The following is a 69,414-nucleotide window of genomic DNA, read 5'->3' as shown; positions in this document are numbered from 1 at the left end:
ATCCCTTCCTGCAAATGCAGAAACACAAGTTATTGTTTTGAATATTAGCTTTTTAGGTCAGTGCCCTACATGATATGTCAAAATATGGAAATTACCTGAAGCTCACCACTTTCAAGGAGAAAAAGGAAGAGGGGAAGGCCTCAATGTAAGCAGGTTCAATCTACACACACAAAAGAGATTTTCTTAAAACTATTTTTTCTGTTGTTTTTTTTTTTAAATATTTGACATACGTATGAACATTATAGACATCTCCTTCTGTGTGGAAAGTTCATCCCTTTGAATGAAGAATGACAAAAAAGAAATTATATTGAACTGAAGCGCTCTGTAGGTATTGAAACAGACTGATGTGGATTATGGTCATAGTAGAGGTGCTTATGTAGTTAAACAAAAAAACTTAACATGGAAATATTGTTGGAAAAGGGCATTAACCTAATACTGAGAGGAAATTAATTTCACAAAGGATTTTGGGAAAAAGTTACTGACCTGTTTCTTTATCATTAAAGATCGACTTGTAAAGGCTGCAGATAATGAATTCAACAAGTCTGTTTCAAAATTGCTCTGAAGTGATCTGAATGTGACATATCTCATTACTGTATCCCTGCCAGTTGTTGGAGGGGGTTTTGTGTTTTGAACTGTTGTTGTGGTTGTTGGAGGAGCGGTCATGGTAAATGGAAGGGCTGTGGTGGAGGGCGGGGCTGTGGTGGTTGATGGGGAAGGGGCCGTCACTGTTGGAGGTGCAGTCGTGGTTGTTGTTGCGGCTGTTATGGTTGTCAGAGATGCTGTTGTGGTTGTTGGAGCTGTGGTTGTGGTTGTTGGTGTTGCTGTTCTGGTTGTTGGAGCTGCAGTCATGGTTGTTGGTGCGGCTGTTGTGCTTGCTGGAGCTGCACTCGTGGTAGTTGGAGCGGGTGTTATGGTTGTTGGAACTGCAGTTGTGGATGTTGGAGCCGGTGTTGTGGTTGTTGGAGCTGCAGTTGTGGTTGTTGATACGGTGGTTATTGATGTTGGAGCTGCAGTCGTGGTTGTTGTTGCGGCTGTTATGGTTGTCAGAGCTGCTGTTGTGGTTGTTGGAGCGACTGTTGTGGTTTTTGGTGTTGATGTTGTGATGGTTGGAGCTGCAGTCATGGTTGTTGGTGCGGCTGTTGTGCTTGCTGGAGCTGCACTCGTGGTTGTTGGAGCGGGTGTTATAGTTGTTGGAACTGCAGTTGTGGATGTTGGAGCCGGTGTTGTTGGAGCTGGTGTTGTGGTTGTTGGTGCGGCTGTGGTGGTTGTTGGAGCGGATGTTGCGGTTGTTGGAGCTGTAGTTGTGGTTGATGGAGCTGCAGTTGTGGTTGTTGGAGCTGTTGAAGTGGTTGTTGGAGCTGCAGTTGTGGTTGTTGGTGTGGCTGTTGTGGTTGCTGGAGTTGCAATCGTGGTTGTTGGAGCTGCAGTCGTGGTTGTTGGTGCGCTTGTTGGGGTTGTTGGTGCGGCTGTTGTGGTTGTTGGAGCTGCAGTCGTGGTTGTTGGTGTGGCAGTCGTGGTTGTTGGAGCTGAACTTGTGGTTGTTGGAGCTGAAGTCGTGGTTGTTGGTGTGGCAGTCGTGGTTGTTGGAGCTGAACTTGTGGTTGTTGGAGCTGAAGTCGTGGTTGTTGGTGTGGCAGTCGTGGTTTTTGGTGCGGCAGTTGTGGTTGTCGGGGCTGCAGTCGTGGTTGTTGGTGCGGCTGTCGTCGTTGTTGTTGGAGCTGCAGTTGTGGTTGTTGGTGCGGCTGTTGTGGTTGTTGGAGCTGTAGTCGTGGTTGTTGGTGCGGCCGTTGTGGTTGTTGGAGCTGCATTCGTGGTTGTTGGAGCTGAACTCGTGGTTGTTGGAGCTGCAGTCATGGTTGTTGGCGTGGCAGTCGTGGTTTTTGGTGCGGCAGTTGTGGTTGTTGGAGCTGCAGTCGTGGTTGTTGGTGCGCTTGTCATTGTTGTTGGAGCTGCAGTTGTGGTTGTGGGTCCGGCTGTTGTGGTTGTTGGTGCGGCTGTTGTGGTTGTTGGAGCGGCTGTTGTGGTTGTTGGAGCTGCAGTTGTGGTTGTTGGTGCGGCTGTAGTGGTTGTTGGAGCTGCAATCGTGGAAGGTGGAGCGGCTGTCGTGGTTGTTGGTGCGGTTGTTGTGGTTGTTGGAGCGTGTGTTGTGGTTGTTGGAGCGGCTTTTGTGGTTGTTGGAGCTGCTGTTGTGGTTGTTGGAGCTGCAGTCGTGGTTGTTGGAGCTGCAGTTGTGGTTGTTTGAGCTCCAGTCGTGGTTATTGGTGCGGGTGTTGTGGCTGTTGGAGCTGCAGTCGTGGTTGTTGGTGCCGCGGTTTCGGTTGTAGGAACTGCAGTCATGGTTGTTGGTGCGGCAGTTGTTGTTGTTGAAACTGCAGTCGTGGTTGTTTGAGCGCTTGTTGTTGTTGTTGGAGCTTCCGTAGTGGTTGTTGAAGTGGGTGTTGTGGCTGTTGGAGCTGCCTTCGTGGTTGTTGGAGCTGCAGTCGTGGTTGTTGGTGCGGCTATTGTGGTTGTTGGAGCTGCCGACGTGGTTGTTGGAGCTGCAGTCGTGGTTGTTGGTGCGGTTGTTGTGGTTGTTGGAGCGGCTGTTGTGGTTGTTGGAGCTGCTGTCGTGGTTGTTTGAGCTGCAGTCATGGTTGTTGGAGCTGCAGTTGTGGATGTTGGTGCGGCTGTTGTGGTTGTTGGAACGGCTCTCGTGGTTGTTGGAGCTGCCGTTGTGGTTGTTGGTGCGGCTGTTGTGGTTGTTGGAGCTGCAGTCGTGGTTGTTGGTGCGCTTGTCGTGGTTGTTGGTGCGGCTGTCGTGGTTGTTGGAGATGCAGTCGTGGTTGTTGGTGCGGCTGTTGTGGTTGTTGGAGCTGCAGTTGTGGTTTTAGGAGCTGCAGCCGTGGTTGTGGGTGCGCCTTTTATGGTTGTTGGAGCTGCAGTCGTGGTTGTTGGTGCGGCTGTTGTGGTTGTTGGAGCTGCAGTCGTGGTTGTTGGTGCAGCGGTTTCAGTTGTTGGAACTGCAGTCGTGGTTGTTGGTGCGGCAGTTGTTGTTGGTGAAACTGCAGTCGTGGTTGTTTGAGCGCTTCTTGTTGTTGGACTAGCAGTTTTGGTTGTTGGTGCGGCTGTTGTGGTTGTTGGTGCGGCAGTTGTGGTTGTTGGAGCTGCAGTCGTGGTTGTTTGAGCGCTTGTCGTGGTTGTTGGTGCGGCAGTTGTGGTTGTTGGAGCTGCAGTTGTGGTTATTTGTGCGCTTGTTGGTGTTGTTGGAGCAGCAGTTGTGGTTGTTGGAGCTCCAGTTGTGGTTGTTGGTGCGGCTGTTGTGGTTGTTGGAGCTGCAGTTGTGGTTGTTGGAGCTGCAGCCGTGGTTGTGGGTGCGCCTTTTATGGTTGTTGGAGCTGCATTCGTGGTTGTTGGTGCGGCTGTTGTGGTTGTTGGAGTTGTAGTCGTGGTTGTTGGTGTTGCGGTTTCGGTTTTTGGAACTGCAGTCGTGGTTGTTGGTGGGGCAGTTGTTGTTGAAACTGCAGTCGTGGTTGTTTGAGCTGCAGTCGTGGTTGTTGGTGCGCCTGTTGTCGTTGTTGGAGCTGCAGTCGTGGTTGTTGGTGCGGCTGTTGTGGTTGTTGGTGCGGCAGTTGTGGTTGTTGGAGCTGCAGTCTTGGTTGTTTGAGCGCTTGTCGTGGTTGTTGGTGCGGCTGTTTTGGTTGTTGGTGCGGCAGTTGTGTTTGTTGGAGCTGCAGTTGTGGTTGTTTGAGCGCTTGTTGTTGTTGTTGGAGCAGCAGTTGTGGTTGTTGGAGCTCCAGTTGTGGTTGTTGGTGCGGCTGTTGTGGTTGTTGGAGCTGCAGTTGTGGTTGTTGGAGCTGCAGCCGTGGTTGTGGGTGCGCCTTTTATGGTTGTTGGAGCTGCATTCGTGGTTGTTGGTGCGGCTGTTGTGGTTGTTGGAGTTGTAGTCGTGGTTGTTGGTGTCGCGGTTTCGGTTTTTGGAACTGCAGTCGTGGTTGTTGGTGGGGCAGTTGTTGTTGAAACTGCAGTCGTGGTTGTTTGAGCTGCAGTCGTGGTTGTTGGTGCGCTTGTTGTCGTTGTTGGAGCTGCAGTCGTGGTTGTTGGTGCGGCTGTTGTGGTTGTTGGTGCGGCTGTTGTGGTTGTTGGTGCGGCTGTTGTGGTTGTTGGTGCGGCAGTTGTGGTTGTTGGAGCTGCAGTCGTGGTTGTTTGAGCGCTTGTTGTTGTTGTTGGAGCAGCAGTTGTGGTTGTTGGAGCGGCTGTTGTGGTTGTTGGAGCTGCAGTCGTGGTTGTTTGAGCCCTTGTTGTTGTTGTTGGAGCAGGAGTTGTGTTTGTTGGAGCAGCTGTTGTGGTTGTTGGTGTGGCAGTTGTGGTTGTTGGAGCTGCAGTCGTGGTTGTTTGAGCGCTTGTTGTTGTTGTTGGAGCAGCAGTTGTGGTTGTTGGAGCGGCTGTCGTGGTTGTTGGTGCGGCTGTTGTGGTTGTTGGTGCGGCTTTTGTGGTTGTTGGAGCTGTAGTCGTGGTTGTTTGAGCGCTTGTTGTGGTTGTTGGTGCGACTGTTGTGGTTGTTGGTGCGGCTTTTGTGGTTGTTGGAGCTGCAGTCGTGGATGTTTGAGCTGCAGTCGTTGTTGTTGTTGTTGCAGTCGTGGTTGTTGGTGCGGCTGTTGTGGTTGTTGGAGCTGCAGTCGTGGTTGTTGGTGCGCTTGTCGTGGTTATTGGTGCGGCAGTTGTGGTTGTTGGAGCTGCAGCCGTGGTTGTGGGTGCGCCTTTTATGGTTGTTGGAGCTGCATTCGTGGTTGTTGGTGCGGCTGTTGTGGTTGTTGGAGTTGTAGTCGTGGTTGTTGGTGTCGCGGTTTCGGTTTTTGGAACTGCAGTCGTGGTTGTTGGTGGGGCAGTTGTTGTTGAAACTGCAGTCGTGGTTGTTTGAGCTGCAGTCGTGGTTGTTGGTGCGCTTGTTGTCGTTGTTGGAGCAGCAGTTGTGGTTGTTGGAGCGGCTGTCGTGGTTGTTGGTGCGGCTGTTGTTGTTGTTGGTGCGGCTTTTGTGGTTGTTGGAGCTGCAGTCGTGGTTGTTTGAGCGCTTGTTGTGGTTGTTGGTGCGGCTGTTGTGGTTGTTGGTGCGGCTTTTGTGGTTGTTGGAGCTGCAGTCGTGGTTGTTTGAGCTGCAGTCGTTGTTGTTGTTGTTGCAGTCGTGGTTGTTGGTGCGGCTGTTGTGGTTGTTGGAGCTGCAGTCGTGGTTGTTGGTGCGCTTGTCGTGGTTGTTGGTGCGGCTGTTGTGGTTGTTGGTGCGGCAGTTGTGGTTGTTGGAGCTGCAGTCGTTGTTGTTGTTGTTGCAGTCGTGGTTGTTGGTGCGGCTGTTGTGGTTGTTGGAGCTGCATTCGTGGTTGTTGGTGCGGCTGTTGTGGTTGTTGGAGTTGTAGTCGTGGTTGTTGGTGTCGCGGTTTCGGTTTTTGGAACTGCAGTCGTGGTTGTTGGTGGGGCAGTTGTTGTTGAAACTGCAGTCGTGGTTGTTTGAGCTGCAGTCGTGGTTGTTGGTGCGCTTGTTGTCGTTGTTGGAGCAGCAGTTGTGGTTGTTGGAGCGGCTGTCGTGGTTGTTGGTGCGGCTGTTGTTGTTGTTGGTGCGGCTTTTGTGGTTGTTGGAGCTGCAGTCGTGGTTGTTTGAGCGCTTGTTGTGGTTGTTGGTGCGGCTGTTGTGGTTGTTGGTGCGGCTTTTGTGGTTGTTGGAGCTGCAGTCGTGGTTGTTTGAGCTGCAGTCGTTGTTGTTGTTGTTGCAGTCGTGGTTGTTGGTGCGGCTGTTGTGGTTGTTGGAGCTGCAGTCGTGGTTGTTGGTGCGCTTGTCGTGGTTGTTGGTGCGGCTGTTGTGGTTGTTGGTGCGGCAGTTGTGGTTGTTGGAGCTGCAGTTGTGGTTGTTGGAGCTGCAGCCGTGGTTGTGGGTGCGCCTTTTATGGTTGTTGGAGCTGCATTCGTGGTTGTTGGTGCGGCTGTTGTGGTTGTTGGAGTTGTAGTCGTGGTTGTTGGTGTCGCGGTTTCGGTTTTTGGAACTGCAGTCGTGGTTGTTGGTGGGGCAGTTGTTGTTGAAACTGCAGTCGTGGTTGTTTGAGCTGCAGTCGTGGTTGTTGGTGCGCTTGTTGTCGTTGTTGGAGCTGCAGTCGTGGTTGTTGGTGCGGCTGTTGTGGTTGTTGGAGCTGCAGTTGTGGTTGTTGGTGCGGCTGTTGTGGTTGTTGGTGCGGCAGTTGTTGTTGTTGGAGCTGCAGTCGTGGTTGTTTGAGCGCTTGTTGTTGTTGTTGGAGCAGCAGTTGTGGTTGTTGGAGCGGCTGTTGTGGTTGTTGGAGCTGCAGTCGTGGTTGTTTGAGCCTTGTTGTTGTTGTTGGAGCAGGAGTTGTGTTTGTTGGAGCAGCTGTTGTGGTTGTTGGTGCGGCAGTTGTGGTTGTTGGAGCTGCAGTCGTGGTTGTTTGAGCGCTTGTTGTTGTTGTTGGAGCAGCAGTTGTGGTTGTTGGAGCGGCTGTCGTGGTTGTTGGTGCGGCTGTTGTGGTTGTTGGTGCGGCTTTTGTGGTTGTTGGAGCTGCAGTCGTGGTTGTTTGAGCGCTTGTTGTGGTTGTTGGTGCGGCTGTTGTGGTTGTTGGTGCGGCTTTTGTGGTTGTTGGAGCTGCAGTCGTGGTTGTTTGAGCTGCAGTCGTTGTTGTTGTTGTTGCAGTCGTGGTTGTTGGTGCGGCTGTTGTGGTTGTTGGAGCTGCAGTCGTGGTTGTTGGTGCGCTTGTCGTGGTTGTTGGTGCGGCTGTTGTGGTTGTTGGTGCGGCAGTTGTGGTTGTTGGTGCTGCAGTCGTGGTTGTTTGAGCGCTTGTCGTGGTTGTTGGTGCGACTGTTTTGGTTGTTGGTGCGGCAGTTGTGGTTGTTGGAGCTGTAGTTGTGGTTGTTTGAGCGCTTGTTGTTGTTGTTGGAGCAGCAGTTGTGGTTGTTGGAGCTCCAGTTGTGGTTGTTGGTGCGGCTGTTGTGGATGTTGGTGGAGGTGTTGTGGTTGTTGGAGCTGCAGTCGTGGTTGTTGGAGCTGCAGTTGTGGTTGTTGGAGCTGCAGTCGTGGTTGTTGGTGCGGCTGTAGTGGTTGTTGGAGCTGCAGTCGTGGTTGTTGGTGCGCTTGTTGTGGTTGTTGGTGCGGCAGTTGTGGTTGTTGGTGCGGCAGTCGTGGTTGTTGTAGCTGCAGTCGTGGTTGTTGGAGCTGCAGTTGTGGTTGTTGGAGCTGCAGTCGTGGTTGTCTGAGCGCTTGTTGTTGTTGTTGGAGCAGCAGTTGTGGTTGTTGGAGCTCCAGTTGTGGTTGTTGGTACGGTTGTTGTGGTTGTTGGAGCTGCAGTTGTGGTTGTTGGAGCTGCAGCCGTGGTTGTGGGTGCGCCTTTTATGGTTGTTGGAGCTGCATTTGTGGTTGTTGGTGCGGCTGTTGTGGTTGTTGGAGTTGTAGTCGTGGTTGTTGGTGTCGCGGTTTCGGTTTTTGGAACTGCAGTCGTGGTTGTTGGTGGGGCAGTTGTTGTTGAAACTGCAGTCGTGGTTGTTTGAGCTGCAGTCGTTGTTGTTGTTGTTGCAGTCGTGGTTGTTGGTGCGGCTGTTGTGGTTGTTGGAGCTGCAGTCGTGGTTGTTGGTGCGCTTGTCGTGGTTTTTGGTGCGGCTGTTGTGGTTGTTGGTGCGGCTTTTGTGGTTGTTGGAGCTGCAGTTGTGGTTGTTGGTACGGCTGTTGTGGTTGTTGGAGCTGCAGTTGTGGTTGTTGGAGCTGCAGCCGTGGTTGTGGGTGCGCCTTTTATGGTTGTTGGAGCTGCATTCGTGGTTGTTGGTGCGGCTGTTGTGGTTGTTGGAGTTGTAGTCGTGGTTGTTGGTGTCGCGGTTTCGGTTTTTGGAACTGCAGTCGTGGTTGTTGGTGGGGCAGTTGTTGTTGAAACTGCAGTCGTGGTTGTTTGAGCTGCAATCGTTGTTGTTGTTGTTGCAGTCGTGGTTGTTGGTGCGGCTGTTGTGGTTGTTGGAGCTGCAGTCGTGGTTGTTGGTGCGCTTGTCGTGGTTTTTGGTGCGGCTGTTGTGGTTGTTGGTGCGGCTTTTGTGGTTGTTGGAGCTGCAGTCGTGGTTGTTTGAGCGCTTGTTGTTTTTGTTGGAGCAGAAGTTGTTGTTGTTGGAGCGGCCGTTGTGGTTGTTAGCGCTACAGTCATGGTTATTGGTGCGGCTGTTGTGGTTGTTGGTGCGGCAGTTGTGGTTGTTGTAGCTGCAGTCGTGGTTGTTGGAGCTGCAGTTGTGGTTGTTGGAGCTGCAGTCGTGGTTGTTTGAGCGCTTGTTGTTGTTGTTGGAGCAGCAGTTGTGGTTGTTGGAGCTCCAGTTGTGGTTGGTGGTGCGGCTGTAGTGGCTGTTGGAGCTGCAGTCGTGGTTGTTGGTGCGCTTGTCGTGGTTTTTGGTGCGGCTGTTGTGGTTGTTGGTGCGGCTTTTGTGGTTGTTGGAGCTGCAGTTGTGGTTGTTGGTACGGCTGTTGTGGTTGTTGGAGCTGCAGTTGTGGTTGTTGGAGCTGCAGCCGTGGTTGTGGGTGCGCCTTTTATGGTTGTTGGAGCTGCATTCGTGGTTGTTGGTGCGGCTGTTGTGGTTGTTGGAGTTGTAGTCGTGGTTGTTGGTGTCGCGGTTTCGGTTTTTGGAACTGCAGTCGTGGTTGTTGGTGGGGCAGTTGTTGTTGAAACTGCAGTCGTGGTTGTTTGAGCTGCAGTCGTTGTTGTTGTTGTTGCAGTCGTGGTTGTTGGTGCGGCTGTTGTGGTTGTTGGAGCTGCAGTCGTGGTTGTTGGTGCGCTTGTCGTGGTTTTTGGTGCGGCTGTTGTGGTTGTTGGTGCGGCTTTTGTGGTTGTTGGAGCTGCAGTCGTGGTTGTTTGAGCGCTTGTTGTTTTTGTTGGAGCAGAAGTTGTTGTTGTTGGAGCGGCCGTTGTGGTTGTTAGCGCTACAGTCATGGTTATTGGTGCGGCTGTTGTGGTTGTTGGTGCGGCAGTTGTGGTTGTTGTAGCTGCAGTCGTGGTTGTTGGAGCTGCAGTTGTGGTTGTTGGAGCTGCAGTCGTGGTTGTTTGAGCGCTTGTTGTTGTTGTTGGAGCAGCAGTTGTGGTTGTTGGAGCTCCAGTTGTGGTTGGTGGTGCGGCTGTAGTGGCTGTTGGAGCTGCAGTCGTGTTTGTTGGAGCTGCCGTCGTGGTTGTTGGTGCGGCTGTCGTGATTGTTGGGGATGCAGTCCTGGTTGTTGGTGCAGCTGTTGTGGTTGTTGGAGCTGCAGTTGTGGTTTTTGGAGCTGCAGCCGTGGTTGTGGGTGCGCCTTTTATGGTTGTTGGAGCTGCAGTCGTGGTTGTTGGTGCGGCTGTTGTGGTTGTTGGAGCTGCAGTCGTGGTTGTTGGTGCAGCAGTTTCGGTTGTTGGAACTGCAGTCGTGGTTGTTGGTGCGGCAGTTGTTGTTGTTGAAACTGCAGTCGTGGTTGTTTGAGCGCTTGTTGTTGTTGGACTAGCAGTTTTGGTTGTTGGTGCGGCTGTTGTGGTTGTTGGTGCGGCAGTTGTGGTTGTTGGAGCTGCAGTCGTGGTTGTTTGAGCGCTTGTCGTGGTTGTTGGTGCGGCTGTTTTGGTTGTTGGTGCGGCAGTTGTGGTTGTTGGAGCTGCAGTTGTGGTTGTTTGAGCGCTTGTGGTTGTTGGTGGAGCAGCAGTTGTGGTTGTTGGAGCTCCAGTTGTGGTTGTTGGTGCGGCTGTTGTGGTTGTCGGAGCTGCAGTTGTGGTTGTTGGAGCTGCAGCCGTGGTTGTGGGTGCGCCTTTTATGGTTGTTGGAGCTGCATTCGTGGTTGTTGGTGCGGCTGTTGTGGTTGTTGGAGTTGTAGTCGTGGTTGTTGGTGTCGCGGTTTCGGTTTTTGGAACTGCAGTCGTGGTTGTTGGTGTGGCAGTTGTTGTTGAAACTGCAGTCGTGGTTGTTTGAGCTGCAGTCGTGGTTGTTGGTGCGCTTGTTGTCGTTGTTGGAGCTGCAGTCGTGGTTGTTTGAGCGCTTGTCGTGGTTGTTGGTGCGGCTGTTTTGGTTGTTGGTGCGGCAGTTGTGGTTGTTGGAGCTGCAGTTGTGGTTGTTTGAGCGCTTGTTGTTGTTGTTGGAGCAGCAGTTGTGGTTGTTGGAGCTCCAGTTGTGGTTGTTGGTGCGGCTGTTGTGGTTCTTGGTGCGGCTGTTGTGGTTGTTGGAGCTGCAGTTGTGGTTGTTGGAGCTGCAGTTGTGGTTGTTGGAGCTGCAGTCGTGGTTGTTTGAGCGCTTGTTGTTGTTGTTGGAGAAGCAGTTGTGGTTGTTAGAGCGGCTGTTGTGGTTGTTGGAGCTCCAGTTGTGGTTGTTGGTGCGGCTGTAGTGGCTGTTGGAGCTGCAGTCGAGGTTATTGGAGCTGCATTCGTGGTTGTTTGAGCGCTTGTTGTTGTTGTTGGAGCAGCAGTTGTGGTTGTTGGAGCGGCCGTTTTGGTTGTTGGAGCTGCAGTCGTGGTTGTTGGTGCGCTTGTTGTGGTTGTTGGTGCGGCAGTTGTGGTTGTTGGTGCGGCAGTTGTGGTTGTTGGAGCTGCAGTCGTGGTTGTTGGTGCGGCAGTTGTTGTTGTTGAAACTGCAGTCGTGGTTGTTTGAGCGCTTGTTGTTGTTGTTGGAGCAGCAGTCGTGGTTGTTGGAGCTCCAGTTGTGGTTGTTGGTGCGGCTGTTGTGGTTGTTGGAGCTGCAGTTGTGGTTGTTGGAGCTGCAGCCGTGGTTGTGGGTGCGCCTTTTATGGTTGTTGGAGCTGCATTCGTGGTTGTTGGTGCGGCTGTTGTGGTTGTTGGAGTTGTAGTCGTGGTTGTTGGTGTCGCGGTTTCGGTTTTTGGAACTGCAGTCGTGGTTGTTGGTGGGGCAGTTGTTGTTGAAACTGCAGTCGTGGTTGTTTGAGCTGCAGTTGTTGTTGTTGTTGTTGCAGTCGTGGTTGGTGGTGCGGCTGTTGTGGTTGTTGGAGCTGCAGTCGTGGTTGTTGGTGCGCTTGTCGTGGTTGTTGGTGCGGCTGTTGTGGTTGTTGGTGCGGCTTTTGTGGTTGTTTGAGCTGTAGTCGTGGTTGTTTGAGCGCTTGTTGTTTTTGTTGGAGCAGAAGTTGTTGTTGTTGGAGAGGCCGTTGTGGTTGTTAGCGCTACAGTCATGGTTATTGGTGCGGCTGTTGTGGTTGTTGGTGCGGCAGTTGTGGTTGCTGGAGCTGCAGTCGTGGTTGTTGGAGCTGCAGTTGTGGTTGTTGGAGCTGCAGTTGTGGTTGTTTGAGCGCTTGTTGTTGTTGTTGGAGCAGCAGTTGTGGTTGTTGGAGCTCCAGTTGTGGTTGTTGGTGCGGCTGTAGTGGCTGTTGGAGCTGCAGTCGTGGTTGTTGGAGCTGCAGTCGTGGTTGTTTGAGCGCTTGTTGTTGTTGTTGGAGTAGCAGTCGTGGTTGTTGGAGCTGCAGTCGTGGTTGTTGGTGCGGCTGTTGTGGTTGTTGGAGCTGCAGTCGTGGTTGTTGGAGCTGTTATCGTGGTTGTTGGTGCGGCTGTCGTGGTTGTTGGAGCGGCTGTTGTGGTTGTTGGAGCTGCCGTCGTGGTTGTTTGAGCTGAAGTCGTGGTTGTTGGAGCTGCAGTTGTGGTTGTTTGAGCGCTTGTCGTGTTTGTTGGTGCGGCTGTTTTGGTTGTTGGTGCGGCAGTTGTGGTTGTTGGAGCTGCAGTTGTGGTTGTTGGAGCGGCTGTTGTGGTTGTTGGTGTGGCTGTTGTGGTTGTTGGTGCGGCTGTTGTGAATGTTGGTGCGGGTGTAGTGGTTGTTGGAGCTGCAGTCGTGGTTGTTGGAGCTGCAGTTGTGGTTGTTGGTGCGGCTGTTGTGGATGTTGGTGCGGCTGTCGTGGTTGTTGGAGCGGCTGTTGTGGTTGTTGGAGCTGCCGTCGTGGTTGTTGGTGCGGCTGTCATGGTTGTTGGAGATGCAGTCGTGGTTGTTGGTGCGGCTGTTGTGGTTGTTGGAGCTGCAGTTGTGGTTGTTGGAGCTGCAGCCGTGGTTGTGGGTGCGCCTTTTATGGTTGTTGGAGCTGCAGTCGTGGTTGTTGGTGCGGCTGTTGTGGTTGTTGGAGCTGCAGTCGTGGTTGTTGGTGCAGCGGTTTCGGTTGTTGGAACTGCAGTCGTGGTTGTTGGTGCGGCAGTTGTTGTTGTTGAAACTGCAGTCGTGGTTGTTTGAGCGCTTGTTGTTGTTGGACTAGCAGTTTTGGTTGTTGGTGCGGCTGTTGTGGTTGTTGGTGCGGCAGTTGTGGTTGTTGGAGCTGCAGTCGTGGTTGTTTGAGCGCTTGTCGTGTTTGTTGGTGCGGCTGTTTTGGTTGTTGGTGCGGCAGTTGTGGTTGTTGGAGCTGCAGTTGTGGTTGTTGGAGCGGCTGTTGTGGTTGTTGGTGTGGCTGTTGTGGTTGTTCGTGCGGCTGTTGTGAATGTTGGTGCGGGTGTAGTGGTTGTTGGAGCTGCAGTCGTGGTTGTTGGAGCTGCAGTTGTGGTTGTTGGTGCGGCTGTTGTGGATGTTGGAGCTGCAGTTGTGGTTGTTGGTGCGGCTGTTGTGGATGTTGATGCAGGTGTAGTGGTTGTTGGTGCGGTTGTTGTGGTTGTTGGAGCGGGTGTTGTGGTTGTTGGAGCGGGTGTTGTGGTTGTTGGAGCTGCAGTCGTGGTTGTTGGAGCTGCAGTCGTGGTTGTTGGTGCTGCTGTTGTGGTTGTTGGTGCGGCTGTTGTGGTTGTTGTTGCTGTTGTTGTGGTTGTTGGAGCTGCAGTCGTGGTTGTTGGTGCAGCTGTAGTGGTTGTTGGAGCTGCAGTCATGGTTGTTTGTGCGCTTGTTGTGGTTGTTGGCGCTGCAGTCGTGGTAGTTGGTGCGGCTTTTGTGGTTGTTGGTGCGGCAGTTGTTGTTGCTGGAGCTGCAGTCGTGGTTGTTGGAGCTGCAGTCATGGTTGTTGGTGCGGCTGTTGTCGTTGTTGTTGGAGCTGCTGTCGTGGTTGTTGGTGCAGCTGTTGTGGTTGTTGGAGCTGCAGTCGTGGTTGTTGGTGCTGCTGTTGTGGTTGTTGTTGCGGCGGTTGTGGTTGTTGGTTGTTGTTGCTGTTGTTGTGGTTGTTGGAGCTGCAGTCGTGGTTGTTGGTGCAGCTGTAGTGGTTGTTGGAGCTGCAGTCGTGGTTGTTGGTGCGGCTGTTGTGGTTGTTGGAGCTGCAGTTGTGGTTGTTGGTGCGGATGTTGTCGTTGTTGGAGCTGCAGTCGTGGTTGTTGGTGCTGCTGTTGTGGTTGTTGGTGCTGCTGTTGTGGTTGTTGTTGCTGTTGTTGTGGTTGTTGGAGCTGCAGTCGTGGTTGTTGGTGCAGCTGTTGTGGTTGTTGGAGCTGCAGTTGTGGTTGTTGGTGCGGCTGTTGTGGTTGTTGGTGCGGCAGTTGTGGTTGTTGGAGCTGCAGTCGTGGTTGTTGGAGCTGCAGTCGTGGTTGTTGGTGCGGCTGTTGTGGTTGTTGGTGCGGCTGTCGTGGTTGTTGGAGCTGCAGTTGTGGTTGTGGGTGCGCTTGTTGTGGTTGTTGGTGCGGGGGTTGTTGATGTTGGAGCAGATGTAGTGGTTGTTGGAGCAGGTGTAGTGTTTGCTGGAGCTGCAGTCGTGGTTGTTGGAGCAGCAGTTGTTGTTGTTGGAGTGGCTGTTGTGGTTGTTAGCGCTCCAGTTGTGGTTGTTGGTGCGGCTGTAGTGGTTGTTGGAGCTGGAGTCGTGGTTGTTTGTGCGCTTGTTGTGGTTGTTGGCGCTGCAGTCGTGGTAGTTGGTGCTCCTGTTGTGGTTGTTGGTGCGGCAGTTGTGGTTGTTGGAGCTGCAGTCGTGGTTGTTTGAGCGCTTGTTGTTGTTGTTGGAGCAGCAGTTGTTGTTGTTGGAGTGGCTGTCGTGGTTGTTGGAGCTTCAGTCGTGGTTGCGGGTGCGCTTGTTGTGGTTGTTGGTGCGGTGGTTGTTGATGTTGGAGCAGATGTAGTGGTTGTTGGAGCTGCAGTCGTGGTTGTTGTTGCGGCTGTTGTGGTTGTTGGTGCGGATGTTGTCGTTGTTGGAGCTGCAGTCGTGGTTGTTGGAGCTGCAGTCGTGGTTGTGGGTGCGCTTGTTGTGGTTGTTGGTGCGGTGGTTGTTGATGTTGGAGCAGATGTAGTGGTTGCTGGAGCTGCAGTCGTGGTTGTTGTTGCGGCTGTTGTGGTTGTTGGTGCGGATGTTGTCGTTGTTGGAGCTGCAGTCGTGGTTGTTGGAGCTGCAGTCGTGGTTGTTGGTGCTGCTGTTGTGGTTGTTGGAGCTGCAGTTGTGGTTGTTGGAGCGGCTGTTGTGGTTGTTGGAGCTGCAGTCGTGGTTGTTGGAGCTGCAGTCGTGGTTGTTGGTGCGGCTGTTGTGGTTGTTGGTGCGGCTGTCGTGGTTGTTGGAGCTGCAGTCGTGGTTGTGGGTGCGCTTGTTGTGGTTGTTGGTGCGGGGGTTTTTGATGTTGGAGCAGATGTAGTGGTTGTTGGAGCAGGTGTAGTGGTTGCTGGAGCTGCAGTCGTGGTTGTTGGAGCAGCAGTTGTTGTTGTTGGAGTGGCTGTTGTGGTTGTTAGCGCTCCAGTTGTGGTTGTTGGTGCGGCTGTAGTGGTTGCTGGAGCTGCAGTCGTGGTTGTTGGAGCTGCAGTCGTGGTTGTTGGTGCTGCTGTTGTGGTTGTTGGTGCTGCTGTTGTGGTTGTTGTTGCTGTTGTTGTGGTTGTTGGAGCTGCAGTCGTGGTTGTTGGTGCAGCTGTAGTGGTTGTTGGAGCTGCAGTCGTGGTTGTTGGAGCGACTGTTGTGGTTGTTGGAGCTGCAGTCGTGGTTGTTGGAGCTGCAGTCGTGTTTGTTGGTGCGGCTGTTGTGGTTGTTGGTGCGGCTGTCGTGGTTGTTGGAGCAGCAGTTGTTGTTGTTTGAGCGCTTGTTGTTGTTGTTGGAGCAGCAGTTGTTGTTGTTGGAGTGGCTGTTGTGGTTGTTGGAGCTTCAGTCGTGGTTGTTGGAGCTGCAGTCGTGGTTGTGGGTGCGCTTGTTGTGGTTGTTGGTGCGGGGGTTGTTGATGTTGGAGTAGATGTAGTGGTTGTTGGAGCAGGTGTAGTGGTTGCTGGAGCTGCAGTTGTGGTTGTTGGAGCTGCAGTCGTGGTTGTTTGAGCGCTTGTTGTTGTTGGAGCAGCAGTTGTTGTTGTTGGAGTGGCTGTTGTGGTTGTTGGAGCTTCAGTCGTGGTTGTTGGAGCTGCAGTTGTGGTTGTTGGTGCGGCTGTTGTTGTTGTTGGTGCGGCAGTTGTGGTTGTTGGAGCTGCAGTCGTGGTTGTTGGAGCTGCAGTCGTGGTTGTTGGTGCGGCTGTTGTGGTTGTTGGTGCGGCTGTCGTGGTTGTTGGAGCTGCAGTCGTGGTTGTGGGTGCGCTTGTTGTGGTTGTTGGTGCGGGGGTTGTTGATGTTGGAGCAGATGTAGTGGTTGTTGGAGCAGGTGTAGTGGTTGCTGGAGCTGCAGTCGTGGTTGTTGGAGCAGCATTTCTTGTTGTTGGAGTGGCTGTTGTGGTTGTTAGCGCTCCAGTTGTGGTTGTTGGTGCTGCAGTCGTGGTTGTTGGAGCTGCAGTCGTGGTTGTTGTTGCGGCTGTTGTGGTTGTTGGTGCGGATGTTGTCGTTGTTGGAGCTGCAGTCGTGGTTGTTGGAGCTGCAGTCGTGGTTGTGGGTGCGCTTGTTGTGGTTGTTGGTGCGGTGGTTGTTGATGTTGGAGCAGATGTAGTGGTTGTTGGAGCAGGTGTAGTGGTTGCTGGAGCTGCAGTCGTGGTTGTTGGAGCTGCAGTCGTGGTTGTTGGAGCAGCAGTTGTTGTTGTTGGAGTGGCTGTTGTGGTTGTTGGAGCAGCAGTTGTTGTTGTTGGAGTGGCTGTTGTGGTTGTTAGCGCTCCAGTTGTGGTTGTTGGTGCGGCTGTAGTGGTTGTTGGAGCTGCAGTCGTGGTTGTTTGTGCGCTTGTTGTGGTTGTTGGCGCTGCAGTCGTGGTAGTTGGTGCTCCTGTTGTGGTTGTTGGTGCGGCAGTTGTGGTTGTTGGAGCTGCAGTCGTGGTTGTTTGAGCGCTTGTTGTTGTTGTTGGAGCAGCAGTTGTTGGTGTTGGAGTGGCTGTTGTGGTTGTTGGAGCTTCAGTCGTGGTTGCGGGTGCGCTTGTCGTGGTTGTTGGTGCGGTGGTTGTTGATGTTGAAGCAGATGTAGTGGTTGTTGGAGCTGCAGTCGTGGTTGTTGTTGCGGCTGTTGTGGTTGTTAGCGCTCCAGTTGTCGTTGTTGGAGCTGCAGTCGTGGTTGTTGGAGCTGCAGTCGTGGTTGTTGGTGCTGCTGTTGTGGTTGTTGGTGCTGCTGTTGTGGTTGTTGTTGCTGTTGTTGTGGTTGTTGGTGCAGCTGTAGTGGTTGTTGGAGCTGCAGTCGTGGTTGTTGGAGCGACTGTTGTGGTTGTTGGAGCTGCAGTCGTGGTTGTTGGAGCTGCAGTCGTGGTTGTTGGTGCGGCTGTTGTGGTTGTTGGTGCGGCTGTCGTGGTTGTTCGAGCTGCAGTCGTGGTTGTGGGTGCGCTTGTTGTGGTTGTTGGTGCGGGGGTTTTTGATGTTGGAGCAGATGTAGTGGTTGTTGGAGCAGGTGTAGTGGTTGCTGGATCTGCAGTCGTGGTTGTTGGTGCGGCAGTTGTTGATGTTGGAGCTGCAGTCGTGGTTGTTGGAGCTGCCATTGTGGTTGTTGGTGCGACTGTTGTGGTTGTTGCAGCTGCAGTCATGGTTGTTGGAGCGGATGTTGTGGTTGTTGGAACTGTAGTTGTGGTTGATGGAGCTGCAGTTGTGGTTGTTGGAGCTGGTGTAGCGGTTGTTGGAGCTGCAGTCGTGGTTGTTGGTGCGGCTGTTGTGGTTGTTGGAGCTGCAGTCCTGGTTGTGGGTGCACTTGTTGTGGTTTTTGGAGCTGCAGTCGTGGTTGCTGGTGCGGCGGTTGTTGATGTCGGAGCTGCAGTCGTGGTTGTTGGAGTTGCAGTTGTGGTTGTTGTTGCGGCTGTTGTGGTTGTTGGAGCTGCAGTCGTGGTTGTTGGTGCGGCTGTTGTGGTTGTTGGAGCTGCAGTCGTAGTTGTTGCATCTGTAGTTGTAAGAGTTGGGGCTGTAGTTGTAGTAGTTGGATAAGTTTCACTGACAATGATGGAGGCTGTGTCAATGTCAAAACCTGTCACAATTGAGGCTTGACTTATCAAAACATTGCTAATATCAGTGTCATCTGGAACCGGTGACTCAAATTGAAGCTCCATGGTGTTGATGACTGATCCTGGACTTTAAATGAAACAAAAATTATAGTTTTTGAATATTTAGGGCTTTAGGTCAGTGCTCTTAACATCAAATGTCAAAATAATGAAATTACCTGAAGTTGACAACGGCCAAGTAGCGAAACACAGATGGAAATGCATCTTCGTAAGCAGGTGTAATCTGCAGTCACAAAGCGATTTTCTTAAAACAATGTTTATCTGTTTGTATAAGTGACAAATTGTGCAGCAAAATATCTAAAAAGGAGACAGATTAAAAGAGCAAATCTAAGAACTTTCCCTCTATAGTGAGTAGTTTTGATGGTGTAGTCCAAAAACAGGACTTGCGATATGAATTTTTTTTCCTCGTGATACCTCATGACTTGACCTGTCTTTTAAGATCAGCAATATCAATTCTTTCTTTTTTTAAATGAGCCAGTTGAGAAACAAATTTTTTGGAGCCCTATGCCAAGAAGCTCAATTCAGTTGTGTTTAATGTAAATATTAAGTCTCTTGCTGATGGTGAGAGTCATTGTTACAGTGAGGCAAAGGCAATATTAACAATAAACAATAAACAACAATATTCTATCAATTTTTTAATCAAAGATTGTGCGGCTACGTGCAGACATACCACCAGTAAAAACAGACTCCAGACAAATAAAGCTCAAAAACACTCGATGTATAAATCTTAGGAGAAAAAAACTGGAAGCAAAGGGTATGTAGTTGACTTGTTTTTGGTTATTTTAAAAAGTATTTTGTGTTTTAATGGGTATTCCTAAGAATTAACCTTGATATTGCTTTCCACAGAGTAGGCAAGCAGCAGTGCATTAGACAACAGTGAAAAATTAGCTGTTTCTTGATTGATGCAGATCGGTTTGTAAAAGCTTCAGATGACAAATCTGACAGGTCACTTGTAAAAATGCTTTCTATGGATCGGAAAACAACATATCTAATCGTTGTGGTTGGTGCAGGTGTTGTGGTTGTTGGAGCGGGTGGTGTGGTTGTCGGAGCGGGTGTTGTGGTTGTTGGAGCTGCAGTCGTGGTTGTTGGTGAGGCTGTTGTGGTTGTTGGAGCTGCAGTCGTGGTTGTTGGTGAGGCTGTTGTGGTTGTTGGTGCTGCTGTTGTGGTTGTTGGAAGGGGTGTTGTGGTTGTTGGAGCTGCAGTCGTGGTTGTTGGTGCGGCTGGTGTGGTTGTTGGAGCTGCAGTCGTGGTTGTTGGTGCGGCTGTCGTGGTTGTTGGAGCTGCAGTCGTGGTTGTGGGTGCGCTTGTTGTGGTTGTTGGTGTGGTGGTTGTTGATGTTGGAGCAGATGTAGTGGTTGTTGGAGCTGCAGTCGTGGTTGTTGGAGCTGCAGTCGTGGTTGTTGGTGCTGCTGTTGTGGTTGTTGGTGCGGCTGTTGTGGTTGTTGTTGCTGTTGTTGTGGTTGTTGGAGCTGCAGTCGTGGTTGTTGGTGCAGCTGTAGTGGTTGTTGGAGCTGCAGTCATGGTTGTTTGTGCGCTTGTTGTGGTTGTTGGCGCTGCAGTCGTGGTAGTTGGTGCGGCTTTTGTGGTTGTTGGTGCGGCAGTTGTTGTTGCTGGAGCTGCAGTCGTGGTTGTTGGAGCTGCAGTCATGGTTGTTGGTGCGGCTGTTGTCGTTGTTGTTGGAGCTGCTGTCGTGGTTGTTGGTGCAGCTGTTGTGGTTGTTGGAGCTGCAGTCGTGGTTGTTGGTGCTGCTGTTGTGGTTGTTGTTGCGGCGGTTGTGGTTGTTGTTGCTGTTGTTGTGGTTGTTGGAGCTGCAGTCGTGGTTGTTGGTGCAGCTGTAGTGGTTGTTGGAGCTGCAGTCGTGGTTGTTGGTGCGGCTGTTGTGGTTGTTGGAGCTGCAGTTGTGGTTGTTGGTGCGGATGTTGTCGTTGTTGGAGCTGCAGTCGTGGTTGTTGGTGCTGCTGTTGTGGTTGTTGGTGCTGCTGTTGTGGTTGTTGTTGCTGTTGTTGTGGTTGTTGGAGCTGCAGTCGTGGTTGTTGGTGCAGCTGTAGTGGTTGTTGGAGCTGCAGTTGTGGTTGTTGGTGCGGCTGTTGTGGTTGTTGGTGCGGCAGTTGTGGTTGTTGGAGCTGCAGTCGTGGTTGTTGGAGCTGCAGTCGTGGTTGTTGGTGCGGCTGTTGTGGTTGTTGGTGCGGCTGTCGTGGTTGTTGGAGCTGCAGTTGTGGTTGTGGGTGCGCTTGTTGTGGTTGTTGGTGCGGGGGTTGTTGATGTTGGAGCAGATGTAGTGGTTGTTGGAGCAGGTGTAGTGTTTGCTGGAGCTGCAGTCGTGGTTGTTGGAGCAGCAGTTGTTGTTGTTGGAGTGGCTGTTGTGGTTGTTAGCGCTCCAGTTGTGGTTGTTGGTGCGGCTGTAGTGGTTGTTGGAGCTGGAGTCGTGGTTGTTTGTGCGCTTGTTGTGGTTGTTGGCGCTGCAGTCGTGGTAGTTGGTGCTCCTGTTGTGGTTGTTGGTGCGGCAGTTGTGGTTGTTGGAGCTGCAGTCGTGGTTGTTTGAGCGCTTGTTGTTGTTGTTGGAGCAGCAGTTGTTGTTGTTGGAGTGGCTGTCGTGGTTGTTGGAGCTTCAGTCGTGGTTGCGGGTGCGCTTGTTGTGGTTGTTGGTGCGGTGGTTGTTGATGTTGGAGCAGATGTAGTGGTTGTTGGAGCTGCAGTCGTGGTTGTTGTTGCGGCTGTTGTGGTTGTTGGTGCGGATGTTGTCGTTGTTGGAGCTGCAGTCGTGGTTGTTGGAGCTGCAGTCGTGGTTGTGGGTGCGCTTGTTGTGGTTGTTGGTGCGGTGGTTGTTGATGTTGGAGCAGATGTAGTGGTTGCTGGAGCTGCAGTCGTGGTTGTTGTTGCGGCTGTTGTGGTTGTTGGTGCGGATGTTGTCGTTGTTGGAGCTGCAGTCGTGGTTGTTGGAGCTGCAGTCGTGGTTGTTGGTGCTGCTGTTGTGGTTGTTGGAGCTGCAGTTGTGGTTGTTGGAGCGGCTGTTGTGGTTGTTGGAGCTGCAGTCGTGGTTGTTGGAGCTGCAGTCGTGGTTGTTGGTGCGGCTGTTGTGGTTGTTGGTGCGGCTGTCGTGGTTGTTGGAGCTGCAGTCGTGGTTGTGGGTGCGCTTGTTGTGGTTGTTGGTGCGGGGGTTTTTGATGTTGGAGCAGATGTAGTGGTTGTTGGAGCAGGTGTAGTGGTTGCTGGAGCTGCAGTCGTGGTTGTTGGAGCAGCAGTTGTTGTTGTTGGAGTGGCTGTTGTGGTTGTTAGCGCTCCAGTTGTGGTTGTTGGTGCGGCTGTAGTGGTTGCTGGAGCTGCAGTCGTGGTTGTTGGAGCTGCAGTCGTGGTTGTTGGTGCTGCTGTTGTGGTTGTTGGTGCTGCTGTTGTGGTTGTTGTTGCTGTTGTTGTGGTTGTTGGAGCTGCAGTCGTGGTTGTTGGTGCAGCTGTAGTGGTTGTTGGAGCTGCAGTCGTGGTTGTTGGAGCGACTGTTGTGGTTGTTGGAGCTGCAGTCGTGGTTGTTGGAGCTGCAGTCGTGTTTGTTGGTGCGGCTGTTGTGGTTGTTGGTGCGGCTGTCGTGGTTGTTGGAGCAGCAGTTGTTGTTGTTTGAGCGCTTGTTGTTGTTGTTGGAGCAGCAGTTGTTGTTGTTGGAGTGGCTGTTGTGGTTGTTGGAGCTTCAGTCGTGGTTGTTGGAGCTGCAGTCGTGGTTGTGGGTGCGCTTGTTGTGGTTGTTGGTGCGGGGGTTGTTGATGTTGGAGTAGATGTAGTGGTTGTTGGAGCAGGTGTAGTGGTTGCTGGAGCTGCAGTTGTGGTTGTTGGAGCTGCAGTCGTGGTTGTTTGAGCGCTTGTTGTTGTTGGAGCAGCAGTTGTTGTTGTTGGAGTGGCTGTTGTGGTTGTTGGAGCTTCAGTCGTGGTTGTTGGAGCTGCAGTTGTGGTTGTTGGTGCGGCTGTTGTTGTTGTTGGTGCGGCAGTTGTGGTTGTTGGAGCTGCAGTCGTGGTTGTTGGAGCTGCAGTCGTGGTTGTTGGTGCGGCTGTTGTGGTTGTTGGTGCGGCTGTCGTGGTTGTTGGAGCTGCAGTCGTGGTTGTGGGTGCGCTTGTTGTGGTTGTTGGTGCGGGGGTTGTTGATGTTGGAGCAGATGTAGTGGTTGTTGGAGCAGGTGTAGTGGTTGCTGGAGCTGCAGTCGTGGTTGTTGGAGCAGCATTTCTTGTTGTTGGAGTGGCTGTTGTGGTTGTTAGCGCTCCAGTTGTGGTTGTTGGTGCTGCAGTCGTGGTTGTTGGAGCTGCAGTCGTGGTTGTTGTTGCGGCTGTTGTGGTTGTTGGTGCGGATGTTGTCGTTGTTGGAGCTGCAGTCGTGGTTGTTGGAGCTGCAGTCGTGGTTGTGGGTGCGCTTGTTGTGGTTGTTGGTGCGGTGGTTGTTGATGTTGGAGCAGATGTAGTGGTTGTTGGAGCAGGTGTAGTGGTTGCTGGAGCTGCAGTCGTGGTTGTTGGAGCTGCAGTCGTGGTTGTTGGAGCAGCAGTTGTTGTTGTTGGAGTGGCTGTTGTGGTTGTTGGAGCAGCAGTTGTTGTTGTTGGAGTGGCTGTTGTGGTTGTTAGCGCTCCAGTTGTGGTTGTTGGTGCGGCTGTAGTGGTTGTTGGAGCTGCAGTCGTGGTTGTTTGTGCGCTTGTTGTGGTTGTTGGCGCTGCAGTCGTGGTAGTTGGTGCTCCTGTTGTGGTTGTTGGTGCGGCAGTTGTGGTTGTTGGAGCTGCAGTCGTGGTTGTTTGAGCGCTTGTTGTTGTTGTTGGAGCAGCAGTTGTTGGTGTTGGAGTGGCTGTTGTGGTTGTTGGAGCTTCAGTCGTGGTTGCGGGTGCGCTTGTCGTGGTTGTTGGTGCGGTGGTTGTTGATGTTGAAGCAGATGTAGTGGTTGTTGGAGCTGCAGTCGTGGTTGTTGTTGCGGCTGTTGTGGTTGTTAGCGCTCCAGTTGTCGTTGTTGGAGCTGCAGTCGTGGTTGTTGGAGCTGCAGTCGTGGTTGTTGGTGCTGCTGTTGTGGTTGTTGGTGCTGCTGTTGTGGTTGTTGTTGCTGTTGTTGTGGTTGTTGGTGCAGCTGTAGTGGTTGTTGGAGCTGCAGTCGTGGTTGTTGGAGCGACTGTTGTGGTTGTTGGAGCTGCAGTCGTGGTTGTTGGAGCTGCAGTCGTGGTTGTTGGTGCGGCTGTTGTGGTTGTTGGTGCGGCTGTCGTGGTTGTTCGAGCTGCAGTCGTGGTTGTGGGTGCGCTTGTTGTGGTTGTTGGTGCGGGGGTTTTTGATGTTGGAGCAGATGTAGTGGTTGTTGGAGCAGGTGTAGTGGTTGCTGGATCTGCAGTCGTGGTTGTTGGAGCAGCAGTTGTTGTTGTTGGAGTGGCTGTTGTGGTTGTTAGCGCTCCAGTTGTGGTTGTTGGTGCGGCTGTAGTGGTTGCTGGAGCTGCAGTCGTGGTTGTTGGAGCTGCAGTCGTGGTTGTTGGTGCTGCTGTTGTGGTTGTTGGTGCTGCTGTTGTGGTTGTTGTTGCTGTTGTTGTGGTTGTTGGAGTTGCAGTCGTGGTTGTTGGTGCAGCTGTAGTGGTTGTTGGAGCTGCAGTCGTGGTTGTTGGAGCGACTGTTGTGGTTGTTGGAGCTGCAGTCGTGGTTGTTGGAGCTGCAGTCGTGGTTGTTGGTGCGGCTGTTGTGGTTGTTGGTGCGGCTGTCGTGGTTGTTGGAGCTGCAGTCGTGGTTGTGGGTGCGCTTGTTGTGGTTGTTGGTGCGGGGGTTGTTGATGTTGGAGCAGATGTAGTGGTTGTTGGAGCAGGTGTAGTGGTTGCTGGAGCTGCAGTCGTGGTTGTTGGAGCAGCAGTTGTTGTTGTTTGAGCGCTTGTTGTTGTTGTTGGAGCAGCAGTTGTTGTTGTTGGAGTGGCTGTTGTGGTTGTTGGAGCTTCAGTCGTGGTTGTTGGAGCTGCAGTCGTGGTTGTGGGTGCGCTTGTTGTGGTTGTTGGTGCGGGGGTTGTTGATGTTGGAGTAGATGTAGTGGTTGTTGGAGCAGGTGTAGTGGTTGCTGGAGCTGCAGTTGTGGTTGTTGGAGCTGCAGTCGTGGTTGTTTGAGCGCTTGTTGTTGTTGGAGCAGCAGTTGTTGTTGTTGGAGTGGCTGTTGTGGTTGTTGGAGCTTCAGTCGTGGTTGTTGGAGCTGCAGTCGTGGTTGTTGGAGCTGCAGTCATGGTTGTGGGTGCGCTTGTTGTGGTTGTTGGTGCGGTGGTTGTTGATGTTGGAGCAGATGTAGTGGTTGTTGGAGCTGCAGTCGTGGTTGTTGTTGCGGTTGTTGTGGTTGTTGGTGCGGATGTTGTCGTTGTTGGAGCTGCAGTCGTGGTTGTGGGTGCGCTTGTTGTGGTTGTTGGTGCGGTGGTTGTTGATGTTGGAGCAGATGTAGTGGTTGTTGGAGCAGGTGTAGTGGTTGCTGGAGCTGCAGTCGTGGTTGTTGGAGCTGCAGTCGTGGTTGTTGGTGCTGCTGTTGTGGTTGTTGGTGCTGCTGTTGTGGTTGTTGTTGCTGTTGTTGTGGTTGTTGGAGCTGCAGTCGTGGTTGTTGGTGCAGCTGTAGTGGTTGTTGGAGCTGCAGTCGTGGTTGTTGGAGCGACTGTTGTGGTTGTTGGAGCTGCAGTCGTGGTTGTTGGTGCAGCTGTAGTGGTTGTTGGAGCTGCAGTTGTGGTTGTTGGTGCGGCTGTTGTTGTTGTTGGTGCGGCAGTTGTGGTTGTTGGAGCTGCAGTCGTGGTTGTTGGAGCTGCAGTCGTGGTTGTTGGTGCGGCTGTTGTGGTTGTTGGTGCGGCTGTCGTGGTTGTTGGAGCTGCAGTCGTGGTTGTGGGTGCGCTTGTTGTGGTTGTTGGTGCGGGGGTTGTTGATGTTGGAGCAGATGTAGTGGTTGTTGGAGCAGGTGTAGTGGTTGCTGGAGCTGCAGTCGTGGTTGTTGGAGCAGCATTTGTTGTTGTTGGAGTGGCTGTTGTGGTTGTTAGCGCTCCAGTTGTGGTTGTTGGTTCGGCTGTAGTGGTTGTTGGAGCTGCAGTCGTGGTTGTTTGTGCGCTTGTTGTGGTTGTTAGCGCTCCAGTTGTGGTTGTTGGTGCGGCTGTTGTTGTTGTTGGAGCAGCAGTTGTGGTTGTTGGAGCTGCAGTCGTGGTTGTTTGAGCGCTTGTTGTTGTTGTTGGAGCAGCAGTTGTTGTTGTTGGAGTGGCTGTTGTGGTTGTTAGTGCTCCAGTTGTGGTTGTTGGTGCGGCTGTAGTGGTTCTTGGAGCTGCAGTCATCGTTGTTTGTGCGGTTGTTGTGGTTGTTGGTGCGGCAGTTGTGGTTGTTGGAGCTGCAGTCGTGGTTGTTTGAGCGCTTGTTGTTGCTTTTTGAGCCGCAGTTGTTGTTGTTGGAGTGGCTGTTGTGGTTGTTAGCGCTCCAGTTGTGGTTGTTGGTGCGGCTGTAGTGGTTGTTGGAGCTGCAGTCATGGTTGTTTGTGCGCTTGTTGTGGTTGTTGGCACTGCAGTCGTGGTAGTTGGTGCGGCTGTTGTGGTTGTTGGTGCGGCAGTTGTGGTTGTTGGTGCGGTGGTTGTTGATGTTGGAGCAGATGTAGTGGTTGTTGGAGCAGGTGTAGTGGTTGCTGGAGCTGCAGTCGTGGTTGTTGGAGCTGCAGTCGTGGTTGTTGGTGCTGCTGTTGTGGTTGTTGGTGCTGCTGTTGTGGTTGTTGTTGCTGTTGTTGTGGTTGTTGGAGCTGCAGTCGTGGTTGTTGGTGCAGCTGTAGTGGTTGTTGGAGCTGCAGTCGTGGTTGTTGGAGCGACTGTTGTGGTTGTTGGAGCTGCAGTCGTGGTTGTTGGAGCTGCAGTCGTGGTTGTTGGTGCGGCTGTTGTGGTTGTTGGTGCGGCTGTCGTGGTTGTTGGAGCTGCAGTCGTGGTTGTGGGTGCGCTTGTTGTGGTTGTTGGTGCGGGGGTTGTTGATGTTGGAGCAGATGTAGTGGTTGTTGGAGCAGGTGTAGTGGTTGCTGGAGCTGCAGTCGTGGTTGTTGGAGTAGCAGTTGTTGTTGTTGGAGTGGCTGTTGTGGTTGTTAGCGCTCCAGTTGTGGTTGTTGGTGCAGCTGTAGTGGTTGTTGGAGCTGCAGTCGTGGTTGTTTGTGCGCTTGTTGTGGTTGTTAGCGCTCCAGTTGTGGTTGTTGGTGCGGCTGTAGTGGTTGTTGGAGCTGCAGTCGTGGTTGTTTGTGCGCTTGTTGTGGTTGTTGGCGCTGCAGTCGTGGTAGTTGGTGCGGCTGTTGTTGTTGTTGGAGCTTCAGTCGTGGTTGTTGGAGCTGCAGTCGTGGTTGTTGGAGCTGCAGTCGTGGTTGTGGGTGCGCTTGTTGTGGTTGTTGGTGCGGTGGTTGTTGATGTTGGAGCAGATGTAGTGGTTGTTGGAACAGGTGTAGTGGTTGCTGGAGCTGCAGTCGTGGTTGTTGGAGCTGCAGTCGTGGTTGTTGGTGCAGCTGTAGTGGTTGTTGGAGCTGCAGTCGTGGTTGTTGGTGCGGCTGTTGTGGTTGTTGGAGCTGCAGTTGTGGTTGTTGGTGCGGCTGTTGTCGTTGTTGGAGCTGCAGTCGTGGTTGTTGGAGCTGCAGTCTTGGTTGTGGGTGCGCTTGTTGTGGTTGTTGGTGCGGTGGTTGTTGATGTTGGAGCTGATGTAGTGGTTGTTGGAGCTGCAGTCGTGGTTGTTGGAGCGACTGTTGTGGTTGTTGGAGCTGCAGTCGTGGTTGTTGGTGCGCTTGTCGTGGTTGTTGGTGCGGCTGTTGTGGTTGTTGGTTCGGCAGTTGTGGTTGTTGGAGCTGCAGTCGTGGTTGTTTGAGCGCTTGTTGTTGTTGTTGGAGTGGCTGTTGTGGTTGTTAGCGCTCCAGTTGTGGTTGTTGGTGCGGCTGTAGTCGTTCTTGGAGCTGCAGTCATGGTTGTTTGTGCGGCTGTTGTGGTTGTTGGTGCGGCAGTTGTGGTTGTTGGAGCTGCAGTCGTGGTTGTTTGAGCGCTTGTTGTTGTTGTTTGAGCAGCAGTTGTTGTTGTTGGAGTGGCTGTTGTGGTTGTTAGCGCTCCAGTTGTGGTTGTTGGTGCGGCTGTAGTGGTTGTTGGAGCTGCAGTCATGGTTGTTTGTGCGCTTGTTGTGGTTGTTGGCGCTGCACTCGTGGTAGTTGGTGCGGCTGTTGTGGTTGTTGGTGCGGCAGTTGTGGTTGTTGGAGCTGCAGTCGTGGTTGTTTGAGCGCTCGTTGTTGTTGGAGCAGCAGTTGTTGTTGTTGGTGCGGCTGTAGTGGTTGCTGGAGCTGCAGTCGTGGTTGTTGGAGCTGCAGTCGTGGTTGTTGGAGCTGCAGTTGTGGTTGTTGGTGCGCTTGTCGTGATTGTTGGTGCGCTTGTCGTGGTTGTTGGAGCTGCAGTCGTGGTTGTTGGTGCAGCTGTAGTGGTTGTTGGAGCTGCAGTCGTGGTTGTTGGAGCGACTGTTGTGGTTGTTGGAGCTGCAGTCGTGGTTGTTGGAGCTGCAGTCGTGGTTGTTGGTGCGGCTGTCGTGGTTGTTGGAGAAGCAGTCGTGGTTGTGGGTGCGCTTGTTGTGGTTGTTGGTGCGGGGGTTGTTGATGTTGGAGCAGATGTACTGGTTGTTGGAGCAGGTGTAGTGGTTGCTGGAGCTGCAGTCGTGGTTGTTGGAGCAGCAGTTGTTGTTGTTTGAGCGCTTGTTGTTGTTGTTGGAGCAGCAGTTGTTGTTGTTGGAGTGGCTGTTGTGGTTGTTGGAGCTTCAGTCGTGGTTGTTGGAGCTGCAGTCGTGGTTGTGGGTGCGCTTGTTGTGGTTGTTGGTGCGGGGGTTGTTGATGTTGGAGCAGATGTAGTGGTTGTTGGAGCAGGTGTAGTGGTTGTTGGAGCTGCAGTCGTGGTTGTTGGAGCTGCAGTTGTGGTTGCGGGTGCGCTTGTTGTGGTTGTTGGTGCGGTGGTTGTTGATGTTGGAGCAGATGTAGTGGTTGTTGGAGCTGCAGTCGTGGTTGTTGTTGCGGCTGTTGTGGTTGTTGGTGCGGATGTTGTCGTTGTTGGAGCTGCAGTCGTCGTTGTTGGAGCTGCAGTCGTGGTTGTGGGTGCGCTTGTTGTGGTTGTTGGTGCGGTGGTTGTTGATGTTGGAGCAGATGTAGTGGTTGTTGGAGCAGGTGTAGTGGTTGCTGGAGCTGCAGTCGTGGTTGTTGGAGCTGCAGTCGTGGTTGTTGGTGCTGCTCTTGTGGTTGTTGGTGCTGCTGTTGTGGTTGTTGTTGTTGTTGTTGTGGTTGTTGGAGCTGCAGTCGTGGTTGTTGGTGCAGCTGTAGTGGTTGTTGGAGCTGCAGTCGTGGTTGTTGGAGCGACTGTTGTGGTTGTTGGAGCTGCAGTCGTGGTTGTTGGAGCTGCAGTCGTGGTTGTTGGTGCGGCTGTTGTGGTTGTTGGTGCGGCTGTCGTGGTTGTTGGAGCTGCAGTTGTGGTTGTGGGTGCGCTTGTTGTGGTTGTTGGTGCGGGGGTTGTTGATGTTGGAGCAGATGTAGTCGTTGTTGGAGCAGGTGTAGTGGTTGCTGGAGCTGCAGTTGTGGTTGTTGGAGCAGCAGTTTTTGTTGTTGGAGTGGCTGTTGTGGTTGTTAGCGCTCCAGTTGTGGTTGTTGCTGCGGCTGTAGTGGTTGTTGGAGCTGCAGTCGTGGTTGTTTGTGCGCTTGTTGTGGTTGTTGGCGCTGCAGTCGTGGTAGTTGGTGCGGCTGTTGTGGTTGTTGGTGCGGCAGTTGTGGTTGTTGGAGCTGCAGTCGTGGTTGTTTGAGCGCTTGTTGTTGTTGTTGGACTAGCAGTTGTGGTTGTTGGAGCGACTGTCGTGGTTGTTGGAGCTGCAGTCGTGGTTGTTGGTGCGGCTGTTGTGGTTGTTGGTGCGGCAGTTGTGGTTGTTGGAGCTGCAGTCGTGGTTGTTTGAGTGCTTGTTGTTGTTGTTGGACTAGCAGTTGTGGTTGTTGGAGCGACTGTCGTGGTTGTTGGAGCTGCAGTCGTGGTTGTTGGTGCGGCTGTTGTGGTTGTTGGTGCGGCAGTTGTGGTTGTTGGAGCTGCAGTCGTGGTTGTTTGAGTGCTTGTTGTTGTTGTTGGACTAGCAGTTGTGGTTGTTGGAGCGACTGTCGTGGTTGTTGGAGCTGCAGTCGTGGTTGTTGGAGCTGCAGTCGTGGTTGTTGGAGCTGCAGTCGTGGTTGTTGGAGCTGTAGTCGTGGTTGTTTGAGCGCTTGTCGTTGTTGTTGGACTAGCAGTTGTGGTTGTTGGTGCTGCTGTTGTGGTTGTTGTTGCGGCTGTTGTGGTTGTTGTTGCTGCTGTTGTGGTTTTCGGAGCTGCAGTCGTGGTTGTTGGTGCAGCTGTAGTGGTTGTTGGAGCTGCAGTTGTGGTTGTTGGTGCGGCTGTTGTGGTTGTTGGAGCTTCAGTGGTGGTTGTTGGAGCTGCAGTCGTGGTTGCTGGAGCTGCAGTCATGGTTGTGGGTGCGCTTGTTGTGGTTGTTGGTGCGGTGGTTGTTGATGTTGGAGCAGATGTAGTGGTTGTTGGAGCAGGGGTAGTGGTTGCTGGAGCTGCAGTCGTGGTTGTTGGAGCTGCAGTCGTGGTTGTTGGTGCTGCTGTTGTGGTTGTTGTTGCGGCTGTTGTGGTGGTTGTTGCTGTTGTTGTGGTTGTTGGAGCTGCAGTCGTGGTTGTTGGTGCAGCTGTAGTGGTTGTTGGAGCTGCAGTCGTGGTTGTTGGTGCGGCTGTTGTGGTTGTTGGAGCTGCAGTTGTGGTTGTTGGAGCTGCAGTCGTGGTTGTTTGAGCGCTTGTTGTTGTTGTTGGAGCAGTAGTTGTTGTTGTTGGAGTGGCTGTTGTGGTTTTTAGCGCTCCAGTTGTGGTTGTTGGTGCGGCTGTAGTGGTTGTTGGAGCTGCAGTCATGGTTGTTTGTGCGCTTGTCGTGGTTGTTGGTGCGCTTGTCGTGGTTGTTGGAGCTGCAGTCGTGGTTGTTGGAGCTGCAGTCGTGGTTGTTGGAGCTGCAGTCGTGGTTGTTGGTGCGGCTGTCGTCGTTGTTGTTGGAGCTGCAGTCGTGGTTGTTGGTGCGGCTGTTGTGGTTGTTGGAGCTGCAGTCGTGGTTGTTGGAGCTGCAGTCGTGGTTGTTGGAGTTGCAGTCGTGGTTGTTGGTGCGGCTGTTGTGGTTTTTGGAGCTGCACTCATGGTTGTTGGTGCGGCTGTTGTGGTTGTTGGAGCTGCAGTTGTGGTTTTTGGAGCTGCAGTCGTGGTTGTTGGTGCGGCTGTTGTGGTTGTTGGTGCGGCAGTTGTGGTTGTTGGAGCTGCAGTCGTGGTTGTTTGAGCGCTTGTTGTTGTTGTTGGACTAGCAGTTGTGGTTGTTGGAGCGACTGTCGTGGTTGTTGGAGCTGCAGTCGTGGTTGTTGGAGCTGCAGTCGTGGTTGTTGGTGCGGCTGTTGTGGTTTTTGGAGCTGCAGTCATGGTTGTTGGTGCGGCTGTTGTGGTTGTTGGAGCTGCAGTTGTGGTTTTTGGAGCTGCAGTCGTGGTTGTTGGAGCTGCAGTCGTGGTTGTGGGTGCGCTTTTTGTGGTTGTTGGTGCGGTGGTTGTTGATGTTGGATCAGATGTAGTGGTTGTTGGAGCAGGTGTAGTGGTTGCTGGAGCTGCAGTCATGGTTGTTGGAGCTGCAGTCGTGGTTGTTGGTGCTGCTGTTGTGGTTGTTGCTGCGGTTGTTGTGGTTGTTGTTGCTGTTGTTGTGGTTGTTGGAGCTGCAGTCGTGGTTGTTGGAGCTGCAGTCGTGGTTGTTGGAGCGACTGTTGTGGTTGTTGGAGCTGCAGTTGTGGTTGTTGGTGCGGCTGTGTTGGTCTTTAGCGCTCCAGTTGTGGTTGTTGGAGCGGCTGTTGTGGTTGCTGGAGCTGCAGTTGTTGTTGTTGGTGCGGCTGTGTTGGTCTTTAGCGCTCCAGTTGTGGTTGTTGGTGCAGCTGTAGTGGTTGTTGGAGCTGCAGTCGTGGTTGTTTGAGCGCTTGTTGTTGTTGTTGGAGCAGCAGTTGTGGTTGTTGGAGCGGCTGTTGTGGTTGTTGTTGCGGCTGTTGTGGATGTTGGTGCAGGTGTTGTGGTTGTTGGAGCTGCTGTCGTGGTTGTTGGAGCTTCATTTGTGGTTGTTGGTGCGGCTGTGTTGGTCTTTAGCGCTCCAGTTGTGGTTGTTTGTGCGGCTGTTGTGGTCTTTAGCGCTCCAGTTGTGGTTGTTGGTGCGGCTGTAGTGGTTGTTGGAGCTGCAGTCGTGGTTGTTGGTGCGCTTGTTGTGGTTGTTGGCGTTGCATTTTTGGTTGTTGGTGCGGCTGTTGTTGTTGTTGGTGCGGCAGTCTTGGCTGTTGGAGCTGCAGTCGTGGTTGTTTCAGCGCTTGTTGTTGTTGTTGGAGCTGCAGTTGTGGTTGTTGGTGCGCTTGTTGTGGTTGTTGGTACGGCTGTTGTGGTTGTTGGTGCGGGTGTTGTGGTTGTTGGAGCTGCAGCCTTGGTTTTTGGAGCTGCATTTGTGGTTGTTGGAGCTGCAGTCGTGGTTGTTTGAGCGCTTGTTGTTGTTGTTGGAGCAGCAGTTGTGGTTGTTGGTGCGGCTGTTGTGGTTGGTGGAGCTGCAGTTGTGGTTGTTGGAGCGGCTGTTGTGGTTGTTGGAGCTCCAGTTGTGGTTGTTGGTGCGGCTGTAGTGGTTGTTGGAGCTTCAGTCGTGGTTGTTGGTGCGCTTGTTGTGGTTGTTGGTGCGGGTGTTGTGGTTGTTGGAGCTGCAGTCGTGGTTGTTGGCGCTGCAGTCGTTTTTGTTGTTGCGGCTGTTGTGGTTTTTGGTGTGGCTGTTGTGGACGTTGGTGCGGCAGTTTTTGTTGTTGGAGCAGCAGTTGTGGTTGTTGGAGCGGCTGTTGTGGTTGTTGGAGCTGCAGTTGTGGATGTTGGTGCGGGTGTTGTGGTTGTTGGTGCGGCTGTTGTGGATGTTTGTGCGGCTGTTGTGGTTGTTGGAGCTGCAGTTGTGGTTGTTGATAGAATAGCTAAAGAATAAGAATTTAGTTCTGTATATTAAATGAACTGTACAACAATATACTTTCATTCTATAACTATTACCTCAATATACACAGGACACAGCAGTTTGTCTCAGTTTCATAGGTAAAGAATAAAGTTTAGAATAGTGGAACATGAAAGGCATTTAGAATTTTTACATTTATTACTCACGACAAGTGTCAATGTCTGAAGTTAATTTGAGTTTAAATGATCTGAATTTTAGGAGCAGGATCACACCTCCAGACACATCCCTTCTCGTTCTTATCTGTAGATATGATTCCCCTGTCCTACAAGCTGTTCGTTCTTGTTTTTGCACCCCACCCTCCTTGCCCTTTTTCAGTTCTTTCACTTTTTCACTTCTTCACTTCTCATTAGTACATGGGGATTTCCCAGGCCCGGGAGCTGCCACCAGTCTTCTTCAAGCCCTTCCCCAAACCACACCTCAGTTCATGTTTAAGCCATTCACCTTTATCTACTAAAAATGCTCTCAAGCCTAAAATGAGAACGTGGGTCAAGCTAGTGAAATATAATTTTTGTTTAGCACATTTTTTCTATAACAAGCAATGTCATGAGATATGACATAGTTCAAGTAGTGAAACTTTAACGGTGCAGCCTAGGTAAACCTATGACCATGCTGTATAAATGTTTTGCCAAAATTAATTATGGGAAATAAAGGTATCACCGTTAGCCACATTTTGATATATGGCAACCTTTACCTTTTATTCCTTCTCTGTGAATATTTTTTTAATACAGTCATTTTTTAATGATATTGCTAAAAGTGTCACAAATCTAGCCTCAATCATGTGCCTTAATGTTTTGAGGACCTTTTTCAGAACTGAATGATTTTAAATGGAATGATGCAAGTGTGCTATTCCATATACTGTGAGGATAACCAAATGCTGAGTCAAGAGGGGAAGAATCAGAGAGAAATTGTGGGGTTCTTTTAAGAAAAACATTTGCCAGACATGCACTCAGAGTGTTCACTGAACCCACAACTTGTAGGTATTAAAAGAAATTGGGAAATTTGGCTCCACCTTGCATTACTAGGTACAACTCAACTAGATTTAGTTACTGCACTCAAAATAAAGAAATGCTTAACCATTAAACTACTATGACACACAACTTTAATACAGTCTGCATATTCTCTATAGCAATTATTCTTGAGATTATACTTTCCAGTGCTACAACAGTTTATTGATTTTGCATCAACAGTAAGTTTAGCATCGCTTAGCTTACCTGCTAGAAGCAAGGAAACTGATATCATCAGTGCAACACCCATTGTTCAACCAGTTAAATCTGTAAAAGAAACATATGTCAAGGTTTGTTTTATGGTCTGGTTCTTTTTACTCTGCACTTGAGTTTCTGGACTTGTGTTGTTTATTTAATTCTTATATGAGGGCCCAGGGTTTTGTAACTGTATATTATTTCATGTAATCATTCTCTTAGAATATGTAACCTTGTTCTCTCTTTAGAGCCAAATTCTTCCCCGAGTGTTCCCTTGCTTCCTGTGTCATGTCTGTTGTATTAACTCAGTGGTTCCCAAATTTTATTTGCTGGGCCCCCCTTTGTTTTACACGAAAAACATTCGTGCCCCCCCCCCCCCCCCCCCCCTCTATTTATTCTGCTTATAGGTTCCTTTAAAATGAAATGATAAATCATTACTATTTAAAAAATCATATTGGTACAAACAGCATTAGTTTTATAAGTCATAATACAAAAAAAAATTAGATTTACAGTACAGAAAATATGTTCCATTGTACTTACCAAAACTGGATTCAAATGGAAATGTTTTAATTCCTGTTTTTTTAATTTTTTAATCTGTAGATGTCTTCAATTTTTTTTATTTTAAAATGGTGCAGTTCACCTCTTTGCTTTGGTAAATCTTTCACCTTATGTTCCTGTCAAAACACCTTTCGTCCTTATATATTTCAGCAGAATTAGGGCTAATGACGTAAGTGAGAAATGATTGATGAGGTTGTGGCAGCTCTAGAATGTCACGTCACAGGATTCACAAATTTGTCAAGCCACGTTTCTTGGCTTAATATAACATTGCCTCTCCCTTCTTCTTGTTTCTCAAGAGTGACTCAAAGATATAATGACAGCCAAATACAGAATTCTAGTATGGTGAGAAGAAGTTGTAAGAAATGAAAGAGATGTATGATCAAAGTAAAGGGACATCTTTACAGAGTGTGAGCCTCTCGAGTTATTTACCACACGACACGACAACTTTATAGTGATATACTGTAGCTCAGAATCACAGCTAAATTTCCTGATACTTTTCCAAGTGATTGCAAACTCATTAAATCAAAAATAATTGAATATGAAATTATAATATCTCATAATTGAAACATGACATGTATCAGTAGGAAGTACTTTATATTAACATTCTAAAAGTGCTTTTACTACTTTGTTAGAACAATTTGTTTTAAAAGTGGTGATGTATTCATATGTAAATGCTTTCTCATACTTTCAAATTACAGTTCTGCCGAAGAGTTCAAAATAAGAATAAACAAACAAAGAAACAAGAACAAGAGTTCAAGAATATTGGTCCGGCTTAACATGCTATTTATGTATTTTCTCCATCATAACAACAACTTACCTCGCAGCTTACTTATTGAGTCATTAAGCTGGCTGCAGCTTTAGCATTACCTTCATAAAACATAGCAACAATTCCTCATCTAAAAAAACTGTGAATCTTTTGTTGAACTTTCATCATCTCCAGTTCCTCTTTTAAATTCTGCTTTTGAGAGAAAACATTTTAGAAGAGAAGTGTAATTAGATTTGATATTTGCAGGTGAGTTTGTCAAACCAGAATTTTCAGCAAATGCCTCTCCATCACGTCTTCAGGTTAAGAGAAAATTTGGTTTGAAACATGTTGAACAAGCTTTGTAGTGCAAATGTGATCGAGGGAGAGGGGCATCATACAAATAGCATAGTTCTTTCACCATAGTTCTTTAAGAACAAATGCAGTCTACAAAACAGCGATGAACTGTTGCAACACCAACACCTTATATATAGGTCACACCTCTTCTTTGGAAATTGTGTCAGTCAGACAATAAATTATAGATAGTGGCTTATTTAATATTTTTTTAAAGGAAGAAATTCATTTGTTTTACCTGTGTCTTTTCCTGAGGACCTAGCCTGAATATGGCTAAGCATTAGAGTTAAACTGACCCACCATGGTCGTGTCCAAATTCAAGGGTCTTCGCGGTCTACGTGGGCTGGGTCCTCAGAAGGTCGGGTAGGCCGGAAGTAAACGGCTGGGGAAATTGGACGGTCTAGCCTTCTGATTAGCGTCACCGCTGTCTCGGTGGAGTTTAATAAACTCGGCCGTCTGCTCCTTGCTATCTAAAATATAACAGGACGCTGGCGTAAATTCTCGACCGTCTCATATTTCTGTTTAATCAGTTTTCCTTTTGATGTTTATTCAGCTGTGTAAAAACCAAGGAGGAACCCACCAGGGGGATTAATAAAGTTTTATTTTATCTAATCTAATAACTTTAATCTCAGCCAAACCGATTGACTCACAAACAGATAAAACACTGAAAAAAGCCCAACAATAACATTTTTAGGTTGTCTAAGTGACTTATATATTACGTTTAACCTGAGTAGCAAAAGTCCGTGGTGCTCTGAAAATGATGTACCGGGAGTTGTGCCGTTCTCGGCGGCTTCAGTGACCCTCGAGCTCCCGACTAGCTATCGAGCTGGTGGGTAGCAGACGTCTCCGACGCTGTGCCAAGATGGCGGAGTGAGTAGACGCTCTCTACCGTGTTCTGCACAGAAAGTTCATGAACAACGGTAAAACCTCAACTTTATGCTGCTAACACTAACAATTCACTAAACAAGAGAAGATACAGCAATCATAGGGCAAGAAGCAGCAGAATGCTGAATCAGAAAGGAGCAAAAAGGGGACTGGAAAGTTCCAAGTCTAAGATAGCGCCTGAGAATGCTAACGAGGAAAGTGCTACGCCCAGCAACGTGCTAATGGATAGCTTCCATAACTACGCAGCTACTACGGTGGCACTCACGTTAGCCGAAGAAGAAATTGATGAGTTCCCACCTCTCCCTGTTACACCTCTTAAATCACCAGCTCCGAAGAAGGTGATGTACGAATGCAGCAGCTCTGACCCAGTTGATGTAAATCAGATAATTCCTCGTCTGTCGGCACTCATAAACACCAGGTCTGATAACATTGAGAGCATGGTGAGAGAGAACTTGAACATGGTGAAAGAGAATACACTCCAGATTGAGGGTCTCAAAAAGACGATTGATTTTGTGTGCGCGGAAATGAAAGATATGAAGGGGAAAGTTTGTGACCTAAAAAAAAAATAACTAAAAAGGAAGGTCGAGTGGACAACTGCCAACAGAGAATATCTGAGTTGGAAAGATATTCCAGGAGGTGGAATCTCAGACTACATGGAGTCAAGGAGGCTGAGAAAGAAGACGTAAGGGGAAAGGTGATTGAGATATGCCAGTCTGTTCTGCCAGAACAAAATCATAGGCTGCCTGACGTCATCGACACCGTACACCGACTCGGAGCCAAGCGACAAGGTAGCACCAGACCTAGAGGCATCATCGTGCAGTTCACCTCCCGAATCTACAGAGATGCTGTATGGAAAGCAGCCAAAACATCCTCCTACCTGCAGGACAATCATTTGAGGTTCGCTGAAGATCTGTCCAGGGAGGACAGAGAACGTTGTGACAAACTGTGGCCGATGATAGACAAAGCCCGTAAGGAGGGTAAGCCAGCTTATTTCGTGGGAGGCCGGGGATTCATCAGAAGTTTTCCCTCCTTCATAGAGACGCTTATTCAGTCTCCGAAATGACATTTCTGTAAGCTTGTTTACATGGTGAACTTGATATTTTCACCCTCAGGTTAAAGTTTTATTTTGTGTTGAAGAGTGTGTTTATCTATAAAAAGCTATATTTAAACCATAGCAGATAGTTAAATACTATATTTTTATAAGCTTAGTCACTCAGGGTTTTTACTGTTCTACTACCTAAATTGTGCAGCACCCGGTCCCCTTATTCTATAGATATATTCTTAGCTGTAGAAGTTTAGAACTTACTTTTTCTCTTTCTTTTTTCTAATAACTTTGTCTTTTTCATTTGTTTCTCTTAATACCAGGGGTTTAAGACAAACCTGTAAACGCAAAGCTTTGTTTTTGTTTGCCAAACAATTTCAAACAGATTTTTGCTTTTTCCAAGAGAGTCATTCCACACCTGCTGATACAAATTTTTGGAAATCACAATGGGGTAATGAAGTCTGGTTGTCCCATGGCTCTGAGCGTTCTGCTGGAGTTGCCACGCTTAAAAATGATTTTTCTGGGGATGTGTTACACTCAGACTGTGACACCTTAGGACACTACCTCTGCTCAATAATCAGACACAATAACAGTACTTTCATTGCAGTAAATATATATGGTTACAATAACAAAACTGAAAATGATAAATTACTTGACTCCTTAGAAGAAAGAATTAATTTCTGGCTCTCCAAATACCCAAATTCAGTCCTCTTAATTGGTGGGGACTTTAATATCACTTTAGACAATACGGTTGATAGGTGGCCTCCAAGGCAGCAGTCTTCATACAGTGCAAACTTAAAAAATTTTATGGGAAAATTTAATGTTGTGGATATTTGGAGAGAAAAATTTCCAGATGATAGACTCTTTACTTGGAGCAATAAGACAGGATCCAGTCAATCATGTATTGACTTTTGGTCAAAAGCTGTCAAAACCTTATATACAAATGGCAATAGTTCTATTAAAATGATTAACAGCTCCACCCCGAGATTTGACCTGAAACGTGGTATTCGCCAAGGATGTCCTATTTCACCATATTTATTTTTACTTTGTACACAAATTCTTGCAACTAATATTTCAAACAGTGTTGTACAAGGAATCACCATAGCTGATAAGGAGCTTGTCATCAGCCAGTTAGCCGATGACACCACACTCTTCTTGAAAAATGCAAACCAAATCCCTCCAGCCCTTAGTGTGATTAGTGATTTCTCTGAAGCCTCTGGTTTATGCCTAAATCTAAGTGTGAGTTACTAGCAATTAAAGACTGCCCTGCAAATACTATCTGTAATATTTCTGTTAAACAAGAAGTCACATACTTGGGACAGTTAATATCCAAAAACCAAAAATCAAGATGCTCTTCAAACTTCACTCCAATTATAAAGAAAACCCTAAAAAAGTTCAACCAGTGGCTGCAAAGGGACTTATCGTTGAAAGGTAGAGTGTTAATTACTAAAGCTGAAGGGATATCCCGATTAACATATGCTGCTCTCTCTTTACATCTGGATAAGAAAATTAGTAAAGAGATTGACCGTATGCTCTTTAATTTTATATGGAAAAACCGTACGCATTATATTAGAAAAACTGTTTTGATGAATAAGTACGAATCAGGTGGGCTTAACGTCTTAGACTTTTCTACTTTAAATAACACTTTCAAAATTAATTGGGCTAAACATTTTCTTAAAAATCCTACCTCTATCTGGAACTTTATACCATATCATATTTTCTCTCGTTTTGGTGGCTTTAATTTTATTTTAAATTGTAATTACAATGTTGAGAAACTCCCTGTAAAGCTTTCATCCTTCCATAAGCAAGTCCTCTTAGCATGGACCCTCGTTTATAAACACAACTTCTCACCACACAAATACCTTATCTGGAACAACAGAGATATTTTATATAAAAATAAATCACTTTTCCTGGAAACCAACATGGGATCCTACTGGTGGCTCAGCTGGTTAGTAAAGAGGGACAACTACTTACTTACAACGACTTTATTGCACTATATAATTTTCCAATCAGTGTTCAGGAATTCTCAATGGTGCTTGGTGCCATACCCTCAGGGTCTTTAATGTTATATAAAAACACTGACAGCTCAATATCTACCTCAGTCACTCTCCCTGATCCAGCTAAGTCACCAATAGGAAAAATCTGCTTTTCACAAGAACTTGGTAACAGCAATAAGAGAATACGTAGTTTATTCCAAGAAGATATCGTCTCTCTCCCATCTATAATATCTTATTGGAACCAATATGTTCCAGATATCAAGTGGAAGACAGTCTGGATGATCCCCCATAAATATTTGATTGTAAATAAGGTGAAAGAAGTCTCATTTAAAATTCCACATAAAATGTTATCCAGCCAATCACTATATGGTAAAATTTAAAAGGGACATAAATACTAATTGTACTTTCTGTGGGGATCATCCAGAAACTGTGACACATCTTTTTTGGTACTGTTCTTCTACACAGAGATTCTGGAAGGAATTTAGCAGGTTTGTTATTGTCCATATTTTAAGGGAGTTTTCTTTACGATGGGAAAATGTTTTATTCTGTTTCTTTAAGTTCCCCAAGAAGAATGATAAATGTTTTTATATGATAAATTTATTAATACTTTTAGCTAAATTCTTTATCCATAAATGTAAGTTTACTAACAAAACACCATATTTCTGTCATTTTTTTAAGGATAGGGAATTGTACATACAATCAATATCAGACTCCACCAACAAAAAGGCTCTCAAAACAATATATGTATGTGAATTTTTGCGTGTATTCTTATAATTGTTACTTTTTTCTTTTACCCCTGGCTTTGTGTGTTCATGTTCTGTTGTTTTGTATAGGGCTTTGGAGCATGATGTCACGGGAGTGGGCGTGGAAAGGATTTTGGCCTGATCTGCCATTTTGGGGGTCTAAGTGAAAAAGGAGCGAAAGCATAGCCATGGTTCGTACTTGCTGTGTGGTCGGCTGCAATGTTCGATCTTACAACCGGCACGGGAATAAGTTTGGGTTGTCTTTTTATGCTTTCCCAACCTGGAAGCAACATGAAGGAGCTTATGTATCGGATATTACCAAACGAAGGCGTCTAGCCTGGATAGCAGCCGTGAGACGAGCTGATATCAAGTTCTGTTACATCTCCAGATATCAGTTGGTGTGCTCAAGACATTTTCATTCCGGTAAGTTCTAAATATATTCATATCACACTTTATAGCTGAATAATATTATCGTTGGTGGTCTCGAAGTTATAGAAATTGCGATCAAACATCGAATGGAGTGACTTTGCAGACATATGTGCTATGTAAAGATTCGCTAATTCTTTCGCACAACTGTAGGGAAGCCTGCCTATGAAATGGATCAAACAAATCCAGACTGGGTACCAACGCTACACATGGGGCACTCCGAAATCTGAACATCACATTCGGACTGTCACAGGAGGCGAACACAACGGCAACAAAAAAAGCACTAGTAGGAGGTAAACAACAACCGCACCCCAACCACAATCTCTTATTTTAAAAGTTGATCTTAGTCAATTAACACAAACATTTTTGAGTATTCATACGGCCTTAATGTATAAACCACTTAAAAATTCCCTTGTGTATTTGCACTCTTTTTATTGGACAGGCTTTCACAATGGAGCAGCAGAGTGTGAAGGTGAAGCCTCAGCAGGAGTTTCCACAGAAGAGCAGCCAGAGATGGACACCACAGAAGAGCAACACCATAACAATCTTGTTTTTTTGGCTGAGGGCCAAATTTGTGTTGGACAAGTAGAAGCAGAGGTAACGGGTGCAGATGCAGAAAACAGTGATATCAGAGAGAAACAGACAGAAGATCAAAGACTGACATATGATTGTGTGCACTGTGTACAGAGCAGAGCAGAAATAAACCGGCTGCTGGAGGAGAACAGAAAGCTTAAATCAAAGTTGGACAAGACAGAGCTGAATGAAAACTTTTTAAAGGGTGACACGGAAAAAGTGAAATATTACACTGGTTTTACTTGTTTTGCTATTTTTATGTCCGTGCTCGAGAATGTAAAAGCTTTCCTACCAGCATCAAAGAAACTGTCGCATTTCCAAATGCTTTTACTCACACTTATGCGAATTAGACTTGATCTTCCTGTTCAGCATCTTAGTTATCTATTCAATGTCTCCCACAAAACTCTTTCTTCTATCTTTGCTGATACAATTGACGTTTTGAATGCTCACTTTGGAGTACTTGTACACTGGCCAGAGAGGCACTGTTTGCAAGCAACAATGCCTCCAAAATTTACGGACACTTTTGGAAATCGGGTAGCCATCATTGTAGACTGTTTTGAAATTTGTACAGAACGACCATCTAATTTAAAGGCTCGTGCTCAAACGTACTCACACTACAAGGGTACACACACCATGAAATATCTGATCGGGATTACTCCACAAGGTGCAATTTCATTCATTTCTAAGGGGTGGGGGGGCCGTGCATCAGATAAACACATCACAGAGCAATGTGCCATACTTAACAAGCTGTTACCAGGGGACGTAGTTTTGGCTGACAGAGGCTTTGACATCAGAGATGTGGTGGGAATGATGTGTGCGGAGGTTAAGATCCCAGCATCTACAAGGGGCTTCTGTCAGCTAGATGCCAAGGACATAGAAAATACACGAGCCATTGCACACCAAAGAATCCATGTCGAGCGAGTAATTGGCAGTTTGCGCAACAAGTTCAAAATGCTACATACCACCATGCCAATCCGTTCTCTTCTTCCATGTGAGGGTGAAGACGTTACCTTTCTTGATAAAATTGTGAGGGTGTGTTGCGTTTTGGTTAACATGTGCCCCAGTGTGGTAGTGAAACCAGGCACACATGAGACTTGTACTTGTTAATTAATAATTGTGTGTGTGTATATATATATATATATATATATATATATATATATATATATATATATATATATATATATATATATATATATATATATGAGTTATATATGAGTTATATATATATATATATATATATATATATATATATATATATATATATATATATATATATATATATATATATAACTCATATATAACTCATATATATATATATATATATATATATATATATATATATGAGTTATATATGAGTTATATATATATATATATATATATATATATATATATATATATATATATATATATATATATATATATATATATATGAGTTATATATAATAACTCTCAGTATGTCTCTGAAGATGTAGTACTAGGAAAACCTTTTTTTTTTTATGTGTAATTGTATGAACACACTGACATTACGTTATGTAACCATTTCTGTACCTGTATACTATAATCGACAGTTTATCATCACTTTGAACTCTTTGTTTCACTAAAATGACGTTATAATAAAAGCAAGATAACAACAAATAACTGCATTGTACTCTTTATTTTACACTTTGACAATTGTTACATGGTAAGTGCTGCAGGTTTGAAATCAAGTTATACATATTTCAATGCACTTCTGACAAAAAACTGGACACCAGAAGGAAAAATGTTGTGACCACTCGGGGCTGCATTTCACTTAGAGAAATGTTTTCCTACTAGTTCAGGAAGCCACACCTTCTGAAAGAACTCCTGAGCTTTCTTTAAATGTGATTCCCAGAAGTGCACATCAGGGAAGATGCGTACAACTGCCATGTCTTTTTGTGTCCATACCACGAGGTCATAGTGCTTTGCGTTGGCCACAAAAACCTGTGTTTGCACTTGTGAGTAAAAGTGATGTGTCTACTTCAAGTTAAGTCCATTTGCTGTCAACTCGAGGCAGAAGTCTTTGTCATGTGCATCCAATGCTTGCCGAATGCTGTCACATCGGTATTTAAACGGACATTTAATTTCCGGGCACCCCTTCCCACAACATTCACACGTGGTTAGTCTGTCAGGAGATGCTCCTACTTCAGGAAAAGCCGTGTTAACAAGAAAACCACACATACGGACCTGTAGGTTTTTTGTGACATGCTGACATTTTCTTGGTGTAGGCGTGTCAAGCGTCCTGTTCATGCTCCAGTCCCCAAGTTATTTGCACATTACAGAGTTAACAGGGTAGCAAACACGATTAACCACAGTAATGGCGGGTTTCTCTACAGTGGTAGCACAGCGTGCATCATTGAAGCTGTGATTCTTCCAGCACGCCACACATACCATTCTGGGCTCTTGTGTTGCAGTCTTGTGCGTACCTCAATAGCTTCTGCCTGTTCTTCAGTAACTTTTGCTGCGTTTATGTACTTTACACAGTGCAGTTGTAGCTTGGTAAGGCCAACGGACTGTGCACCTGTGTTGTGCAAACACGCCAGAGACAGTGGTAATGTGGATGACTGTACAGTGTGTGATGTGTAGTATTTCTCCAATCCACACAAACACACTGCTTTATTGTGTTTTTGAAGTGTGTCTAACACTGGTGACAACTCCTCAAACGTAGCAGAAGGAATCTTTCTTTTTGAAGGACGGCTTCTTCTGCCTTTCACCACAGACGGTCCGTTTATATTTTCATCAAGAGTCTTTTTTTGTGCTGCTGAAGATGTAAAGTCAATGTTATGGCCAACCTCTGGCTGTATCTTGGTTTTGTTCCCCGGCAAAACCCAGTAGGCTGGTTCATCCGTGACAGTCTTTGTGCCACGGATCCTTACTGTTGCCTCCACTGAAAACAGAAAAGTGCAGCGACATGGGTGCAGATCTCAGCAACTTCGGCCATACAGGTGCAGTGTGCAGCTTCGGCCTTCCCCGTGGTGCTTACAATTACCCATGGTCGTAATGCAGGTTCATTCAATCTTTGGGAGTGCATTACCTGTAACATACAAGGACAAGGTTGATGTAAAGACAATAAATGAAATGAGACAGGGAGGACACAAATTGGTGTTAATAATTTGCCCGATTATCAATGTGTTAATTTGCATCTACTTTACAATTATGGGCACATAATATGATAACGATATTTTAGCAGTTCAATGATAAATGTATAACATTAATTATGGTGGGGGGTGGAAAATGGCTATTTCACTCGATGCACTCCAGCTGACTTACCTTGGTATGAATGACGACGTACTCAGAGTTTGGCGGCTTGAAAATAGCCAAATCTTGCATCCAGCCGTTTGTAAATTGGATGTGCGCCTCCAGTGACTTGTAATTACGAAACTGATTCGCAGTGTAAGCGCTTACTCCACAAACAAGATACGTGAAGATATCGGGGTAGGACAGATATCGGGGTAGTGTGTCGTCTGGGTCTTTACTCCACTGCCGTATTTCATATGGGTCCAGATTTGCAATGCACTCTATTTTTTTCAAGTACCGCTGCTTCGCCTCTGGACGCAATCGGTCTCTATACCGTCCGTTTTCTTTTGAGCTGCTTTTAAGCATGTTTCTTGTCGTCGTCGTTCCAACACAGTGAATTTGTTTAGATTCGTAGACCCCGAAAATGGCGCCGCGCTCCCACAATGCATTGCGGCGTGACGTCAACTCCAAAGCCTTATACAGAATAAACATGAAACATGAATAAACAGACACATAGAATTCCAATAATAATAATAATAATAATCAACAAAGCACAAGAGTAACAAAACGATCATTCAAAAATAAATCAAAACATAATAAACTCAAAATGCTGGGTCGAACCGACCCAGAACCGTAACAGAATCTGTCTAGAAGAATTCTTGAGCATCTTCTAGCTCCAACTCTGCTTTGAGCATGTCACTAATCCGCACTGCTACAACTGCTGCAGACAGCTCCAATCTTGGCACCGTAGTAACCTTCGTGGGTGCTACTCTGGACTTGGCAAAGACAAGAGAGCAGTGGACTTGTCCTGCTTCACTGACAGCTCTCAGGTATGTACAAACACCATACCCTAAAACACTTGCATTTGAGAAATAGTGAAGCTGTGTTTGAAAATCTCTTGGCACGTAACATCTGTCAATTTTGACATAAGCTAGATTTTTTAGATCCAACAACCAGGACTCCCACCGTGACTTCAGATCGCTTGAGAGTGGTTTGTCCCAATCTACTTTCTCACAACACATTTGCTGTAGTATCTGCTTCCCAAGTAGAACAAAAGGTGCCACAAAGCCACGTGGATCGTAAAAAGAGGCTAACATCGACAACACTCCTCCTTCTGGAAAGTGGGTGCTCGTTCACAACTACTTGAAACTGGAAATGATCCGAGTTGATGCACCATTTGACACCTAGTGTTACGTCCGGTGTGGCAGACGTGTGGGGTTGAAGATAGGACCCAAAATGCGGCAGCTCTGGTGCAGGTGAGTATTTATTTAACAAAAGAAAATACAAACAGCAATGGCGCGGGAACATGAAACTGGAACCTAAACTGGGCAGAGCTAACAAAACAAACCAGAAACGTAGATGCAGGGAGGACGGATGGAGAGACGCAGGGAGACCGAGGTAAACAACACAGACGAACCAGCAACGACTAAGACAGAAGACACGACTTAAAAACACTCAGAGAACACAGGGAGATTACACACAGGTGGGGGACACAGCTGAGAGTGATTAACGTGGACTTGATACAGGAACACACGGGCAGAACAGAGTAAACACTAAACAGCGGAAGAACAGAACCAACAATCACACTTATAGAAAACACAAAACGCTGGGTCAAAAGGTCCCAGGACCATGACACCTAGGGCTCTTTCAATTTGTTGCTCGCCCAGTGACAAGTCTTTTCTTACTGTTTCTGCACAGTCTTCTTTCGGTAGCAAATTAAGTACTTGCTTACTGTTTGAAACAAACTTGTGAAGTCGCAAGCCTCCTGTGCTGAAAAGTTCCTTAGCTTACTTTACCAAACTTTACCAAAAATTGCCTCTTCTTCTGAGTGGAAACTGATAAGACCATCGTCCACATAAAAATTTCGCTCAATGAACCTTATGGTAGCTTCACTGAACTTGCCTTGACCTTGTGCACCAATATACTTGAGACCAAAGTTCACACAGGCAGGGGAAAAAGCAGCTCCAAACAGGTGTACGTGCACGCTCAATGTCGCACATCACTGCAAATGGACCTTTCCGAAATCGGCACAGGACCCCAACCAGAGAGTTGGTTAACTCTGGCCCTGTAAGCAGGTAGTTGTTCAACGACATTCCTTTGTACTTTGCTGAACTATCAAACACCACTCTTATTTTGCCAGGCTTTTGTGGATGATACACTCCATGGTGTGGAATGTACCAGGCAGGGCTTTTGTCCAGGTCTACAGAGGGAACTCTTTCTGCATCACCACGCTCTACAGTGGCTTGCAAAAGTATTCGGCCCCCTTGAACTTTTCCACATTTTGTCACATTACAGCCACAAACATGAATCAATTTTATTGGAATTCTACGTGAAAGACCAATACAAAGTTGTGTACACGTGAGAAGTGGAACGAAAATCATACATGATTCCAAACATTTTTTACAAATAAATAACTGAAAAGTGGGGTGTTCGTAATTATTCAGCCCCCTGATTCAATACTTTGTAGAACCACCTTTTGCTGCAGTTACAGCTGCCAGTCTTTTAGGGTATGTCTCTACCAGCTTTGCACATCTAGAGACTGAAATCCTTGCCCATTCTTCTTTGCAAAACAGCTCCAGCTCAGTCAGATTAGATGGACAGCGTTTGTGAAAAGCAGTTTTCAGATCTTGCCACAGATTCTCTTGCAGCTTTACTAGTGCATGGCTCTTGCAAACTTTCTTGCTCTTCAAAAGCTTCTTGCTGCTCCACAGCTTCAGTGTCACAGCCTTCTTGCTCCACGTCACAGACAGTAAAGGGCATTACATTACACTCGAGTCACCTAGGTCAACTCAAATATGTGAATAGTATTTATGAAGCACCTAGGAACTTAAATTGCTTTACTTTAAAGAGTCAACTTAAATATATGTCACCATCACTTAAACCAAAATAATAAATTGCTCTTCACTTGTAGTAAAAACAGAAAATAACCTTCAATGTCAAACAAAATACTATAATGTGACCTTTAAATATCTAATAGTCTTAAAAATAAGCAAAAAACCCTTATAATCAACTTAAATGTACCTTAATTACAGTTAATTAGCATAAACAACTAATAACATGAACTTAAACCTTTACTCCAAAACCACCACACTTCCCCTTTCATTGCTTCAGTCCCTTTCAGTCCCTTTAAGATGAGCTAACGAAATCTACTCTCCACATTTAACTTGTATAAACGTGTTACTTCTTTGTAGCTTAACCAAGCTGCACCACTGGACTCTGGTTGCCTTATGGGATACCTATGTGTGTGTTTGGGTTTCTTTGATGCTTGAGAGAGATGGGAGATTAACCACGTGACCAAGCGCGCTGTCGGCTCAGCTCCATTCCCACTCTGCTCCGCTGTGACTCAGCTCCACTGCGGCAGACCTCTTTCTCATTCTCTCTCCTCCAGCACGAAGCAGGCTGAGTTCTGACTGTTACTCCCCTCGAGTCTTAATAAAGCTCAACTTGTTCTTTGTGTTTTAACTGACATTTACTTCGGACAGGAGGATTCTTCCACATGTCTTAACATGATGTCCAACCACAGCCGATACAATGCAGTCAGAACTAAAAAGAAATACAAACTTAAATGAATATTCTTAATAAAGTCCTTAACCTCTTAAGCCCCAACGCCCCCTGATACGGGGGCAAAAAGCAGGAGATCAGGTAGGCTTGGGGCTTAAGAGGTTAAGCATTATATATAACGAAACATCCCAAGAAAAGGATCAATAAAGTACACATTACACCTCACACTGCGGTAATTGCACTTGAGTATCACGCAACACTCGCGTATTTACATACAACGATAAGGAACAAAATAAAACATTTACCTCATTGGCCTCACTCAAAGGGAATAAAACGTTCATCTTTACATCATGGGGAGATCCAAAAAGGCACTCTTTTATAACTTTCTGTAGACGTGCAAACCTTGTGGCTCTGTGACAGACAAAAAAAATGCCCTCTTAGCAACAACAGACGGAACTTTAGAAAAAGTTCCTATCTATTTGCACAATTAGCACAAAAAACACATTTAAACAGATAAGTCTGAATGCAATGAAACATGAATTACTATTTATTTCTTATTTATTAATATTTCAACTACTTATTGTTTCAACCTTAAATATCTTATAAAAATGCGAGAGTTGCCTATGACGGCAGCTACAGCGTTGTTTGACAGAAATTAAAGAGAAATTTTGTTAATTCGTTTGTTTGTTCTTACATGAGCTTTGATTTGTTGAGTATCTGAGGCTGAAAAACATGATTGTTGGGCTTCATTTCTATACTGAACAGTCATCTTAAGATTAGTTGGTAAATAACAATTAGCTAATGTTGTTCATGAGACTAACATAATCTCACTTTGGTAATGTAAATATAATATGGCTAATATTATATTAATCATCATTAATTATTACAGCAGTGAGCTTGAACTCTGTGTCATTCACTGGGCTTCAGTAAAGATTCAAGTTAAATTTATTTAAATTTCCTATTGCCTTAACTCTTCACTTAAAGTATCTTTGACAGTGTATATATAGATGTATTATATATAAGAGACAAATATGTTGGCATTACTAAATTTGGCTCAATGCTTACATATGTGTAAAGAGAAAATGTACGAGCTGTGATAACTGTTTCTGATAGAATGAAGAGTAGATTGATACATTAAATATTCCTTTATTGGGTGAGAAAATCATACCATGTCATAACTCCTTATATCATACAGAGTAGATATCAGTAGTGGTGTGTGGATTGATACTGAAATATCGATTCTTTATGGGAAGAAATCTGTGCCATCAGAAACTGAATTTGAATAAGTTAAATTTGAATTTGAATTGCTCAGATTGAATCTGAATTGTAACTTGAATAAATGCTTTTGAAAACTGAATTTGAATTAGCCTAATTTGAAATTGAATTTATGGTTTGAAAATGATCATCACTAAATTGAAATTGAATTTTATATTTTGAAAATGTGTTGATTTGCTTTGAAACTGCATTTTATCCTTTAAAAATTCAGCTCTCGAATAATTTCAGTTTCACTTCTCACCATTCAGTTTCAGTTCTACAATTCAATTTCAGTTCCAAAATTCAGTTTTTTGGAACTTACATCCGGTTCCGGTTCAAGCGCAGATTAATAGAACTACGTTTTACTAGCGGACCGAAAGTGTTACTGACGGGAATCTACAGCATCTTGAGCTGAATTAAGACTTCAGAAGTCATTCGTCATGTCGAATGACCAGCTGATAAACTCTCAGGTTGGTAATAAATGTATTACATGTATAAGAACAAACGTCATGTTAACAAATGATAGCCGTAAGGTAACTTTTATGCTTATTGTAGCTGCTAGCTAAAAACGCTAATTTAGCATAGTTTGCTGAATTCAGCTTTGACAAACAAATATGATCGACTGTTTCTAGTAGAATTCCAAAGTTGTCATCTTGTACCCTCTCAGAGTACCCCCTCTGTATGCTTGCAGAGACCCCTACAGTAGGGAAACATGCAAAAAAGTGTCCAAACCTTTGTATTTTAGCTTTATTTATGTCTTACACAGCATCCCAACTCTTTAGCTAACTTAATAACTTTAGCTAAAGTGAATAGTTAGTCTAATTCGTTAGTGCAGCATTACTGGATCACCTCTGTTTGAAGTGATATAATATGATATACAACTATCACTGAAACAGCAAACTTTGTAAATAAGCAAACAACACTTCTCATTCTCTAAACGTTTGGCCACAGCTGTAGATTACACTATCAGTGCTTGTTCACTCTTGACAATAATTACATTTCAAAATTTACTTTGTGCATTTACAGGTAAACAATATCTAATATTTTATCTAAATGACTGCTTTGTCTTTGAAAAGGGTGAAGAGCCTGAGGCCGGTGACAGTCCAGTTCTACTCTAAGTACATCCTTACAGTGGCTCACAGGACAAGGCCACATTCCTGTCCTGCCAGAAGAGAAGAGAAACTTCAGAGTCTTCATGCAGTTCAACCACACCTGTCATATTCCATATGACAGGTGTGTCATATTCCATATGACAGGGGTCTCAAACTCTTTAACATCCCAACTCTTTAGCTAACTTAATAACTTTAGCTAAAGTGAATAGTTAGTCTAATTCGTTAGTGCAGCATTACTGGATCACCTCTGTTTGAAGTGATATAATATGATATACAACTATCACTGAAACAGCAAACTTTGTAAATAAGCAAACAACACTTCTCATTCTCTAAACGTTTGGCCACAGCTGTAGATTACACTATCAGTGCTTGTTCACTCTTGACAATAATTACATTTCAAAATTTACTTTGTGCATTTACAGGTAAACAATATCTAATATTTTATCTAAATGACTGCTTTGTCTTTGAAAAGGGTGAAGAGCCTGAGGCCGGTGACAGTCCAGTTCTACTCTAAGTACATCCTTACAGTGGCTCACAGGACAAGGCCACATTCCTGTCCTGCCAGAAGAGAAGAGAAACTTCAGAGTCTTCATGCAGTTCAACCACACCTGTCATATTCCATATGACAGGGGTCTCAAACTCCAGTCCTCAAGGGCCAGTGTCATGCAACTTTTCCATGCCCTCGAGGACTGGAGTTTGAGACCCCTGCCATATGGTGTTCATGCTGTTTTCTACCCCACAGTTACAGCATGTCTGACTGCCTGTTCAGCATATGCAAAAATATATGATGAGTTTAAGCATGTGATGACTAAGGCCTTCCATCATGGTGTTTGTCGTCACATGTCACAGACATCTGGATGATCATTTGGAATAAACAAAAAACTAAAAACTTGTTACTTCATCTTTTATCTTTATTATTATTATTGTTTTATTTTACATTTTTCATTGTTAGGCATTAGGTTTATTTGTAGTAGTCCTTTCCAACTTCTTTCCCTCTTCCATGTTACTGTGTCAGCTTCTCAGCATCTATTTGGGTTTGGAAGTGGAACAGAAAGTAAGGAAATCCAAAGTGCCATTAAAACCAGGAGAGGTTCTTTTTTTTTTTTTTCTTTAAACACTATACACTATACAACAAAACAAAACAACAACAACAACAACAAAAAGATAGATACAACAAGTAGGATAACAAAAAACAAAACAAACAAAAAAAACCATGTTGGATCATGTTGGATTCTTCATTTTTTTTATTTTAAAATGGTGCAGTTCACCTCTTTGCTTTGGTAAATCTTTCACCTTATGTTCCTGTCAAAACACCTTTTGTCCTTATATATTTCAGCAGAATTAGGGCTAATGACGTAAGTGAGAAATGATTGATGAGGTTGTGGCACCTCTAGAATGTCACATCACAGGATTCACAAGTTTGTCAAGCCACGTTTGGCTTAATATAACATTGCCTCTCCCTTCTTTTTGTTTCTCAAGAGTGACAAACAAAAAAAACATGTTGGATCTCTTTGTTTCTACAGTTTGATCATTTCTTGTTATCAATGTGTTGGTCTTTATCCTGTTGGGTTTATGTACTCAGTCCATTTCTCCCACTTTTTATGGTATTGATCTTCCTGAGTCCTTATTCTGTAGGTCGATTGTTCCATGGTTTGTATTTCATCTATAATTTTGATCCATTCGTCCTGTGATGGTGAGTCTATCTTGTTCCATTTTCTTGTAATTGCCTTTTTACAGGAAGCAAGCATAATTTTCAATATGTATCTATCTTCTTTCATCACATTTCCCGTAATGACACCAAAATATAATAATGTACAAGTCTTAGATACAGCATAACCCAGAATTTTACCTATGACTAAATGAATATCTTCCCAAAATTTTGTAATCTTGGGACAGAACCAGAACACATGGAAATGATTCACATTTACCTCTCCACAGCCCCTCCAACACGGTTGTGGTAATGCGGTATGTTTGTTCTTAATTTTGGGTGTTATAAAAAATCTAATTACATTTTTCCAGCAGTGCAGTCTCCAGGCACGTGATGATGTTGTTGACTGCTGTATTTTCCAGGTTTGTGACCATTCCTCATCAGATATGTTCACTCCCAACTCTCTCTGCCACTTCAGTTTTACATATGTTGCACACCCTCTTGCCTCTATTATATGCTCGTAAATTGTAGAGATTACTCTAATTTTCTTTTGCTTTGTAAACTTCAGTTATGGTTTTAATTATTGAATTTTTATCCAGATCTACACTATGTATTACTTTATTAAAAAAGTCCCTAATCTGTAAATATCTGTAGTGATCTTGATTACTTAGGTCATATTTTTGTTTAATCTCCTGGAAACTCATAAAATTCCCATCTTTAATTAGTGTACACATCGCTGTTAATCCAGTAGGAATCCACTGTTTAAATCTTTGGTCCATAGAACCGGGTGTAAAACCCTCATCATAGGCTATCCATCGAATTAATCCAAGCTCTTTTTCTAGTTTGTATTTTCGTATCAGGTTAAACCATATATATATATATATATATATATATATATATATTTTTTTTTTATAAATTTTATTTTCAGTCACAGCAGCATGTTAATAACAAAACATTGAACATACAGTAGTTTGCTGTTCAGTATTTACAATACCCCAAAATATAACAGAAATAGAGAAGGAAAACAAATAAACAAACCAAAGAAACCCCTACAAAACAACAAACAAACAACAACAAACAAATATAAAAATAAAATGTATAAGGGACATTCAGTGTACAGTTAACTATGATAGTGATATAGAGATATGGCATGCGGTCATGATAAGGTGGTCATTTTAAATGTTTCCATGTACATCAGGAATGGCTGCCATGCCTTAAGAAATTTGGTGGTTGAACCTGCCAGTGTATATCTCATCTTTTCTAAATGTAAAAACCTCATGACCTCTGCAAGCCACTGTTCATGTGTGGGAGGAGCTTCCTGCTTCCATCTTAAAAGTATAAGGCGCCTTGCGATAAGTGAAGCAAAGGCAATAGAATTCGAATAGTATTTTGGCAAAGTGATGTCTTGAGGTATCACCCCAAAGATAGCCGTTAGAGCAGAAGGATCATATTTAACGTTATACATCTCTGACAGAGTGTTAAATATAGACACCCAATAGTTATGAAGGTTAGGGCATGTCCAAAAGGTATGAAGGAGCGAACCTGTTTCTGCTTTACATCTGTTACACAGAGGGTCAGCTCCTGGATAGAACTTGGCTAACTTTTCCTTGGAGCTATGTAATCGTTGTAGGACATTGAATTGAAGGAGCCCATGCCTGGCACATATCGAAGAAGAGTGTACCCTCCAGAGAAAAGATTGCCAGAGTTCATCTGTTATAGTCATCCCAAGGTCTTTCTCCCACTGTGCTTTAAGGATGGAGAGAGAAGGAGATTGAAGATCTAATAATATAGCATAGATTTCTTTAATCGCCCCTCTCTTATGAACGTTTATATTAATAATTTTATCCAAAGAAGTTTCCTCAGGTAGTTCAAGAAATGAAGGAAATCGACTCTTTACAAAGTGGCGAATTTGTAGATAGCGGAAAAAATGTTGCCGAGGAACATTAAACTGCTTCAGGAGCTGCGGGAATGAGGCAAAAATCCCATCTACAAAAAGGTCTTTGATATGTCTAAGGCCATTACTTTCCCATATTTTAAAGGCAGAATCCATCATGGAGGGTGGGAACATATGGTTTGAGCAGATAGGTGCTTTAATTGACATTAAGTGTAACCCCAACCTTTTCCTACATTGCACCCAGATTCTGAGTGAGTCATACAACAAAGGGTTACGTTTATAGGTGTATAGTTCTAATGGGAGAGCTGAACTCAACAAAGCTGATAGGCAAATTTTGCCACAATTGGATGACTCAATTTGGAGCCAAGCTGGAGTCTCTGTAGTAAAATTACTCATCCAGTACAGCATATTTGAATATTTGCTGCCCAATAATAAGACTGAAAGTTTGGCAAGGCTAATCCACCCATTGGCCTAGTCCTCTGCATGAAATCTTTACGAATTCGTGGACTTTTGCCATTCCAAATAAATGCAGAGATATGCTTATTCAGTGTTATAAAATACTTATTGGGTAAGTAGCATGGGATACATTGAAATAAATAAAGGAACTTGGGTAGTATGTTCATTTTGATAGAATTGATGCGGCCAATTAATGACAGTGGTAAATTGTTCCATCTCTGAAGATCTGTCTCAGTATTCTTAAGCAGCGGGACAAAGTTTCTTTCATAAAGACCTTTGTATGAGTGGGTAACCTTAACCCCCAGATAGGTCACATACCCTGATTTAACGTTAAATTGAAAATCTGAAAATGAAATCTTCCTGGCTATAGAGTTGACACAGAGAAGTTCACTTTTATGTAGGTTCAACTTGTAACCTGAAATATTACCAAAACATTAAAAAATGGCAAGAGCACGGGGAAGAGAGCATAAAGGCATATACCTATACAGCAGGAGGTCGTCAGCATATAAGGATATTTTGTGCTCCTGGTCACCTCTGAAGATGCCCTTAATGCAATTGTCAGCTCGCAGTTTAATCGCCAATGGTTCAATTGATAATGCAAAAAGAAGAGGGGATAAGGGACAACCTTCTCTCGTACCACGGAGAAATGGGAAATAAGAAGAGAATAACGAATTTGTTCTAACACGTGCCATAGGTGAGGAGTAAAGTAACCAAATCCATAAAATGAAATTAGGGCCAAATCCAAATTTATGTAGAGTATAAAACAGATAATCCCACTCCACCCGGTCAAATGCCTTCTCAGCATCGAGTAATAAGGCAATTTCAGGGGTTGTAGTTGACTTGGTGTGTAATATGTTTAAAAACCTGCGCAGGTTGAAAAAACCATGCCTACCCTTCACAAAACCTGTCTGATCTGGAGAAATTAACAATGGTAGATATTGCTCTAGCCTGAGAGCAAGTGTTTTTGACAGTATTTTTAAATCTACATTTAAGAGTGATATAGGACGATATGATGAACACTCTAATGGATCCTTATTTGGCTTCAATAGGAGTGAGATGGTTGCTTGTCGAAGCGTTAGGGGAAGACATTTAGGTTAAACCATATTTTAAGCGTAAACTGAGTGACTGAATTCAGCTGTTTAATTACTCTCATTGTTTCTTTTCTGTCTCCTATAAGGCTTTGAATTTCTCTTCCTTGTGCTGATTTTTCTAAATTCTTCCATTTGGCTTCATAATCATTGTCACACCAACAAATGATGTACCTGATTTGTGCAGCATAAAAGTATGCCTCAAGATTTGGGAGTGCCAAACCCCCCTTATCCTTTCTTATCTGTAATGTTTCAAATTTAATTCTCGGTCTATGACCATTCCATATAAACTTAGATATAATTTTGTCCCATAATCTAAATTGTTTTTCAGGTATATCAACAGGTAGTGACTGAAAAAAGTAGAGAAGTCAGGTTAAGACACATACTTTTATCGTCTCTATTTGAGCGCCAATATCTGATGGAAGAGTAGCCCACCTATCCAAATCACTCGTAATTTCCTTATCTAAGTTAATGTAGTTAAGTTTATATAAGTTCTCAACGTTTTGTGATAAGGTTACCCCAAGATATTTCATTTTTGTTGCTCTCCAATTCAAATTATATTTTTGTTTTATGGTTTTGGATGGGAGATAGTTGAATGAGAGGTTCTTATATTTCAGAAGAAGGGATTAATTCAAAAGAAATGACCTCAATGCCATATTTTATTTAGGAACCCTAGAGAGCACTTTGCAAAATAACACATTCTTATAATTTCACCCTCAGATGAGCCAAGCTACGACTGTCAGGGAAGGTGATGTAGGTACAGAGCATATGAGAGTGGTTAAGTTAATGTCTCTTGTCTAGATGAAGGCACAAGAGGGATCAATGGCAAGGCGTAGAGATTCAGTATCTTCAGTCTTCAGTGAACACTCCATTTCTGGCACAAAACACCTGTAAAATATGGTCGATTTAGGAGGTGACCCGACAACTTCAGCCTGTCAAACATAGTAATGGAGCAGCATGTTTAAAAAAAAAAAAATCTAATTAAGCATGCACTCAGTACCCTAAGAATTATTATGGTAGTTGAACACAGTGATAGTTGTATATCATATTATATCACTTCAAACAGAGGTGATCCAGTAATGCTGCACTAATGAATTAGACTAACTATTCACTTTAGCTAAAGTTATTAAGTTAGCTAAAGAGTTGGGATGCTGTGTAAGACATAAATAAAGCTAAAATACAAAGGTTTGGACACTTTTTTGCATGTTTCCCCACTGTAGGGGTCTCTGCAAGCATACAGAGGGGGTACTCTGAGAGGGTACAAGATGACAACTTTGGAATTCTACTAGAAACAGTCGATCATATTTGTTTGTCAAAGCTGAATTCAGCAAACTATGCTAAATTAGCGTTTTTAGCTAGCAGCTACAATAAGCATAAAAGTTACCTTACGGCTATCATTTGTTAACATGACGTTTGTTCTTATACATGTAATACATTTATTACCAACCTGAGAGTTTATCAGCTGGTCATTCGACATGACGAATGACTTCTGAAGTCTTAATTCAGCTCAAGATGCTGTAGATTCCCGTCAGTAACACTTTCGGTCCGCTAGTAAAACGTAGTTCTATTAATCTGCGCTTGAACCGGAACCGGATGTAAGTTCCAAAAAACTGAATTTTGGAACTGAAATTGAATTGTAGAACTGAAACTGAATGGTGAGAAGTGAAACTGAAATTATTCGAGAGCTGAATTTTTAAAGGATAAAATGCAGTTTCAAAGCAAATCAATACATTTTCAAAATATAAAATTCAATTTCAATTTAGTGATGATCATTTTCAAACCATAAATTCAATTTCAAATTAGACTAATACAAATTCAGTTTTCAAAAGCATTTATTCAAGTTACAATTCAGATTCAATCTGAGCAATTCAAATTCAAATTTAACTTATTCAAATTCAGTTTCTGATGGCACAGATTTCTGCCCATAATTCTTCTGATACCATTAATTTATGTTATAGAATTGATTCTCATATTAAAATATCAATATTTTAGTACTTTGGGGTAAATTTGTTGTTTATCATTAACAGGAACACAGTGGAAAGAAACTATATATTTAGATCATCTAAATAGGAATGAACTAAAAGAAATAATGGATTGTGTAAGGCAGGAGGTAACCACAGCTAACTTTGAGCCTATACAAGTTTCCCCTGTATTTAATGTCCACCATCCTCATGCACACACCTGACCTCCACCCACTCTGCTTTCAACAATATCCTGAACCAGGGTTTGATTCTGGTTCCTCACTTGCTCTGGCATCACAACCAGAGCAAGAGAAATGAAAATCTCAAAAATGTCCTCACAGCTGCTCAACCTTGAAAGCAATTTCAAGAATAAATTCAACTCTGTTAGGAAAACACAAGGAAATACTTTGTGAGAAATCCACCACTTTTTTCTAACTCACCAGTGAAGACTTCAGGTGTAGGTAGAGGCAACTCCGGAGGCCCAGAAGTTAATGGTGGTCAAGGTACATTAGACAGTGCGCAGATCTGAAAATAAGGAGGAGGTGGCCCCCAGTGGGTCGCATTAACCTAGGACTTCCTCATGAAGGAGAAACATTTGACCTTTCTAGGCTGCGAATGTCAAATGTTCTCCACAATAAAACTCCTTGTAACCCCCATATCTTGCAAAATCTTAACACATACCTTCTCCTTTCCATCCAAAGATGCAAAATCACCTGAAACAAACGGAACATCTCATCAATACAAGTAGGTTGTGCAATATTTCAAAGGAGAAGTATGGGTGATATACTGTTGACAAAAGCACAGTTGATTTCACAGACACAGAGGAATATATATGCAGGAAAGCCTACATATTGGACATTTTCCCTTTCAATGTCTCTTGTTTTTACAGGACAAATAGATTTTAGTAGGATCAAACTTTCCATTCATACCCAGAACACAGCACTCACAGCACTGAGTAGACTTATAAGATGCCTGGAGATATATTGTGCCTAGACTTAAAATTCTTCCTTTGCTTCATTTCTCTACAAATCTGACAAAGGGCTGGGTCTGTATCAAGTGTCAAAACATATTAATTGGTCATAACAGCAGTAGCAGAAGCTGTCTTCATCTTCTTCTCATTAATTTAATTAGTGAGATAATAATTATTGTTATTATTATTATTATTATCACTAAGTAACTGTTGTTATTATTTTAATGTAGTGTCAATCATCAGTTGAAACTGCAGAGGTTCTTGTCCATGCATTTGTGTCTTCGAGCATTGATTATTGTAACGCTCTTCTTTCTGGGTTACTGAAGAAAAGTTTTAGAGGTTTACAGATGGTACAAAATGCAGCTGCTTGCATTTTAACCAAAACTGGAAAATTTGAGCACATTACCCAGGTACTGAAATCTCCTTACTGTTTCTTAATTCTATGCCTATTAGTTTTTAAATTGTATTTTTTTTCTGTATTGCTTTTATTTATTTGTCTTTTGTATCTGCAAATAGCTGTTCAGCACTTTGTTTGAAAGCGCTTTATAAATAAAGTTATTATTATTATTATTATTATTATTATTATTATTATTATTATTATTATTATTATTATTATTATTATTATTGCCTGTTGGGAAATACAAAAATGTTTCAGCTAGATAGAAAATGGTGCAGCCATGCAACAGCCAAAAAGTTGTATAATGAATAACCAGTACTTACGATTCATCTTGGACATGGAAAGTCAGTTTATCAGAAAAATAACCAAATAGTCCAAATGAAAATTGTCGCTATGGATCTCCCTAGCCAACTTCACAGCCTTAACATTCAACGTTTTTGCAAATTTGATAATAGGTGAGACCCCACTTGTTATGTCCAGCTCCTTAAAAGGGAGATAAACACAGGAACAGTTTTCAATTAATTATAATTATAAATTTATTATTGATTCTAAACTAAAACAAAGAACAAAAGGAAACTGCGTGCTAACCTATAATCAACATTTCTCTTAAATTAGGAATGACCACAACACAAGCAAACCAAAGGAGAAAGAAAACCAAGTTGGTTGCCTGAAATGCACCAACCTTATATAGGCTCCCAAATATGCAAAGTCATGTTCTTTATTAGATGCCAGGAACTGTGAATTAGGACCTGAAAACAAGGAAACAAAAATGGGCCTAACAGCCAATACCAAGAATTCCAGAGCTTTTACATTAGATTTACTCACAAAAGTCCAACTTTATGCAGTCTAAGGGTTGGAAATCAGTCATGATAACTCTGCTTATATCTTTCTGAACTCAGCTGGCTAAATCCACAAAGAGCAGGTCAGCTGATCACAACCTGTACACAAAATGCATTGGAGCTTTCAACAAAAACCAAGTGCAGTTTATTTCAAAAATTATACTAAATCATTCTGTTCCTGATGTTCCACCACTGCAACCTATCTTAGAGTTCTCCCACCTTCCAAATCGCACTTTAACCCCTGACTAGCCTGATTTTCTGTTTAGATATGAAGCAAAGTAACAAGGGAGTATGGTTGGTAAATAAATATTGAATGGGCAATGGTCACACATGTGGTAACTAAGTCTTTCCAGCTTTACTATCATTCTTTTAGCAATCATTATTAAAAGAAAGAATAGTAAAAATATTTTCTCCAAAGAGAAATCTTGCTGTGGCTGCCAGACTGTGTTACATAATTTGAATAAAACTGAATCCCAGAACCAAAAGAATAAAACTACAAAGACTAATGGTTATTCTCTGTTCTCACTGAATAGACTTGCTAAAATCAGACTGGACTCTCAATTTAAACTCCCAGACTAGCTCTTTATGCTGATTTTAAACTTTCTCACTGAAAGAATTTAAGATGTCCTTACTAATGGACAAACAATCCATTAGGTTTGTGTCAAGCCTTGTTCACCTCAGGAATGTGTTCAGCCACTCCTTCTATTTATTACGTACACCGAAAGCTAGAGGACATCTTATGAGAACAGATTTATAGTTAAGTTTTTTGATGACACTGTACTCTTGTCCTTGCTTCAAGGTTCTGAGTCTGTCGATGGTCCTGAATTTGTGAAGTGGTCTCATGATAACTATCTGGACTTAAATGTATCAAAAACAAAGGGCTTCATAAGCTTAAACACTGAGTATAAAGCCTGTGTTACTCACAACACTGATATCCAGATTTATAAGACTGCACTATCTTTGACCATCAACTTGTACCTCAGTGTAGAACCAACAGAAAAAACTTAAAATACTTAAGTCTGTGGTTGTTCATTTTTAGACATTTTTCTTTGTTATTCTACTTTTATTTTACTTTTTATATATTTATTTATTTTTACCTGATTGTTTGTTGATCTCTGCCTTGACATGTAACAGTATTTGTGATTAGTCGCTAAATGCTGTAGATTGTGTAAGTTTGGCTGTGAGAATAGGTTGTGTAGGTAAGTTGCAAACAAATTACCCTTTTTGGGGATTAATAAAGTTTGATATGATTCTTCAACGTACCTAAGCCTGACACTGTCAAGTTGTGAGACATTATTGTAAAAAATCATTTAAGGAAACAAAACAGTCTCTTGTTAATAATCTTACTTTTTTAAAAACGCTCAAATCAGAAGAACTTGACTCCCTGGTATAACTCTCAAACGCGCACCTTAAAGCAGAAAACTGGTAAGCCGGACAGGAAATGGCATCTCACTAATTTAGACAATCTTCATTTAGCCTGGAAAAATATTCATCTCACACTGAAGAAAATATGAAATGCCCTAGGTTTCTCTTTGTAGCCAAGCTGGCAAAAAGTCAGAGCTCTGTTAAGCCAAGCATTCCTTTAATGTTAAATAGTAATGACTTCGTGAATTTGTTCACTATTAGAGAAAAAGTAACAGCTAATTTCAATACCATCCATCCATCCATTCGCTTCCGCTTATCCTTTTCAGGGACGTGGGGGGCGCTGGAGCCTATCCCAGCTGTCTTAGGGCAAGAGGCGGGGTACACCCTGGACAGGTCGCCAGTCTGTCGCAGGGCTAACACACAGAGACAGACAACCATTCGCACTCACATTCATTCGCACATTCACACCTAGTGGCAATTTGGATTATCCAATTAACCTATCCCCACAAGCTGCATGTCTTTGGACGGTGGGAGGAAGCCGGAGTACCCGGAGGGAACCCACGCAAACACGGGGAGAACATGCAAACTCCACACAGAAAGACCCCGGCCTGATGGTGGAATTGAACTCAGGACCTTCTTGCTGTGCGGCAACAGTGCACTGTGCGGCAACAGTGCACTGATATTTATTTAGTCTAGTAATGTGCAATACAACCGCTTTCCTTTTTGATCCGATATCAAGTAAAGTTCAGGCTGATATCGATAATACTGATCCAATACTGATACTTTTTTATAAAATCTCAATGTGTTTGGAAAATCAAAAACAAAAGTAATGCATTTTAAATTATACATTAGTGTCATGGTGAAAAACTATGCATTTTTACTTCTAAGCTGGACTACTATAATTCATTATTATCAGGTTGTACTAAAAACTCCCTGAAAAGCCTTCAGTTGATCAAAAATACTGCAGCAAGAGTCCAAAACAAAGACCGTTCTGGTGGGCGGCCACGTGGCCAGTGGCCGAGACGGGACAGTTCTGGTGGGCGGCCGCGAGGAAGACGGCGGCGGTGACGTCCAGCTGGCTTGGGCGACGGCGTGGCAGCCGCAGGACCAGGCAAAGCAGAAGCAGAAGCTGAAGCCGAGGCTGAGGCTGGACCAGGCAACGGCACGGGAGCCGGGGGTGACGGAGCCACAGCTGTAGAGCCAGCAGGCCTCTGGCTGGAGACAGGCCGGGCCATGGGGCGCGGAAACCCCTGACTGGAGACAGGCCGGGCCAGCGGGCGCGGAAACCCCTGGCTGGAGACAGGCCGGGCCAGCGGGCGTGGAAACCCCTGGCTGGAGACAGGCCGGGCCAGCGGGCGCGGAAACCCCTGGCTGGAGACAGGCAGGGCCAGCGGGCGCGGAAGCCTCTGGCTGGAGACAGGCCGGGCCAGCGGGCGCGGAAACCCCTGGCTGGAGACAGGCCGGGCCAGCGGGCGCGGAAACCCCTGGCTGGAGACAGGCAGGGCCAGCGGGCGCGGAAACCCCTGGCTGGAGACAGGCAGGGCCAGCGGGCGCGGAAACCCCTGGCTGGAGACAGGCAGGGCCAGCGGGCGCGGAAACCCCTGGCTGGAGACAGGCAGGGCCAGCGGGCGCGGAAACCCCTGGCTGGAGACAGGCAGGGCCAGCGGGCGCGGAAGCCTCTGGCTGGAGACAGGCCGGGCCAGCGGGCGCGGAAACCCCTGGCTGGAGACAGGCCGGGCCAGCGGGCACGGAAACCCCTGGCTGGAGACAGGCAGGGCCAGCGGGCGCGGAAGCCTCTGGCTGGAGACAGGCCGGGCCAGCGGGCGCGGAAACACCTGGCTGGAGACAGGCCGGGCCAGCGGGCGCGGAAACCCCTGGCTGGAGACAGGCAGGGCCAGCGGGCGCGGAAACCCCTGGCTGGAGACAGGCAGGGCCAGCGGGCGCGGAAGCCTCTGGCTGGAGACAGGCCGGGCCAGCGGGCACGGAAACCCCTGGCTGGAGACAGGCAGGGCCAGCGGGCGCGGAAGCCTCTGGCTGGAGACAGGCCGGGCCAGCGGGCGCGGAAACACCTGGCTGGAGACAGGCCGGGCCAGCGGGCGCGGAAACCCCTGGCTGGAGACAGGCAGGGCCAGCGGGCGCGGAAACCCCTGGCTGGAGACAGGCAGGGCCAGCGGGCGCGGAAACCCCTGGCTGGAGACAGGCAGGGCCAGCGGGCGCGGAAACCCCTGGCTGGAGACAGGCAGGGCCAGCGGGCGCGGAAACCCCTGGCTGGAGACAGGCAGGGCCAGCGGGCGCGGAAGCCTCTGGCTGGAGACAGGCCGGGCCAGCGGGCGCGGAAACCCCTGGCTGGAGACAGGCCGGGCCAGCGGGCACGGAAACCCCTGGCTGGAGACAGGCAGGGCCAGCGGGCGCGGAAACCCCTGGCTAAGGAGCGGCCGGGCCAGCGGGCGCGGAAACCCCTGGCTGAAGAGTGGCCGGGCCAGCGGGCGCGGAAACCCCTGGCTGAGCAGCAGGAGAGCTCACAGCCGGCTCTGGGTGCTGTGGCTGCAGGTCTGGGAACTGAACAGGGTGGCGGATGAGTGACTGGACCAGAGACTGATCAGGAGATTGGGCAACGGGCAACTGGACTACAGGGTACTGGATGACAGACTGAACTGACTGGACTACAGAAGACTGGACGACAGACTGGACTGCCTGGAGGACGGGCGACCGGGAGACAGGAGGCGACTGGACTGACTGGGCAGGAGGCGACTGGAGGGCAGGAGACTGGACTACAGGGGACTGGAGGGCAGGAGGAGACTGGACTACAGGGGACTGGAGTGAAGGCTGAACAGCAGGTGAGTGAACTGACTGGAGTGGAAGCTGAACAGCAGGTGAGGGAACTGACTGGAGTGGAAGCTGATAGTGCGAGGGCGTGAAAAGCCGGATCAGGAGGTGGATGAAGAGGTGAAGTAGCTGGTGGACCGGTTAGCTCTTCCAAGCCTCCAGGGAGGTCAGGCTGGGTTCTGGCTGCCCTCAGCCTGGCGCTGGGACAGGCACGGGAGGTGGCTGGACACCGGTCACCCCCCCCCCCCCCCCCCCCCCCCCACCGTGTTCGTGTGAGGTCGACCCACATGCACTCACACATTAGATAGACTCATTTATAGGTGAGAGGTTAATCATGTTTGCTTGTAACTCTAAAATTGTCTCTGTAAAAGAGGAATAGTTTCTTGCTGTTTCTGCAAAAAGAGGAACAGTTTCTTGCCAGGTGTGGGTCTGGTTTTCCAGACGAGAAGTGAAAGTCAGACAATAACATTGTCTCCGTCTCCACAGCAGATGCTTCCTGTGGAGACGGAGACAATGTTATTTTAAACTGTGTTAAGTCATTGTGGTTTTGAATCCTATGTATGAACTGTATCTGAGTGACGTTTAGGGGCGTATTAAGTTTAAGCCCTGAAAGGTATAAAACACCTGCTTATGCTCTGTAAGTTGGGGATCGGCGCTGTCTGCGTACAGCGGCGGTCTTCCCACGCGTGTCATTAAAATCATCGTTTGACTCCACCCGGCCGGATCAGTGTTGTTATTATGGAAGTTTATTACCTCCTCTACCCCTCCTCAATATTGAACCTAACATTTTGGGAGGCTCGTCCGGTTATTGAGGAGGGAGAGTGAGTTGGAGGCTTGGACGGAGAAATCCGGGGTCCGAGGTGGTCAGACGGGCAGGCATGAATATCAGTGGTCAAAGTGAGTGGGCATAAGCCGGCTTATCCAAAGGTAAGGCACTACTACCTGTTGAATTATTTCCAAAATGTGCCAAATTGGACATGAAAAAATTTAAGTCTACTCACTGAAATTACTGGTGAATGTCCGTTTTGATTTTGGTGAAAATCTCATGAGAAGTTAAAGCAGATGGACTGCTAAAAGGATTTAATGCGGTTGGACTGCTGAGTGAATTTAGTTTAGTAGGGAATTTGGTCATTTTATGGGTTTGAGTCCCTATTGGTTATAAGGTTGGACCTGCTTCAGTCATACACTTGTTTTGGGTGTTGATTGTTGTTCCAAAGTATTATAAATTATTTGAAGGACGGTGGTTGGACCACTAGGAGGCGCATTTCTCAGAGGTGACGCTCCCTCCTGGCCAAGGACGCTTGGCCTTGACCTATCGGCGAATAGGGATAGTACGGTTGGCAACCGGGGAGAACTTGGGAACCTCCAAAATAGCTAGGAGTTTGAGTCTCCTGACCGTTTGGAACGGTATTTGCGCTTTTTTGGGCAGCAAAGGTTGGACCTTGGGTGTTGGACACTTTTAAATTGAGTTAGGGATTTTAGAGATGAGGCCAGAAACTGTTGGACAGATACTGGTTAATTGATCACAAAAAAGTTGGACTTTATCGGTTGGACCGTTAACTTAAATTTGTCGAAATTGTTTAGGCGCTAAAGCTGTGAGGCCTGACAGTGGTTGTAAATATAAGACGTCGTGTAATATAAAATAAGGGATCTTAGTGTGAAAGGAGTTTCTGGGTCAACAGTGCACTGCCTGCTGACTTCTATTTTTAGACGGTGTGTGTGTGTACATGCAAATGAGGAGCGGTGACGTGCATGGAGATTGTGGCTTTTGGTTTAGAGTGTTATTGAGCTTTATAACTATTGTTTGCAAATATTGCTAAATGCCTGTAACTGAGATGCTGGTTTTGCTCATTACGAGAGTATAAATAGAGTTCGAATTGATTGCTGTGAATGTGTGATCTGTGACTAAGTTTTGATATATATTGAGTGCATTGTATATGCTTAAGACTAACATATTACTTTCAGTAGTAACCTTTCTTCAGCAATAAATGCTGGTGTGTTTTATTTTTTAATTTCTTGTGTGTGCTGTGAGAATTAATAGAGGTTTCAATTTTTTTTTGACTTGCTCTTTCTGATTATGAAAAGCATGTCTAAAAGACTCTTAGGAAAGCGTATTTTGAGTTATATTCCTCAACTCCTGGCACAGGCTAAGAGTGTGAATGCTGTGAGAAGCAGGTTTTGAGTGATTGGGTGTGATTTGTACAAAAATAATAAGTAAGAAAAGCACTAGGGAAGTTGATAGTAGAGTGAGTGAAAAAGTGGAAGTGTGAGAGAAAAGACGGTGTGTGAGACGATTCCTGATGTCTGAAAGAGCTCTGTTGAGCACGCTGAAGACTGATGTGAATGCTGACAAATGCAAAGAATTTAGTATAGTTAAAAGTATGTGCGTGAAATAAGGGTGCATTGTTTTTAGATCAAGAATTAGTAGAACTAAAGAGTTTGATTAGGCTGTAAAATAGGAAAGAGGAACAGAAAATATGGCTGCATGTGTGACAGGAAATGGTGTGTGTGACAAGAACTGCATGCCCATAAAAAGAACTGACTGTGACAAGTGAGCACCCAGAGAGAGAAACAGACGAGTTAAACTATAGGCAGATGAAGCAAATGGAGGTTTTAAGAAAAGAAATGAAAAGGATATTAATTGTATGCTTTAGTGCGTCAAAGAGGTGGACTTCTCTCAACCTGGAACCTTGAGTATGGCGGCAAAACCATAGATTAACAGAATTCGGAGGAAAACAGGCCAGGTTTTGGCTTAAATTTTATAGCTTGACCTCTCACTTTGTCCTCATCCTGAGAAGAAGCTCAAAGGACAGTTAATCTCCTGATGAAGACCGACAGAACATCGTGGACTTGAAGAATTAACAGCAGGCAAAAGACAGTGCAACTGAAACCACACTGACGACACCAGCAGCAGCATGTAAGAAAAGCACGTGATGCAACATGTACTGTGAATTACAGGCTGGGCAGTTGAACAGTGGGATAAAGAACTGTGGGAAAGCACTGGACACTGATTTTCAGATTTGCCATGCTTGGAGCAATCTTGAAAGAGAGGACTGAAAGTATCAACAGAGAAGCAGAAACCACGTGATGAAAACATGCACGGTGAACTGCAGGCTGGTAAGAGCAGTGTGACATGACTGTCTGAAGGCACTGAATGTGATATTTTGCCAGGCTGTGACTTAACCTAAAAGGAAAATACTGAAAAGATCAACGGAGAAGAAACAGAGAAGCAGCAAACAGTTGACTTGGGACTTAAGTTGGAGATTTCAAGACAACACAGGACACTGTGAAGAGAAGGACGGAGACCAGTGAGAGGTGAAGCCCAGACGGGTTCGACTGCGAGAACACAGGGTATAATCGGGTTGAAATTGAAGCCTGAACTCATGATGGTTTAGAGATGTCCCCCAGATCACAAGAAAGAGGTAAACAGAAAATAGAAAACACACATACACAAATTGTTACATGTGAAATTATTTTTGGAAAGAATCAGAAGTGAGATAGTTTGAATGCAGAACTCAGTGAAAAGATGCATGAATTAAACCTGATTATAACCTACATATGCAATGAAGAAGCAGCTTACACTTGATTAACATGATCATATAACATGAAATGCAATGAAGAAACAGCTTACACTCACTGCACATGAACATGAATACATAAAATGCAATGAAGAACATGCTTACATACATGACATAAGTTGGTATTTCTGACCAGAGAGAGAGAGAAACGGGTCGTTTAAGTACTCATGATAATAATGAAAATGTCTCAGTTGTGTTATTTTCAGGGGCAAAGCAGACCTGGATCAAATTTCCACATGCAGCGGTCAGAAGAAAGTTATAGGTTAACATCACTGAACATGTTAAGGCAAGTTTCTGGTTGAATTGTTCACAGCGCCATGTGTCCCTGAACCTCACAAGCAAGCTCTGACCTATGGCTGAGGACAAGGAATGCTGTTATTTCAGGTGGGAAATTAAAATTTGGGTTAGCAAATTTGGGGAAGAGAAAACTGACTGCTTAAGTGGAGAATTGTGAAGGAGTCTGAAACACTGCAAAAAGCAACATATGCAAAATCACATACACAAGCAGAAAATGCATTAACCTTACAAGGACAAGCTCATGAAGATTAATGCATAGACATTGATTGAACCTGGCTAAGAACACAAACATACGCAATGAAAATCAGCTTGCTGCTTGTACGAGTGTTAAAATGGTGTGAATGTTTGATAAAATACACTTGGAGCTTGAAGATGAGGAATAACTCAAGGAAGCTATATGACAGAGGGAGTGAGTTATGGAAAAGAAAAGTGATTAAAGTAGTTTTTATAAGGGTGACTTAGGAGTGCTCTTGTACTGATTGATCAAAGCAAGTGATTAGTATAGAAGGAAAATGAAAGTAATTCAATAATGTGGTAATGTTTAAACATGTATTTCTCTTGTTACGGCAACTTCTTGGGATATGACTCGGTATGCAAATTAGCTGGAATGAGTGGTGACGGAGAAGCTTCCTGTGTGTGTGTGTATGACTGAGGTTTTCAATTGAGGAAGCAGAGCAGTGACTGAGGAGGATTACTTGGTGAAATATAATGGTAAAGTAACAGGTTTTGTTGTAAGGGGTTTTGTTGTACTGGGTTTATATCTTATGCTGAATCTAAGTATGTTACAGTGCATAAAGGGGGCGATTGTTGTGTGCAAATTGTGTGGTTCTAACAAGATTTTCGGCGTATTGAGGAGGTGAAATTATGTCAGTTGACCTGGGAGTGTCAGGACTCTGGTGGCAAAACTTTTGTGTTTAAGATTTTTGAGGTTGTTGTTGTAGTTCAATTCAATTCAATTCAATTCAATTTTATTTATATAGCGCCAAATCACAACAAATGTCGCCTCAAGGCGCTTCATAGATACAGAGAAAAGCCCAACAATCATATGACCCCCTATGAGCAAGCACTTTGGCGACAGTGGGAAGGAAAAACTCCCTTTTAACAGGAAGAAACCTCCGGCAGAACCAGGCTCAGGGAGGGGCGGCCATCTGCTGCGACCGGTTGGGGTGAGAGAAGGAAGACAGGATAAAGACATGCTGTGGAAGAGAGACAGAGATTAATAACAGATACGATTCAATACAGAGAGGTCTGTTAATACATAGTGAGTGAGAAAGGTGACTGGAAAGGAAAAACTCAATGCATCATGGGAATCCCCCGGCAGCCTACATCTATTGCAGCATAACTAAGGGAGGATTCAGGGTCACCTGGTCCAGCCCTAACTATATGCTTTAGCAAAAAGGAAGGTTTTAAGCCTAATCTTAAAAGTAGAGATAGTGTCTGTCTCCTGAATCCAAACTGGAAGCTGGTTCCACAGAAGAGGGGCCTGAAAACTGAAGGCTCTCCCTCCCATTCTACTTTTAAATACTCTAGGAACAACAAGTAGGCCTGCAGAGCGAGAGCGAAGTGCTCTAATAGGGTGATATGGTACTACAAGGTCATTAAGATAAGATGGGGCCTGATTATTTAAGACCTTGTATGTGAGGAGCAGGATTTTGAATTCAATTCTGGATTTAACAGGAAGCCAATGAAGGGAAGCCAAAACAGGAGAAATATGCTCTCTCTTTCTAGTCCCTGTCAGTACTCTTGCTGCAGCATTTTGGATTAACTGAAGGCTTTTCAGTGAGTTTTTTGGACATCCTGATAATAATGAATTGCAGTAGTCTAGCCTGGAAGTAATAAATGCATGAACTAGTTTTTCAGCGTCACTCTGAGACAGGATATTTCTAATTTTAGAGATGTTGCGCAAATGGAAGAACGCAGTCTTACATATTTGTTTAATATGTGCGTTGAAGGACATATCCTGGTCAAAAATGACTCCAAGGTTCCTCACAGTGTTACTGGAGGCCAAGGTAATGCCATCCAGAGTAAGAATCTGGTTAGATACCATATTTCTAAGCTTTTCAGCGCCGAGTACAATGACCTCAGTTTTATCTGAGTTAAGAAGCAGAAAGTTAGTGGCCATCCAAGTCTTTATGTCTTTAAGACATTCCTGCAGTTTAACTAATTGGTGTGTGTTATCTGGCTTCATGGACAGATAGAGCTGGGTGTCATCTGCATAGCAGTGAAAATGTATGCTATGTCTTCTAATGATGCTGCCTAGGGGAAGCATGTATAATGTAAACAGAATTGGTCCTAGCACCGAACCCTGTGGAACTCCATAATTAACCTCAGTGTGTGAAGAGGACTCTCCATTTACATGCACAAATTGGAGTCTATTAGATAGATATGATACAAACCACTGCAGTGCAATACCTGTAACACCTACAGCATGTTCTAATCGCTCTAATAGAATATTATGGTCAACAGTATCGAATGCTGCACTAAGGTCAAGAAGGACAAGCACAGAGATGAGTCCACTGTCAGAGGCCATAAGAAGATCATTTGTAACCTTCAATAAAGCTGTTTCTGTGCTGTGATGAACTCTGAAACCTGACTGAAACTCTTCAAATAAACCATTCCTCTGCAGATGATCTGTTAGCTGTTTGACAACTACTCTTTCAAGGATTTTTGATATGAAAGGAAGGTTGGAGATTGGCCTATAATTAGCTAAGACTGCTGGGTCTAGAGATGGCTTTTTGAGTAAAGGTTTAACTGCAGCCACCTTGAAGGCCTGTGGTACATAGCCGATTATTAGAGATAGGTTGATCATATATAAGATCGAAGAATTAATCAATGGCAGGACTTCTTTGAGCAGTTTTGTAGGAATGGGGTCTAAAAGACACGTTGATGGTTTGGAGGAAGTAATTATTGAAGTTAACTCAGAAAGATCGATTGGAAAAAAAGAGTCTAACTTAACATCAATGGAACTAAGAGTAGCTGTAGATAATATTAGATCTGTGGGATGATTATTGGTAATTTTTTCTCTAATGATAAAAATTTTATTTGTGAAGAAGTTCATGAAGTCATCACTAGTTAACGTTAAAGGGATGGTTGGCTCAACAGAGCTCTGACTTTTTGTCAGCCTGGCTACAGTGCTGAAGAGAAACCTGGGGTTGTTCTTATTTTCTTCAATCAGTGATGAGTAGTAAGCTGTTCTGGCTTTGCGGAGGGCTTTCTTATAAAGCAACAAACTATTTCTCCAGGCTAAATGATGATCCTC

At 45.6% G+C, this 69,414-nt stretch overlaps 1 protein-coding gene and 2 long non-coding RNA genes across 3 annotated transcripts; 2 read left to right on the top strand and 1 right to left on the bottom strand.

The window, feature by feature from the left end:
• Positions 1 to 30,091: 30,091 nt before the first annotated feature.
• On the bottom strand, positions 30,092 to 33,244 carry LOC146509638 (uncharacterized). The gene is made up of 3 exons (XR_014876381.1): positions 32,938 to 33,244; positions 32,410 to 32,469; positions 30,092 to 30,110 (listed from the first exon to the last, which is right to left on the bottom strand). It is a non-coding gene; the product is annotated as an uncharacterized LOC146509638 (long non-coding RNA).
• Positions 33,245 to 39,590: 6,346 nt separating this feature from the next.
• Positions 39,591 to 40,824, top strand: LOC146509637 (uncharacterized). The gene has a single exon (XM_085174205.1). It carries the CDS (start codon positions 39,658 to 39,660, stop codon positions 40,822 to 40,824), a length of 1,167 nt encoding a protein of 388 aa, XP_085030331.1. The 5' UTR covers positions 39,591 to 39,657.
• Positions 40,825 to 51,106: 10,282 nt separating this feature from the next.
• Positions 51,107 to 54,949, top strand: LOC146509636 (uncharacterized). The gene is made up of 2 exons (XR_014876595.1): positions 51,107 to 51,344; positions 53,928 to 54,949. It is a non-coding gene; the product is annotated as an uncharacterized LOC146509636 (long non-coding RNA).
• Positions 54,950 to 69,414: the final 14,465 nt, after the last annotated feature.

Source organism: Neolamprologus multifasciatus, chromosome 10 (assembly GCF_963576455.1).
Source record: "Neolamprologus multifasciatus chromosome 10, fNeoMul1.2, whole genome shotgun sequence".
NCBI classification, from domain to species: Eukaryota; Metazoa; Chordata; class Actinopteri; order Cichliformes; family Cichlidae; genus Neolamprologus; species Neolamprologus multifasciatus.
This window is presented reverse-complemented; position numbering and strand designations above follow the sequence as displayed.

What these genes read in the sequence shown, in the direction of transcription:
- LOC146509637 (XM_085174205.1), top strand. Translation starts at nt 39,658, where the DNA reads ATGGACACCACAGAAGAGCAACACCATAACAATCTTGTTTTTTTGGCT.